At 37.9% G+C, this 72,089-nt stretch overlaps 2 long non-coding RNA genes across 2 annotated transcripts; one reads left to right on the forward strand and one right to left on the reverse strand.

The window, feature by feature from the left end:
• Nucleotides 1-23,195: 23,195 nt before the first annotated feature.
• LOC128133316 (uncharacterized) lies at nucleotides 23,196-25,748 on the reverse strand. The gene is made up of 2 exons (XR_008231797.1): nucleotides 23,559-25,748; nucleotides 23,196-23,466 (listed from the first exon to the last, which is right to left on the reverse strand). It is a non-coding gene; the product is annotated as an uncharacterized LOC128133316 (long non-coding RNA).
• Nucleotides 25,749-38,330: 12,582 nt separating this feature from the next.
• Nucleotides 38,331-41,062, forward strand: LOC128133317 (uncharacterized). The gene is made up of 2 exons (XR_008231798.1): nucleotides 38,331-39,595; nucleotides 40,862-41,062. It is a non-coding gene; the product is annotated as an uncharacterized LOC128133317 (long non-coding RNA).
• The last annotated feature ends 31,027 nt before the right edge of the window (nucleotides 41,063-72,089 follow it).

The following is a 72,089-nucleotide window of genomic DNA, read 5'->3' on the forward strand; positions in this document are numbered from 1 at the left end:
AGAGGCAGCATGTGGCTGCCACCCTTTTAATTCACTGAAAAACCACCACCAAGACCTCCCCCATTGCTACCAAACTGCTGCTTGTGAAGTTCCCCAGCCTCCTCAGCCTTCATTTTTGTTGAAAACGCAAAAAGAAACCAACAACAGGAGGGTGTCGGCCACCACTGTTACACTGGTGTCACCGCCTCAAGCCACCGCCAGCCAACACCTCTGTCTTTTCTAAGCTCTCTCTTCACCTCCTTGCTCGATATAATCTCTTCAAACCTAAACGAAAGCCACAAGAATCAATAGCATTTTTTGTTTCGGTAAATTGCGACGATGACGAACAGGAGGTAAGGATGAGAAAATACCGGCAATAACCACATTTTGGAGGGTAATTTCAAATTTTAGACATGAAAAATGACATTTCCGGGTATAGACATGCATTCCGCAGAGGACCCTCTACGGACCTCCGCGGAACAATGAAATCTCCGCAACACGTAGAATGTTGTACTTTTTTATTCATTAAATATTAGTCTGCATAGATATCTCCGTGGAGACATTAAGCCCTCCGCGAAGGGATTGGTTTGGTTTTTCATTAAATCCTCCACAAAGGGGGTTACTGATGTGGTGTTGATTATGATGGATTGTGCGAAATTAGAAAGATCTAGTGAATCATCATGTAAAATCAAGAACACAAGAAGTAAATAATTCTTTTAAGATCTCATTAGTTTCATAGAAAGAGTACAAACGAGTCTTGCAATATTTCTCTCTCTAAACTAATTCTCTCATAAGTGTTTCTTACATAAAATGAGTGCCACTCACTTCCTTATAAAGGAAAGGCAACCCATTACACATACAAGTGGGTTAGCCTAAGACTCCACATCCAAACATGACTTTGCACCCTAACATTCTCTCCCTCAAAGTTAGGATTGGATGTCCCAGCTTCAGTCTCCAACGAGCTAGCGCGATCAACACCAAACTCCCCCTCGAAATAACACCGGTCTTCAAATCCGCAAATGAATATCCGACAAACCCAAGAAGCTTCGAATACACATCCTTCTCCCCCTTTTTATAATGAAAAAAGGATTATAAAACCCATTAAGGGTGAGAAGTGCTCAAGGAATAAATAATACAAAACTCCCCCTTGATGTGTACCAAAAATGAATCACCAAAAATCTTGCACGGAAAAACAATCACGAAAAAGCGTCAAAAAATTTCCAATTTGTGAAAATTTTGACTTTTCGGGTGAAAGCTACAAGATTTTCCAAAAACCCGGGTAGAAATTGTCACTTTTTGAAACTTGCAAGGACCCGTTGCGCCAAAAACAGCCAAATATGTGAAACTCTAGCCCATTTGCGAAACTGGGCATAAAACGTAAATTTGCACAAACTGCAGGGACCAGAAATGAAAATTCTGCAATTTCTCACAGGTTTTGCTCAATATTCGAAACTGGACTAATTCTGCCAAGTCTTTGAAATTTCAGGGGTAAGTTTCGAAACATGTATGGTTCCTTGTCAATTATTGCTACAAATTCGAAGTTAGGTTGATTTTGCTTTATCTTTGAAACTTAAGGGAACCAATTCGAAACTTTTAGCTTTCTTCCCCAATTGCGAAACCTTCACAAGTCTTCGTATGAAATCCTTTCTTTTGCTTCGTTCATTAAAATAATCAGTAAAATCAAACACCCTTCGATCATTCACATACACCCTTCGTACATTAACTATCAACCAATCCTTCGAATCACCTAATTACCAGATTAGATATCCCTCGACATCAACGACTCCAAAATCCACATTACTTCCCAAAATTTCCAACATCAAATGCAAATGTTCATTCTTCGCTTTCACTTTATCATTCATCAAACCAAATCTTTCCCAAATACAGTTTGATTCAAAACTTCGACCTTAAACCAAAAACGAAACTGCAAATCAAACTTCGACTCTGTCTTGACTCTGTCTTCATCACATTAGTTGAATTTTGACTCTCGTTCCACTCACTTTGACTTTGTATTCACTCATCGACAAACTCCAAATCGATATCACATTCGACTTCCAAATCAAAATCAAATACATCGATATTCAAATCCAAAATCGTGAATCGACCTCAAATACATCGATTTCAAAGCGAGTTCTACTCCCAAACCATCGAAATCAAATTTCAACTCAACTATCAGGCTTCGTTCTCTTCGTTTTCACAGTTTGACTTTTCAAAATCAAAGAACCAAAAACACGAATTTGACAATTCTAATGGCCGCTTTCAGATCAAAAAGTGTTTCATTCGCTGTTCTTCATCACATTCCAGTGTTCTTGACAACATTTATACAAATCAACGATCCAATTTTCGATTTCTTGACTCTTACTTGATCATAATCGATTATTGTGATTGAACACAACTAACCTAATCAATTCACAAGTTGAGATGACTCAAGACTCGAATTCGATTATTAATAAACTTTGAAACAAAATCAGAATATAAGGACTCACAGATCAAAACGAGGTCAAGAAATAATGTCGCAAACTTGCTGAACAATTCTTAGAAAAAGCGATTTGAATTTGGTGAACCTTGGGGCTTTCATCATTTTAATATCTGATTAAAGAGAAATGGGCTCAAAATCATTATTGATGAACAGTTAACAAATATTTGTTATGGGCTTGATGTTTGGATCAAATAAAACAACTTAATTGATTTATTGTGGGCTTCGACAATTAAGATGAACAGTACTTCGAAAAAAATAATTTGAATTTGATTTTTATTTTTGAATTTTTGATTTAAGAAAAATAATTGGATCATTCAACAGGATTGAAACGGATTTGATCCAATGAGAAAAAGTGATCAAAAATGAAAAATGTAAAGCACGAATCGAAATCATGGATGTTTTGGAATCCATTTGAGAATTTGAGATACCTTTTTGACGAATCGAGTTCCATTTTCAACGAACGAATCAAATTTGGAAGATCTTGGTTCTTTTGTTGGAACGAGAAAATCTCCGATTTGAACATTGTACCACCCACTTTGCGTGATGTACAACTCGTTCTTTGTGTTCTTCATCAAACCAAGAACATCTTCAAAAGAACCATCAACACTATTGGGTTTTAACTTCAAATTCAATGCAATATTTTGAGATTGTTGCTTTGGAACCCAAATTTACTTCATGGATTTTGGCTTCATAACGTTTGACAATTTTTGTGAGTAAACCCGCTTATTTTTCCGATTAATTTTCTTCTTCTTTTTCTTTCTCATCTTTTTGCATCTTGAAAACTTGACTTCATGAACAAACCCACCTTCCACAACTTGAACTTTGTGAGTTTGAATCAAATCTTTTGTAGTTTGATACTTGTGAACTTCTTGAATCATCGGCTTCCGATACGGAATCATTCCTTCAAACGAATCATAAGAACACACAATATCATCGGTTTGAACTCCAATCGAGCAAAAAACTTTTTCATCATGAGAATCAACTTGAACTCCTTTTTCTTGAACATCAAGAACATCACATTGAACTCCATTGTCAAGAACTTCAACAACATTAAGAGCACGAAGATCATTTGGGTTTTCAATAAGAGAAACATATTTCTTTTTGAACAAATATTTTTCTTCTCCAATCTTATCACTACTACGTGATGATATGGACTATGTAATATCAGCCAACCATTTGATCTCATGAAGTGGTTGAAATATCAAGCTTCCATGATCATCCTTCAAACCTCCATAAGAAACCATAGTTTCCCAATATATCGAATTCTTTAACACCAACCCATAATATTGATCTTTATTGACTTTGTATTTGATATCCTCAATGATCACAATCCAAGAATTGTAAGGCAAATTCACCAAGATTACAAAAACTTGAAAATTTCAAGAGAGAGAAAGTGATTTTGAAGGGGTTTTCTAGAGAGAGAAAGTGATACAAACAAGTATTCTAGCGAGAGAAAGTCGAATTATGGATCATATCAAGGAAAAATTCAATTTCTAGAACACAAAACACTCTCAAAACACGAAGATCAATAAGAACATGAAGAATGACCAAATCAAAATAGCCATCAAGGATCAATTCTTGATCCAATCAAGAACACCCGCTCTGATACCAAATGATGTGGTGTTGATTATGATGGCATGTGCGGAATTAGAAAGATCTAGTGAATCATCCTGTAAAATCAAGAACACAAGAAGTAAATAATTCTTTTAAGCTCTCATTAGTTTCATAGAAAGAGTACAAATGAGTGTTGCCATATTTCTCTCTCTAAACTAATGCTCAAATAATTGTTTCTTACATAAAATGAGTGTCACTCACTTCCTTATAAAGAAAAGGCAACCCATTACACATACAAGTGGGTTAGCCTAAGACTCCACATCCAAACATGACTTTGCACCCTAACCTTCCTTCCTTCTCATAAAAATATTGCATAATTAAACTCCAATATCGAGCACACGAAATGCCATGAATAGCATTCGTGTTTTCGATACTCTTCTGGAACACCTTCCATATCTGTGTTGAGTAATCGACTTGAAGATCATAGTACAAACCTGCAACCATAGTGTAAACCTCCAATCTCCCCTTATCGAGCCCAACTGTTCTTCCAGTTAAACAACGAAGAAAAATCCCAAACAAAAAGTTCCATACACTTGGTAGTCCTAACTTCTTGAAGTCACTTATCTTTGTCAATTGGGGTTGATGACCCATTTCATTGAACATGTGTACGATTTGTGGGAAGGTAAAAGTAACGTATGGTGGAGAATTGGGTATGGCAAGGATTTCACAGAAAATCTTCTTTGTAAGTCTAACCTTTTTATCATTGACAAGGTTGAATGTAACAACTTCCAAAGCTTTTGAATAAGTTGCGGTTGATCCAGCTTGAGATAACCACGAAAGAGGAACAAAGAATGAGTTAAACATGGCTTTGGATAATACCGAGTTTTTTAGAGCAACCACCAGCATTTTCAGTTCTTTAGAATACAGAGAGACATTCGATTCAACCTGGTAATTAGTACCCTGAATCTTCATGATCGGCAAGGAAGTAACATCATCGGTTGTGTGAGAAGGAGTTGCATCAGGAATAGCAGTCGCCATTGTTAGGGTTTGAAAGCAGATGATTATCAGAGAGTATTTGGTAATTTGAAAGCGTAAACTGATAATGAACCCTTCAATCCCCTTTTATATGTAATTCTTGAATTTAAAATCAAAGCGGGATATGCATTCATGCTAGCTGACGTGTCACCGAGAAAACCGCATCATGATGATGAAAAAGTAACCATGCGTCAAAAAGTAACTGTCCCATCGCCTTGAAAACCGGAAGGAATACAAAACGTCTCCTCAACCAGCTTGTATTTATTGCCCCAATAGAATTGTAACCGTCAGAACCCTTTGGATGGAGGTTAGGCTCTTTTACTTTTGGGTTTCGAAATAAAGTCATTTTCCAGATATTTTGAAATCATCAGCCTGAGTTGCTGTTACTCAGAACCTCAATGATTTCGTGTGTGTATTGTGTCAAAGAATTAGGATAAGAAGCAAATTAAAAATTTTAGATATTTGGTGATGTCAACAATACAATTTGACACGAAGGCAGAGAAAATCTCAGGCAAAGATTTCTTCGTTAGTTATGAAGAGATATAATCAACAGCTTGTGTAGTTTCCCATGAATTACAATTGAATACTTGTAAATCAGTATCGGAGGGCTTCTTATTCAATGTTTCAATGGGTGGCATACGAATTTTATTACATATCATCCTTAACATAAGGTGATCAATTGTAAATGAAATTACTTGTGTGACCATCGTAGTCAGTGACAAGTTGGCTTTGAAAAACTTTTAAAGTAACTAGGAATTTTTGAGAAAAATCACTCTGAAATCATATTAAAAAAAATTTCATACTAGATCCTGTTGGGTAACAAACATCATGGGTTTCGAATGTTTGATCAAGACCACTCAAAATAATTGAATATGATTTGGAGTTTCGAATGTAGGTAGAGAAACAAATGTTTCGTTACAGTCTGGAACATAGTTCCATGTTAATTCCTTAAAGTTTGATTAATTTGGGTTTCACTTTCATCACGGTCTCATGATGTCAGATCATAAACACAGATTTGTGATATATCTAGATTTCGATTGGTTTTGATCAGAAACCTCTTGGATATATGTCTTTGTGTGTGCTATTGTAAGAATTTTAAGATGAAAAAGATTGGTTTATGAAGAGCAATGTACGTCTATTATTTTGGACCAAACAGAAAACTCTTAACTCATGTGAGAAGAGTAAGGTAGCTCATAGGACTAATGTGAATGTAAGCCTTATTGGGAAGAAATCTCCGTAAGAAAATTTCATTAAGGCTTTCGAACATTGAGTCATTTCTAGGCTTCGGACAACATGCATTAGCATGCTTCTAGGGACGTCTTAACTAGTTAACAAAGATTAGAAATATATACATGGCCCTAGAATCGGCAAACATTTGCCTCTTCATATCTTCAAGAATAGCTCCAACAAAATACTTAAAAAGAACGAAGAACCAAAATCTTTTTGTTGTTTTTGATTTTTGAAAATAAAGAACAAAAAAAAACGAAAATCTTTTTGATGTTTTTGATTTTTCGAAAATAAAGAACAAAACAAAACGAAAATCTTTTTGATGTTTTTGATTTTTCGAAAATAAAGAACAAAACAAAACGAAAATCTTTTTGATGTTTTTGATTTTTCAAAAAGAAAGAACAAAACAAAACAAATGAAAGTACTTGTTGCAAACCTACGAAGTTTTAAGATGTGAAGAAAAATACCAATCATGTGAATTCGAAGCATTCGAAGAGTTAATTATGAACAGTAACCTTATCCTTTGATGACGTGTCTGTGAATTACTATTATTGAACATTCATGCTTCTTTTTCTCATGGAATTGAATTACCATTAATCTTTCCAAGTCCTTCTAAAATTCTCACAAATGATTTTTCATCTAATGCTTTTGTGAAAATATCAGCCAACTGATTAGTTGTTTTCACAAAATGTACTTCAATATTCCCATCTTCTACATGATCTTTGTTGAAGTGATAACAAATAGCAATGTGTTTGGTCTTCGAATGCTGCACAAGATTATGACAAATTCTTATTTCACTTTGTGAATCACAGTATAAATGAATATTTTTCATGTTAATTGCATAATCACGTAATTGACTTTGAATCCAAATTATCTGTGATGTGCATGCAATAGCAGCAACATATTCAGCTTCTGCCGTTGAGATTGAAACACATGTCTGCTTTTTCGATTACCAGCTTACCAACTTACCATCAAGCAATTGACAACCACCACTTGTGCTCTTCCTGTCAAGATTACATCCTCCCAAATCTGCATCCGAATATGCTTGAATAAAGAACCCAATATTCAAAGGATACCACAATCCAAGCGAAGATGTTCCTTTGAGATAACGAAAGATATTCTTTACAGCAGTGAGATGTGGTTCTCGTGGATTTGATTGATACCTTGTACAATTACATACAAAAAACATGATATCAGGTCTACTAGCAGTTAAATAAAGTAAAGATCCAATCATGCTTCTGTATAAAGTAAGATCAACGACAGGTTTATCTAACAAAGGAGTTAGTTTGATGCCAGTTGCCATTGGAACACGTAATTTTGTGCTATTCGTTAATCCAAACTTTTCGAGCAAATTCTTCATATATTTTTCTTGATTTATGAAGATTCCTTCTCTGTTTTGACGAATGTTTAAACCAAGAAAATTATTAATTTTTTCCATCATGCTCATTTCGAACTTACTTTTCATCAGATCTTCGAATTCTTTAGACAAAACAGGGTCAGTTGAGAAAAAAATAATATCATCAACATAAATTTGAACAATCATTAGATGATTCCTAACTTTCTTACGAAATAATGTGGGATCAATTGATCCTTGTTTAAACTTATATTGCTTCAAAAATGAAGTAAAATTTGCATACCAGGCTCGTGGTGCTTGTTTCACACCATAAACTGCCTTATCTAAGATATAAACATAATTAGCATGTTTTTCGTTTACAAAATCTGGAGGTTGTTCCACATAAACTGTTTCTTCGAGTTCTCCATTCAGAAATGCACACTTTACATCCATTTGATATACATCACAATCTTTGTGAGCTGCATAAGCCAAAAATATACGAACCGCCTCGAGTCTTGCAACAGGGGCAAAATTTTCTTCATAATCAATTCCTTCTTGTTGAGAGTACCCTTTAACAACAAGTCTGGATTTGTTTCAAACAATATTTCCATTTTTGTCGGTTTATTTTTGAATATCCATTTTAATCCAATAATCGAAACATCATTTGGCTTAGGAATTAATCTCCAAACTTTATTTCGTTCAAATTCAGACAATTCATACTGCATCACAACAACCCAATCTGAGTGTTCCATTGCAATCTTAACTGTTTTTGGTTCAATTTTAGAGATAAAAACATTAAACATGCAAAATTCTAGATGAACATTTAATACCTTATTCTTTGCACGAATTTGAGCTCTTGTTAAAACTCCTTCTTGTGGATTACCAATTATTTGCTCCTTGGGATTATCTTTTGTCCATTTGTCCATTGGTGTATAAGCTGGATCAAAGTCCAAAGGTGCATCTTTGTACAATTCATCATTTTCAGATCCTGCAATCGAACAAACATCATTAATATCATGATAAGTTTCATTATTTTGATTTAACTCCCCCTTAATATTATCATTTAACTGCTCCCCCTCCACATCATTTAATTTCTCCCCCTCAACATCATCATTTTCTCTCTCATTCTCCCCCTCAAAAGAATGCTCCCCCTCCATTAGAGTGTTCGAATCCAAGTGCTCCCCCTCCACTGGATCATTATGCATACATTCGCCCAATTCTTGGGGAAATGATGTTGAATCATTAGTTAGCTTTGAAACTTCAGTGATATGATTATCAAGAGCATTGATTTCAGCATTTGCAGCATAATCTGAATTGCCAAAAATCAAATCATAATCAATATCCAATGATTGTATAGATTCAGATTCAGTATGATTTTCTTGCAAAATAGGATGATTTTCAAAATGTTTATCAGATTGTTTGATATAATAATCATCAAATGTAAGATTGAATGTTTCTTCCACTTTTCGAGTTCATTTGTTGAGCACTCGATAGGCAACTGAATTATGTGAATATCCAAGGAGAATCCCTTTATCAGCTTTCGCTTGAAATTTCGAAAGATTGTCCTTAAGATTCATAATAAAGCACCTGCATCTGAAAACATGGAAAAATTTCACATTAGGTTTTCTGTTATTGATGATTTCATAAGGATTATTGTTAAAACGACGATGGATGAAAGATCTATTCTGAGTAAAACATGCAGTGGATATTGCTTCAGCCCAAAGATATTAGGGAAGATTCGCATAGGCCAGCATAGTTCTTGTAGCTTCGCATAGAGATCGATTTCTTCGTTCAACAACACCATTTTGTTGTGGTGTGTATGGAGATGAAAAATTATGTGAAATGCCTTTATCCACTAAAAATGAATCAAGAACATTATTCTTAATACTCAGTTCCATGATAATTCTTTATCCTTCGAACCGTCTTCTTTAGCATCTTTTCCATTTTCTTGATAAAGTCAATCATGATTTGTGCAACTTCGGATTTAAGCCTGAGAAAATAAACCCACGTAAATCTTGAAAAATCATCAACAATAACTAAAATATACTGTTTATTGTTGAGAGTTGAAACTTTCGAAGGACCACATAAATCAATATGTAAAAGCTCCAGCGGTTCAATAATCTTCTAATCAATTATGATTGGATGACCTTGTTTATGTTGCTTGCCAACTTCACACGCTACACATCAAGAATCATTATCAAATTTAAGTACAGGTAAACCTCTTACCAAATCTTGAACAAAAAGTTTATTGATGTTTCAAAAGTTAAGATGTGAAAGTCTTCAATGCTATAACCAGCTCAGATCTGATGTTGCTTTGGAAAGAAGACAAACAACAGGTTTACCCACTATTGGATTGATGTCCAAAGTAAACATATCACCCTTCCATTTGGATTTCAGCAAAACTTCTTTTGTATAAACATTCGAAATAATGCTTCCTTCTTCGTTAAAAAGTACTTGATTGCCTGTGCCTACCACAAGTTGTGATACACTTATCAAGTTGTGTTGTAAGCCTTCGACATATGCAACACGATTCACCGTGAATTTTCCATTTGTGATCTTCCCATATCCTTTGACTTGGCACTTGTGATTATTTCCAAACTTTACCACTCCACCATTCTTTAAGCATCGAAAATCGCGCAAGTTTTCCTTCTTTCCAGTGATGTGACGAGCGCAACCACTATCAATGTACCAATTGTTATCATATTGCTCGTCACAAAGTATCTGCAATCATTGAAAGAATTTAGGTACCCAAGGCTTTTTGGGTCCTTGGAAATTAGATTTCAACAAAGAATAATTGTTGACAAAAATCACAAACTTTAATTTTGAGACTATTAATAATGTCGACATCTTCATTTGTAGGGATTGAAACATAAGGTTTTGTTTGTTTCGTATGTATACTTACAACATCCTTTGCATTGTGAGTTTGTGATTGTTCGGTCTTCGCTTTTATGACAGGTTTCCATGGTTTTACCAAGATATTCGAATCCTTTGATGACGAACTGTCATTTGAAGAGGTATTTACATACTTCTCATATGCTTCGTTGATTTGATCATTTGAAGAGGTATTTACATACTTGATTGATAAATTTTTCCTTTTCCTTCGAGCCAGTGATCAATATTCTTTCGTGAAGTTATCCCTTTTTCATACGAAGCTTTCATTGTTTGTTTCTTCGTAAGATTAGGAAAATTTGGCTTTTGAGGAACAAAATCAATTTTTGGTTTTGAAGCAAATGATTCAGCATACGAAGTAGCAACTGTTGATTTAAAATGTTGTCGTTGAGAAAACTTTGATGAATTATCTGAAATGTTCCTTGGAATGTTATATTTTGTTACTTTTGAAAACTTTGGAGTTGTTTTTACTTCAACCTTTGAATTAGTTTTTGGACGATAAACTTGTTCTCCTTTTGATGAAATTTTCACTTTGAAAATATATTTTGGTGATTTTGATTAAGACACATTTTTTCTTGGACGAACAAGATTTTTCTTTGTGTCTAAATGTCTTTTTGAATACACTAACTTAACTGGTTTTGACAATTTATTTGACGGTTTTCGAGACTCGATTGTTTTCCAAAATATTTTCTTTCGAGCTTGCCTTTTTGAAATTTGATTTTCTTTCGAAAACTTGTCAATTTGTTCTTTGAATTCTTTTGAATTTAATTTTACCTCACTTTTTGTTTCTTCAAAATTTGGTTTGTTGACTTGTTTCGCAAGTTTTGATTTTTCAACTCATTTTCTCTGAGATTTTTGTCTTTGAAAAATATAGGAATTCTTTGTTAAGTTGTTTTGAACAGTGCTTTGATTTGAGAAGAACCCTTCGTCTGACGTTTTCAAATTATCTTGTTCCACCAATTTCTTGAATTCTAGTTTGAGTTTTTCAACATTTCTAGGTGTTACGAATACTTGATTTGGAAACACAACATCATCTGAACACTTGAAAATTGGATACACCACAGTATTTGCTTCAAGATAATGAGCACCTTGTCATTTCAACACTTTTGCATACCTTTGTGTACCACCATACACTTGGTCAACTACAATTCGAGGAATGTCTTCATCTTTTGAAAATACCTTTTCCTTCGAGAGTTCCTCATCTTTTTCATCATCACTATCATCTGTTTGACTATCTCGGATTTCCACGAAGTCCAAATCACAAACTTTCGATGTTGAGGGTTGTTTCGTACCATTCTTAACAAACAAATCATTAACATTTTCTTTCCCTTTGGATGAAGATGCAATATTAATAATAGACAACTGAGAACAATCAACATCCTCCAGATCACTAAATTCACTAATATTGTCAAAATTATCTTCAATATTAGCAAAATTAGATTGAACAATGGATGTTGAAGCATCAGTCTTTTTCAAAATGTGAATTTGTTCAGACTTAGTCAAAGTATCATTTACAATTTCAACTAATTCATCAGCATCAAGATTTTCATTTACTTTGACAATTCCATATCTATATCTTTCATCAGGAAAAATTTTCAAATTCAGCTATTTCTCTCTCACAATCATAAAAAATATTATCTACCTTAGCTCTTTCGTAAGCTGAAAAAGGCAATAACTTTCTATGTTGTTCTCTACTTATCTCACAAGAATGATGTAATTCTGTTAATTTCCCATACAATCTCTTAACTATATTGCAATAAATGTTCCTTTGTGCTAACAACAATTTTATTTCACTGGACAAATTATCCCCATCAACCATAATGTTCGTAATTTGAAGTTCTAAACAATCTACTTTCGTGTTTTTCAAATCTCATTTCTTCTCTATCTCTAACAACTGCCTAGATAGCTTCTTAGCCTCATTACTAACAGACACCACAATTGAATCAAAATAAGTAACAAATTCATCAAAAGATATCAATTCAGATTTGTCTGCAATCTTTGATACGAAGCATCTTCCTTTCACTTCGTATTGATCTTCATCAGATTCCTCCTCTATTTTTGCAAACATTGCTCCATGTGTTAGATTGCGTATCTCCTCATCATCTGATCCAGATGACCAGATCTGATAAGTTCCATCATCATCTTGTTCTCCCATGGCAACCAACGGCAAGTTCTTCGCCTTCGCACGAACTTCTTCTAATCTTTCAGCATAATAAGCTTCATCTTTTACCTTATTCTTCTTCTCATCTTTCTTCCTTAACATGCAGTCATTAGCTAAATGATTGGCACCGTTACAATAATGACAGTCAACTCCGGCATCTCCCTTTAACTTCTTCTCAATCTTTCCCTCAACCGGCTTCGCATCCTTCTTCTCTTCTTTCTTCTTCGCATCATTTGCAGTTTTATTTACAAAACTTCCTTTAATCTCAGATGACTTGATCTTCGAGTTGAATGTCTTTTTGAAGAACTTCTTGACATAAATATTTGAATAGAATGCTGTTGCTTCATCATCAGAATTCATGATGAACCCTTCTTCTCCATCAGAATCACTTTTCTCATTAACTTCTTTCTCATTCATTTTCGAAACCAATGCCAATGGACCTCCTAAACTTGTCTTCGTTTCTTCAGCAATTTCGTTCACTTCATTTTCATGTGACTTTAACTGATTGTACACATCATTTAGAGTTGATGTATCAAAGCTCTGTTGATTTTTAACCATCATGCTTACATTTCGCCATTCCTTTCTCAAACCCATAACAAAGATAAGATTAAACTCCATTACTGATCTTGTGATTCCATATCGGTTGCATCGATAGATCAATTCATTCAGACGATCGTAATATGCCTCAATAGTTTCACTTTCTTTTTGTTTGAAATCTTTCAATTCAACAAAGCATTGTTTCACAAAATTAACTCTTTTCTTCTCACTTCCTTGAAATTTCTCCTTTAGATTGTTCTAGATTTCCATTACAGTTTTACAGCTCCTCACATAGTTGTAAACAACTGGAGGCAAAGCTCCTCGCAGCTCTCTCATACATCTCATCTCCAGCTTTTTCATACGTTCAGTTTGATTCTCTACTCCAAAACTTGCAGAAGACACTCTAAGTGATTCAACATTCGACGGAGGATTGAGATTACCAGAAATACAATTCCACAGTTCTTCATCTAAACCATTGAGATAATCCTCCATACGATCAGCCCACTGATCATAATATTCAGGAATTAGCATTGGAATTTTTGTAGAAGATCCTAACAAATAAGAGAATGAAGTCATGGAATTAAGATTGAATGATGCCATTGTTGTACGGAAGAAAACTTTGAGAATTTAGAAGAAAACTTGAGATTTGTGATAACAAACTAGTTGATTCAACTTGAAACAACAAGAATAACACTCGATTCAACAATTCAAGTGTAGAATCGAATCACGGACTTAGATGTAATGAAATTTTCACTTTTCAAAAAGTGAAGAAACTTTTAAATTAGAAATTTATTTTAAAAACTTTTGAAAGGATGAAAATCAGATTACAGATATGATTCCTGCTCTGATACCAATTGATGAATCAATGAATCGAGTTTGAATATTAATCAGAGTATGAATTCAGAAAAGCAAGTAAGATTGAACACTGATGTAAATAAGATTTTTCTCTTTAGCTTTATTATGCTTCGTAAGTTTTACATAGAGTAGATAAATTGTTCTATCTTCTAACTCTAGTAAATGATCCTATCTATAGAATACTCCAAGCATACAAAAAATATACTAAGGACTAAACATATAAGCTTCTAATAAAACATCATTAGTAAAATACATTACAAATCATACGAAGAGTACAAAAGGCTTTGAATCATTACAACTCAAAATACCCTTACAATTATGAGGGGCTCCGCGGAGGCCTTAAAATCTCCGCGGAATGGGTGGTTGCAAGGCTATTAGCGACGGTTTTTTGTGATATAAACGATTTTTTTCATTTTTTTGATCAATTTACAATATTAGATCGGTTTTAGTGTTAGAAATTTGTTTTCAAAGAAAATATGAGTTTTGTTATTTTATGTATGGAGGGTTTTTGGCAGATGAGTAATGGGATTAACACATACGTTAGACCAAAGTTTAACAACTTAAGTTTACTGCTTCTGCCAAATTTTGACCGTTAAATATAGTTTGGTTTGCTCAAAAGTAAGGATAATGCGTTCAATAGTAATATATCATTGTCATTTCTACACCTGGTTCATGGGTATGTTATTAATATTGTAGACAAAGCAGATGTTCATCAACTCATAAATGTAATTTCTTAAACGGAGGAGATTTTGCATTTGTATTTGGAGGTGTTTGAGGGATGGGTCGAACAGACAGAAGCGGTTGACATGATTGTACCATAAAATGTTGAAAACATTGTATCTGATAATGTTGAAGAGTGTCCAAAAGAAAAACTGTGCCAGTGAATACAATGGAAGAAGAAAATTTATATGAGTTTGGAAGACTGCGTGACAAAACTTTGTCAGACGATGAAGAGTCAAATGATGGCTGGTCAGAAGATGAGTTCACACATGGAAAAAAAGCTTCATACATCTTATACAGTATGCCTCCCATAACTGATTGTCCTGATCCTATTGTTAAATCTAGACCATTTCACAGTTTAGGTCTAAATGATGATATGTTTGTTCGTCAAACATATGATAACAAACAAAAACTAATATTTGCTTTGAGTATTAAAGAAACCAGAGAAAAATTTCAGTTGAAGACCAAACATTCTAGCAAAAACCGTTATGAGGTGTATTGTGAAATTTAGAAACCATACTTGGAGTTTATATGCAAAACGCATTGATCCCACTGATGAATTTGAAATCAGGACTCTCAGCAACGTGCACACATGTTAGTCATTATAGATACACCCAAATCATAAGCACGCATATAAAAAAAGTCATGGGTACTATATTGCATGAAATTATGAAAAAAAAATCGTTCCAAGGTTTGGAGGCCTAATGAAATATCAAGGGATTTGAATGCTTTGCTAGAAATCAATGTAAGTTACAAACAAGCTTGGCGTGCAAAACAATATGCTATGGAACTGTTATTGGGATCCTTTGACGAATGTTTTTCCAAACTTCCTATTTGTTTTCTCAATTTGAAGAGGCATAATCTTGGTACAGTGGCCTATATACAAACAGATTCTGAAGATTGTTTCGAGTGTTGTTTTTATTCCATTGGGAGGACGGTAAATACAAAAAACTTGTTGTTATTTAATATATACTTATTTGTAAAAAAATGTAGAGTGTTTATGTGTTCCATTTTAATATATTACAGATACGAGCGTTCAAACGTTTTTGTCGTAAAGTCATAATTATGGATGGTGCCCATTTGAAGTGTGATTTTAAGGGAACCATATTGCATGCAGTAGCTATAGATGGGAACAACCAGATAGTGCCCCTTGAGCACGAAATATGCAAAAAAAAGAGTGGTCTTACTTCGACATGGTTTCTTGAAAAGTTGTATGATTGCGTTGGTGATTGTCAAGATTTGACGTTTGTAACTGATAAGGCCGATGCAATTCGGGTTAGTATTGAAAATGTTTTCCCACATGCTCATCATGGCTTGTGTGGTTTTTATCTACTAGGAAACATAGTACACAGGTTTTGGAAAAATGATAAAACAAAAGTGTTGTTTTGGAGGCTTGTGAGAGCTTAAAAAAGAAATGTATTTGAAGATTTGTGCTATAGATTTAGTTCTACTAGGTCGCAAGTAGCATCGTATCTAAGTGAAATTCCATGTGCTAAAATGACTAGAGCATATTCCCCATCAAAACGGTACGATTACATGAGCTCGAACAGTGCAGAGTCCATGAATGCTTTATCTGTAGATGCAACTAAGATGCCTGTAATACCCTTTCTTGAGTTCTTCCGTCGTCTTTCACAGGAATGGTATAACAAGCGTCACTTCGATGGACGTATGACTTTAATTTTGACTTTAATTATGTCGAATAATAAGTTAATTTTATATATATATATATATATATCTTCTTTATAGGGAAACTTTCAAAAGTGCTAATGGAGTAGGCTAAAAAAGTAGTTAGGAAAAATGAAGAGCGTACGACAGGATGATCCGTTTCTGGTGTTTCAGATTCAATATATCAAGTGCATGATTTCAAACATGGTGGCATAATTGATCTGAGGCAAGAGACTTGTACATGCAAATATATTAAGAGGAACAGGGTTGCCTTGTGGTCATGTCATAATGGTCTTAAAGCACCTAAAAAAACTAACTTTGGACATCCAGGTATAGATGCTTACAAAATGGAAATGTACCGAAGTACGTATGAGGAGGCGGTTTACCCCCTTCTAGAACCATGTTATTTGGAGATTCCTGCTGAGATGATGGTTGCTAAACCCCCGATAATGGATACTCTTCAAGCTGGTAGACCGAAAAACAGAAATTGTATCTTGTCACAAGGTGAGGAACCTATAATAAGAAGGTGTAGTAGATGTGATAGCACAACAGATAATGCATCAACTTGTCCGGAATTGGTCCCAATGAAGCCAAAAAAAGGCTAGGAAAAGTAGCGTGGTATCAGGTAGTAACACAAAATGGAAAGGGACGTAAGGGACACAAGGGACTCACGAGATGCTAAAGATGCCCGGGACACAAGAGACACGCAGGACACAAGGGACTCAAAGAGAAGAGTAATGTTCAAGGTTTGATTTCAATTATTGATGTTGTATGTATAATTAATTATGTTATATTTTGGAAGACATTGATTGTGTACTTTGAAATGGTGTGGTTACCTTAAAGATTATGGGTAATATTATTATTATATTAGTGCATCATTACTAGTAGAGTAATAACTAAAACTCGAAGACAATACATACAACAAACCAAAAACACATATTAAACATACAACAATGGTAATTAACTTAAGGGAATTGCAATGCATACTTTTCTTTCTTTGTAGTTATATAGTCGTCTCTAATTCTTCTTTTATCTTCAAAACGGTCCTTTTGTCACCTAAGATCTATCATTTTTGCATCCTTCTCAGCAAGCCATTTTTCAGTCATTTTAAAAGTCTTATTAGTCTTTTTTATCCATTACTCATGATCTTAGATTTTTTTTTTCAATATGCATCCTTTCGTCAACCTCTTTGTACTCTGTCACAATGAGGTCACGACGTTCAGTGAGAGCCCGAGATGACTCTATCTTTTTTTTGTTGTTCTTCATCCCATTGTAATTGTTTCAAAGTATCATCAGACATATACGACTCTCTCATGTTTGGTGATGGCGCAATAAAAGGGTCGATCGGATCACAATAGAAACAATCAAGTTCGTTGCACGAGCAAATATACAAATTTGAAGATGAACTCATATTAAATTTGTAAATAATTTGTAACTGTATACCAAAAATTCAACGATCATCTATTACAATATGTAGACCCTTCAACTCCGCAGAGAGCTGTTTGTTACTCCGCAGAGCTATTTGTCAGTCCGCAAAGCTTTTACGTCAGTTTGCAGAGCTATTTGTCAGTCCGCAGAGCTATTTGTCAGTTCGCATTGTCGTTTGTTAAGTCGTTGTCATCCATACATTACAATTATAGGAACACAATTATTTATTAAAAGGTAAACATTATTTATTAAAAACTAAACAATGCTAACGGACCAAAAGTAAGGTTAACATAGAACTGAATACAAACTAATATTCGTTGTGATCCATACATTATAGTTCAAGTGAATTGTTGTGGAGGTAAGACGACAACACTTTCAACTGGTATTTCCCAATGAATAAGGGTTGGAATAGGATTGACCGTCTCAGTTTGAAAACCATTTTGATACACCATGGTAGTTAACTTTAAATTAACCATTTGCTGGATTTCCACAATGTCAAGCCTTTATAGTCAAATCACGGTACCCCCGAAACAACCATTTCCATAAACCTGCATACGAATACTCACCGGTACCCCCAAAACAATCATTTCCATAAACATGCATACGAACACTCCACAATCCCCTCTATCAAGAATACATTCCTGTTTTGGCGCGTCTACAATATCAATAAACTCCATAATTGTGTTGTCTTTGTGTCCATCGGGGAAATCGTTCCAGTACTCAATGACATCTAGCTCTGAGATAATATTATCTAAAAAACTTTTGAATTCTCCATCAATCAAGTAATTTGAGAAGAAATTCATACATTGTGCTGAATCATAAATGTGTACTTTCCAGGTATCTAAATGTAGCACTGCTAGAAACCAATGAACACTAATAACGTTTATTGGTAATAGAACATGCAAACAAAAAAAATAGTTGTAAATGATGGGTTTTAAGCACTATAACATCCTTATGCTGAAGATACAACCCTAATGCTTTTGATCTAAGTTTACTCAAGTTATACATGCAATTTCATTTTATCCAAAGCATGTACCCTAGCTAGCATGCAATTGGAGATATATAACATACAAAACAAGTTAGATGAATACCTCTTAGTTGAAGCTTGTAGTTCTTGGTCTACCAAGAGCTTAGTACCTCAAGTGTGATACCTCTAATGTGTTACAAACACCAAAATCAAGAGGAAGCTTGTGAGAGAGAGGTTAGGAAGCACCAAAAATCATCTACGGTTTCGCCATGGAATAGATAGGCCGATTTTCGGAAGCTAGGGGTTACATTTATAGTGTGGAATTCCTAGGGTTTCTTACATGTAAACCCTAATTCACCATGACTCTTCATATTGCATAGGCCCTTTGGACTAAACCTTCATGGACTCTCATATAGGTTTAGTCCATCCCTAATCAACATGGATCATTAGCCCAAACTATAAGTATTACTAATTTATCTAATCAGTCCCCGTAAATTTGATCAGTCTCTGTTGACCACTAAATTAATTCAAAATTAATTCTTGATCAATACCAATTAAATAATTAGGATTTCTTAATTATTATATTATTCATAAAATATATTAATAAATCACAAAGAACCTCTTTCTCAAATATCAATTGCTCTGGTGAAGGCAACCCAAAAGAACCATGGTACTATCAGGTCAAGTACATACCAAGTATAATTATGGGCTTAGACACCTAATATAATAGTCTCCTACTTGGATAAGTCTAATAACTATAACCACCAATGTGACTTCAAGATCCGATTAGCAATCGTAGCTCTCAAAAGCCACTGGCGAACTCTGATCAATTCGAAGACGTGTCCTTTAGATAAGGGATCATATAATCCTCTGTTCTTCAAGATATCGTGTGGACAAATACATGGATCATAGTCATACATACTGTCCAGCAGTTAGTTTCCCGATTTCTAATTTGGTTGACATAGAACTTAATTGAACACATCAGTTGACTCCTGATCGGGCCCGACACATAAGTCAAAACAAAATCATCGAGGGGCCCAAGATATCGCTTTTAATCCTCTTAGGATAAAAGGAGCAGATAAAGTTCGACTTATATGCTTGTACTAATTACTTGTTAAATTATACATAACAACACGTTTTTATAACATCAAGTTACTAATGCATTTTTATGCTGTCAATGCACAACCAACTCATAATCAATAACTCATATATCTTGGTTTGAAGACTATATGATATTATCGTCTCACAATCACTCATGATAAATTCCATGAAGTGATTCATGTAAGCGTGGGTTTAATCCAATACTCAAATCATATTTCAGGAGCACTCATGAACATTGTACCAAACCTTTGCTATGTTTACACACCTTAGACAATCTACAATCCAATTCATGACAGTATAACTTCATAACCTACTTCCAAAGTATGATTGACTGTGGATAATTTAAATAATCATATTATTCTGGAACTCAAAACATGCAAAATGAAACAATAGTAAACGATTGACACAATATAGTAACTTTACTCATAAATAAAACTCCTTTATTCAATCATCAAATGTAAATTACATTTAAACTATTACAAGTTTCTAACTGCCTATTTAATCACTAAAACTAATATCATCTCTTAGGCCAATGCTCTTAGCATGCTGCAAATGCTTAACCCTACTCAGTCCCTTCATAAGGGGATCTGCTGGGTTATTCTATGACGATACTCTCTTCACTACATGGAGTCCCTCTTCTACTTGATGTCTTATGAAGTGATATTTTCTGTCGATGTGCCTAGATCTGCCTTGATCCCTTGGTTCCTTGGCTAAGGCGACCAGACCCTTGCTGTCATAGAAAATCTCCATAGGCTCCTTTATAGCTGGTACAACTCCAAGGTCTCTGATGAAGTTCTTTAGCCATATTGTCTCCTTTGATGCTTTGCTTGCTGCTATGTACTCTGATTCACATGTTGAATCAGCTACAGTCTCCTATTTGGAACTTTTCCCTGTTACTGCTCCTCTTTTTAGGGTAAATACCCAGGCCGACTAAGAGTGGAAATTATCTCTGTCGATCTGAAAACTGGCATCACTATACCCTGTCACTCTCAAGTCATCACCCTCACCAAGGGTGAGGACCTAGTCCTTAGTCCTCCGCGGGTACTTAAGAATGTTCTTTATTGCAATCCAGTGTGCTTTATCAGGATTCCCTTGATATCGACTAACCATTCTCAAACCAAAAGTCACATCAGGGCGAGTACATGTCATATAATACATGATTGAGCCAACAACGGAAGCATATGGAAATTGACTTATCTCTATCATCTCAACATCGGTACTCGGACTCTGAGTCTTACTCAGTTTGGTATTGCTCTGGATATGCAATTCTCCTTTCTTGGAATTCTCCATGTTGAAACATTTCAACACCTTGTCCAAGTAGGTACTTTGACTAAGTCCTATTAGTCTTTTACTCCTATTTCTCAATATGCTTATCCCTAGAATGTAAGTAGCTTCCCTGAGGTCCTTCATAGCGAAACACTTCCCAAGCCAGGACTTAACCTCCTGTAAGGTTGGGACGTCGTTTCCTATGAGACGTATGTCATCCACATACAACACCAGAAAGCTAACTATAGTCTCACTAGACTTGACATATATGCTAGACTCATCCTCGCTTCTCCAAAAACCAAACTCTTTAACTTTCTCATCGAAACAAAGATTCCATCTGTGAGATGCTTGTTTTAATCTATAAATAGATTTCTCAAGCTTACACACTCTATTAGGGTACTTCACATCTACAAAACCATCTTGCTGATTCATGTAAACATCCTCAACCAACTTTCCTTTAAGGAAAGCGGTTTTGACATCCATCTGCCATATTTCATAATCATGAAACGCAGCTATGGCTAGCATAACCCTTATAGACTTAATTTTCGCTACTGGTGAGAAGGTCTTGTCATAGTCAGCTCCATGAGTTTGAGTAAAGCCCTTCGCAACTGATCACGCCTTATATGTGTGTACTTTCGCATCCATGTCGGTCTTCTTCTTGAAGATCGATTTGCACCCAACCATGTTACGACTTGGTACATTTTCAACCAAGTTCCAAACCTGATTGTCATACATGGACTGAATCTCACTGTCCATTGCCTCTTTCCACTTAGCAGACTCAGGGCCCGCCATGGCTTCCTTGTAGTTAGATGCCTCATCCAAATTTACCAGTGTACTATCATTGATAAACGTATCACCTTCCGTAGTAATATGAAAACCATGACACTCCGATGCCATCCTTACTCGAGAGAAATGTTGAAGAGGTAATGAATCGTCAACTGGTTCAACGGGAGTTTCCTCCTCAGGTTGGGCGCTAGTGTTAGAGATTCCTTCATTGCTTAACTCTTGAAGCTCTTCAAGGTCATTTTGCCTCCCACTGTCGTGTTGGCATATGAACTCTCTATCGCAAAAGACTCCTCTCCTCACAACGAAGACGAAATTGTCACTCGGTTTGTAGAAGGGATATCCAAAGGAATTATATGGGTAGCCAATGAAAATACATCGCTCACTACGATGTTCGAGCTTGTCATGAGTCTCTCATCTTGCGAAAGCCTCGCAACCCCAAAACATGATATGTGCTAACGAGGGAACCTTCCCTGTCCGTATTTCGTGAGGTGTTTTGGCAACCTTCTTAGTTGTGACTAGATTAAGGATATGGGTGGCAGTCTCTAAGGCATTCCCCCAGAATGAGATAGGTAATGAAGCTCGAACCATCATGGAATGAACCATGTCTAAAAAGGTCCGATTGTGCCTCTTAGCCACACCATTAAGCTACGGTGTCCTAAGTGGCATCAATTGTGAAACAATTCCACATTCTTTAAGATAGTCGTGGAACTCGATACTAAGATACTCAACACGTCGATCATATTGGAGCATCTTTATCTTCCTGCCCAATGATTCTCCATTTCTTTCTTAAACTCTTTGAACTTTTCAAAATTTCCGACTTGTGCTTGATTAAGTAGACATATCCATATCTGCTATAATCGTCGGTAAAGGTTACATAGAAGCGGTTAGCATCCCTTATGGCAGATCTGAAGGGTCCACACACATCAGTGTGTATGAGATCCAACAAACCCTCAACTCTTTCACAAGTACCATTGAAAGGTGACTTCGTCATCTTTCCAAGCAAATAAGATTCGCATGTGTCATCTTACTTTAAGTCAAATGACTCCAGCACTCCATCCTTTTGAAGTTCGGCTATCCGTTTTTTGTTGACATGTCCAAGATGACAATGCCATAAGCATGCTTTGTCCAAACCATTGGACAAATCAATATGCAATACATTATTTCTTAAGTTGTATACAACCATCACAGTTTCAAATATACCATTACATGGCAATGCTTCAAAATAAAACTTGTTATTAAAGAAAGCATTTATAGAACCAATTTCATTATTAAACGAGAAATCTAAAACCTGGTTTATACCAACCATGAAATGAAATAATGTTTCTCGCCATATCTGGCGAGTAGCAACAATTATTCAACTCTAAACCTAACCCATTACAAATCAATAAAGGATAAACTCCAATCTTGGTGACAGGCGACGTTTTCCTATTCCCCATGATCAAGTTCATCTTCCCGTGCTCCCCATCCCTACTTCATCTTAGACCCTGCAAATCAAAACAAATATGAAAACCACATCCTGTATCAAGGACCCAAGAACCAGCATATGATGAGTTATTAGAATGAATAGTGTGAATACCTGTGAAGGTGGGCTTTATCTTCCCATCCTTGATTTCCTACAAGTATTTAGGTCAGCTTCGTTTCCAGTGCCCTTTTTCATGACAATAGAAGAACTCTGCTTCCTTTGGATTGGATAAGGGAGTAGTAGAACCACCTTTGGACCCACTAGAATTGGATACATCATGAGACTTTCCCTTGTGATTCTTTGTAGGAGCTTTCCTTTTCTTCCCTTCCCATGTCCAATTTCTAGGACCGAGGCAGCAGTATGAGTGAATACCACAGACTTGCATTTTAAACTACTTTCAGTAGTTCTTAGAAGGCCTTGAACTTGTTTAGAGTGACTTCCTCCTTGTTCATATGATAAGTCATACAGAGCTGATTATAACAAGGAGGCAAGGAGTGTAGGATAATGTCAATAACCAACTCTTCATCAAAGTTGACATTTAACTTCATAAAGCGGTCCACATATCTCTGCATCTTTTGCAAGTGGGCCATGATGGACTCTCTCCATCCTTCATTTTAGTTGTTATCATGGAGACAATGATTTCATACCTTTCTTGTCGAGCACTCTGATGGTAAGTCCTGGTGTATCTCGAAAGGCCAGAAGTCCTCATAGGACTTTTGAAGCTTAGAAGTCATAGTGGTTAGCATGATGCACGATACCTTTGTCGCATCCTTTTCATGAGCCCTATACTCAGCCAATTGCTCAGGAGTACCAGTTTCTTCATCAATCTCCTTTAGCTCTTTGTTGAGGACATATTTGTTTTCTTCGTATCGAATGGCCATGTGAATGTTTCAAATCCAGTCATTGAAATTCGACCCATTAAAAATGACCCTCCCACATAAGTTCATGAAGGAGAAAGATCCAGAATCATTTTGTAACACCCAGTTTCTAGCTAGCTAATACAAATTTAAGGGTTATAAAATAATCTGGATAATAATTTCATTCAAGGATAATTTATGGGGTTAGATAGTCGAGTTATTACACAAAACACATTTACGGGTGAAGTGGACGAATTAGATCAAGTTAAATAAGAGCTTTAAGTGAATTGTTGATTAAGCTCACTGCGAAGGTTAATAATAATAATAATAATTTGAATGTGTTAGTCCAAGGGCCAAACAGTAATATTCGGAAATCAAATTGTTAAGACAATCAGAGGGTTTTAATCGTCAAGCTTCAAGAAACCTAGGGACCAAACCTATAACCTTCAACACCATGTTCACTCTTCCTGATTCGTCGATGGAAGCTTGTCGTTTTCCCTATCATGGTCCTGCAATTGTTGATGCAAATGTAGGGAGCTGGTCCCATTCCTTTACTCGTTCCATTGGCCATTTAAATCTAGTGTGACTCTCCAATATGTATGGATCCCTTCTCTTCAATCTGCAATTTCAAAAATTAGTGAGAGAAAGAGAAATGTAGCATAGTGAGGGCTTTCGTATGCGGGTGTGCAAGCTCCGATGGTCTCTCGAGCCCCCGATGTTGTTCGTGGTCCCTTCTGACAAGTGTAGACGGGGTCCTTCGGCAGTTGAATGGAGAGAATTGTGAAATCTTTAAAGGTTATTCCCCTGTCATCGTCCAAACGAGAGAACCGATCGATGGGAGCAGGAACATCAAGAGTGTTTGAGTGAGGTGAGCTCGATTTTCAGAGATGCCGAAGACATCAGGCTCACAGAGGCATATTCTCTTGAGCCACCTGTGAGCACTGAACCCGAATAAGGACGAGAGAGAAAAGTAATTCATCTCGTTTTCTTCTTTCCGCAGCATAATCTCAGGTGCAAGTGAGTTTAGATCCCATCGAATCATGCTTTCAATTGTGCTTTGTCTCCATCTCCATGGCTACACCCAAGAAGCGTTCCAGATGGAGGGAATGGGGATTTGCGGATGACCATGGTCAACGGATGAAATGGAGACGTTGGGGATGAGGTGATTTTCAAGCATCGATGAAGGAACCTACTTCAATTCCATTGGAGCGTAGGAGGAGTTTAGTGGCGCATTGCTAGGTCCGACATGGGATGCGTCGCTGGAGGTTGATTGCACCGACCCTCTGAGGACGCAATGGGCAATAGAGTTCAAGCAAGGATGGAGTATTTTGACCTAATCCTAATCCACCTCATCTTTTAAGGTATTAGCCTTTAATTCATTTGGGCTAATATCATATAGGTTCAATTAGTTTATTTTGGGCTTATATCATATGGATTCAATTAGTTTATTTTGGGCTTATATCATATGGATTCAATTAGTTTATTTTTAGGCTAAGTGACATTGGGTTTAAGTTCAAGATAAATATAATATATGGTAAAGCCATATTATTTATAATTAGAACAAAAATGGATTTTTGTTATCTAATTTAGTAGATGGCAAATAATTATGAATATGGTTTGCGTAAATTAATTACAAGGTAATTAATTTAATAAAAATTAACTAGATTGATAAAGTTGTATGGATTTTCTTAGGTCTAGGATTTTAATATAGTATGGTTAAAATATTAACGACTTTTATGTATAGTATTTTAACGAGAAGGACTCTAGGAGTTAGCATTTCCCCACATAATAATGCAAGTAAATAAAAAGTACATTATGAAATATTAATGAGTAATATTTGAAGTATGAACTAAGTAAGGAGTATTAATATCATTGTAGGTGACCAGAGAGCAGAGAATCTGTCTTAGCTGTTTTGGTAGTATATTTTGTGTTTTGCTGCTTCAGGTAAGTCTCCTCATTGTTTGTATAGGTCTAAGGCACCAATGTCGGCCCTTTTAGTTTATGTATGGTAAGAAGACCCGGTGGTTAGCCCTAGGCATTATGCATGAAAGACCAGGAGGTGGCTCTTGGCACACTGTATGTTATTATGTATGAAAGACCAGGAAGCTGCTCCCGGCACACTCTATATTATTATGTATGGTAGGAAGACCCGGGGGTTAGCCCAAGACATTATGTATGAAGGACCAGGCGGTGGCTCCTGACACACTGTATTCTATTATGTATGAAAGACCAGGAGGTGGCTCCTGGCACACTGTATGCTAATTGGCTAAGTAGAGTAGTATGTATGCTAGTTGTCTTTGTGATGCCTTCATGGAAGACCAGGAGGTGGCTCTTGGCACTTGTCTGTGAGACCGATGGGGTGGCCCCCAGCTTAGCAAGAAAGACCACGTGGTGGCTCGTGGCATAATGGCAAGACTATGTTTGGCACATAGCATCTTTACTGATTATGATATATGTATGGCTCATGGTTATGTATGACAGTATGCAAGTATGTGTTTATATGCTAGACAGTATCCGGTTGAAAGAGACCGAAGGGGTAGGCTAGCACCCAGATATGCTATGCAATATGTTGATATGTATGGTATGTGGTATTTGTTGGATTATGTGTGTAAGCCCATAACTATTATTGGTATGTATTCGACCCGAGAGTACCATGGTCCATTTAGGTTGCATATCATCAGGACAATTTGTTAGGATGGACTTTTGAGAGAAGGTTATTTATGGTTTATTAATATACTATAAGTTATAATATATTAATATAAAATCATATGTTTTAATTAGTATTGATCAAGAATTAATTTGGAATTAATTTAGTGGTTAAAAGAGACTAATTAAATATGTGGGGACTAATTATGATAATTAGTTATATGTGTTAGGCTTATGATCTATGTTGGACCAAGTTTATGTATGGATATATAAAGAGTTGGGCCACATGAACCATGAATCATAAAACTCATGGGTATGGATTTGGGTTATACCCATGACTCTTGGAATCCAACATATAAATGTGCTACTTCATGGACAAAAACGTGTACACTACTTTTCTTAGTGAAATATGGAGGTTTTTGGTGCATGGTATTCTCTCTCAAGTCCTACCTTTGTCCATGATTTGTTGTGACTTCATTTGAGGCTTCCACACTATTAGGGCTAAGCTCTTTAAGGCCAAATACACCAAGAATTCAAGGTCCATCAAAAGGTATGTGATGCTAACTAGTATATTATATTTTTATGTTAAATGCATGCTAGTTGTAAGCTTAATACCTTGGAAACCATTTGCATGCATAATTAGTAAAAACATAGATCCAAGGTATTTAAGGTTGTATGTGCACCATAGGATGTTGTAGTATACCAGAACCCAACAGTGGTGTCAGAGCCATGAGTTGTTTTCAATTATACTTGATGCAAGTTGCTGGAAAAAAATGAAAAAAAATCGAAGTTTTTGCTGTCTGAACAGGAGACTCGGCGAGTTGAACCCCCTGAAAGCAGATCTTTGAGTTTTTTTGGCCTGTTTTGGATTAGAATCATTACCACAAAGTGTTTTTGTTCAAAAAAAATTATTTTTTGATACTATGGTAATGTTTATTCTCATCCAAATAAAGGATAATAATCAAAGTTTCAAGTTTTATACATTTTTATATGATGCTTGAAAAATGTTGATTATGAATGTTCATGTTTATGAGTTTGTTTAGATTAATAGAAAAAATTATGAGATAGTTGTTTTCAATCCAAATTAATCTAGAAGTTGGTAATAATATGTTTTTTTTGTAATTTGTCCTCAAGTTACTTGAAAATTCACATTTATAAATTTTATAACTCATAAAATTTCCATAAGTTATGAAAAAATGAAGAGTCGCATTTTTAAATGCTTTTAAAGTCTTCCATAACTTGTCTACAAGTTACGGAACTTGAAGGGTTTTTTCTATTAAACCACTTTAAAACTCATAAGTTATGGAAATCATAAGTTTTTGAATTGTTCAAAACTTGTCCTCAAGTTTTGAAATTTGTAAAGTCAAACCCCATATACACTTTAATTCCAAACTCTAGAATTTTAAAAGTTAAAGTTCAAACTTTATCGACTTCATTAAATTAATTAAAGTTTTTAATTAAAAGAGTTAATAATTCCATAAAGACATGGTTTAAGTTTAATTAAATTAAGAGTATAGTTTAATTAATAGATTAAACCACCAAGTATTTTAAAATTTTAAAATACACCCTTATACTATTATAATATTAATAGTTAATACTTATATATATATATATATATATATATATATATATATATATATATATATATATATATATATGTGTGTGTGTATAAGAACAAAGTCAGTTTTACCGTTAGTAGGCCTCATTCACGAAGCCGATGTATAAGGGGGGGTATAAGGTTACTGCCTATAAAATGGCAGTTTAATGGGTGTCCACTCTCACCCACCGCTTCCTTGACTGGTGGAGGGTCGTTAGCCGAACGGGTAGGACAAGGACTATAATTCTCCCTTCATTAAAAGTATTAATGATAAATACTAAGTAACTAAACCTTTTATAAATACTCAATCTTAGCTACTTAGGAAAATGTGAATTTGGTGCTAACCCATGAAATTCACACCTTGTACCTTACCAAGTTGTTGGTGGAGCGTGTGTGGGTAACCGACACACTAACTTGGACTAGTAAGGATAACATAGGGTGACTTAGTGTTTATCATAGATCGGTGGAGCACGTGTGGGTAACCAACACATCGATTAGGTGATAATATTAAGGGTACCAAGTGAATTTGTATGGTTATTCACACCTTGTTTTGTGATCCTCGGCATCGCAATCACAAAATTTGAGAGGGCACACTCGAGATTGAAACATGCCATTGAAAAGTTCAATGAATCTCAAAAGATCTAGGAATTTCAAATCCAAGAAAAACCTAATAAAATTATTTCGTTTTCATGGTGGAAATTGGTGAATCGTCATTCGCCTACCTGCAAATATTTTATGGCTTGGATTACGGCATCCCTCTTCCAAGTTATAAAATATTGTGTTGGGTCCTAGCCTTAATATTTCATATTGGGTGTTATATTAAGGACTTAAAAATCAACTAACTTGAATATCTCCCATTTTAGATGTCTAGTTTAGATATCTATGATCTTCCCAAATCTCTTGCAATTTCACTTCCTCCACCCCCTCCAATTATTTTCCCTAACCCACAAGTTCAACGTCACTCAAGCCCTATTGCCAAGCAAGGTCTATGTGTGATCACATCTTCGAGATGAAGTCACATATTGACAAGCCGGGAGAGTTGGGTGTCAAATTCTTGAGAAAGTTGGATGTTCAATCACTTTCTAAGTCACATAGTGAGTTCTTTTGGGACTACTATGAAACAGACTATGACATGACGCTTTATGATTTTATCTATTTGCTTGGTGCTGCTGAATCAGAAATGATTTGAGGACTAGTAAAACAAAATTGATTAGAAGATCAACTTCCGAAACCTTCTATTGCTAAAGGACGGGGCATTGGTTGCGAAGCTGCCTAATTTACCTGAACAATCATAAGGTTGGTAAAGTCAAAGAGTTTGACTCTACTTCGGGTAGAGTGCACTATCTAACTCTATTAAGTTCCTATTTGAGATTCTTATACATGATGTGACCATACCACATTTTGATGTTTTGTAGAATCGAAGAGAGGAAGCTTAAAGGAAGTATATGCTGATTCTTATCGCGAAGATGGATTTCGATCGCATGGTTCAATGATTAGAATTGTGAGTTGTTACTTAAGAGTTATGATATATTGCTTAGGAATAGATAACAACAAATTCTTCATATGATTTTGCATTGTAAGGATAAGTTTTTCCGCAAGTTTTAAATAAAAGATGAGGTTTTATTTTATTTATTTTAAATATCCTTACAGTGGCATTTGTGAAAAATGGTTGTTTATATGATTCCATTGATAACAATATTGGAAAATGGATTAGATTCTTTCGGAAGTGGTAGTGTCATAATTTACCAAATAAGGAAAGATTCTCATCACCCAAGTTTCAATTAAACCGAAACTTGGAATCATACAAGTTGTATGATGAATGAGAATATTCATCATTGGAAAATTAAGTCAAGTGAAAGGACTAAGGGATTGAGTACACATTCGTGTGCACTGGTCAAGTCCACCACAAAGATCGATAAGACTATTCGTCATGATTTACTAAAGTTTAGTAAATATGGTTATACTTACAAGTTTAAGTATAATTCTGAAACATTGGAAAATGTTCGATGTATGGCAGAACGAATGAGAAGAATCAAACTAGGCAGAAAGATAAAAGTTTCTCGAATCTGAAAAGATGGGAGAGTACTTTGGTATCATGTTTTATGATCATCTTAATGATTAAGATACCATATCACAATTAATCCTCTAAAGACATCTTAGTGCATTCTTATGGCTAAGAAGAGGAGTCATGAATTGTTGGAATGGGTATATCATGAAGACGAGTCATACTTCGTTCCAAAAACAAAGTCTTAGAGTCATACTCCAAGATTGTAACTTGAGTGACACATCTTAAAAAGGTTTATTAACGCTAGTCAAATGTAAGAGCAAAATGTTTTCTACTCTTGTACATTTGAAATTGGTAAGTTGTGATGTTTTGGATAAAACAAAGACCAACTAAGGCCAATTGCGTGAAGTGTTAGTCTTGATAAGAATCCGCACTATCCCTTGAATCTTTGTTTTGTCAAGGAATAGTTCTTGACAAGAGAGTCTTATATGTCAAGAGGATAGTGGGAGTCTTGAAAAAATTGAAAGTTTCAAGAACTAATCAAGGATAAAACCTATAGTTCTTCACTAGCACACGACTTGTGGTTTATAACCTATCGTGTTGACATTTCTATGCCCATTCCTGTTAAAGTTGGATTTGCATAGGAGTTCTGAGAGTTATTAATTGATTGCATAACTAGTTGGAAGCAATGGTAGGCCCTTGGGCTGCCAGGTGGCAAAAAGTTAAGTCTGCACAAGTTCAATCCATATGAATTTGGAAGTGTCACTAACCTTGTCTTGTGATTATGGTTTTGACAAAATTCATATGGATAGGAACTCATACACCATAAAATCGAAGTGTCATTAGGTTTCTCTCCGATTCATGAAAATGATGGTGAGGAAACACTTTCACTAAGTATAGTTTTAGTAGATAGCAATTGTGACATTTGCATTCTCAAAGGCGTTAGTGGAGCATGTGTGGGTAACCGACACACTAACATAGACTTGTGAGAAATGGAAAAGGTCTAAACAATTGAGACTATGATTACGACATCCCTTTTCATAGTTTTAAAATTGTTTAGACACACATGTGAGCTATCTGAGGAAAGGTGTATGATTTTGATAAAGTTTTATCAAAGCATCTTGTATCATAAATTTGAACTTTGGTAAGAGAGTCAACAAAGTATTGATTTCTAGAAGTCCAACTAATTTCTGGATACATGTCAAAGCTAGTGGGAGCATAAGTGTTATGCTAACAATCATCATGTTAGTGGGAGCATGATAATTATGTTTAATATTGCGAGCTATCAATGTTAATTATAGAAAACAAAAGGGTTTCAATTGGGAAAAGTTGTTTTGCTATAATTAAGGGAGAGAAAATTATACTTCATTTCAATTCTAAAAGCTTAGATTGAGATTTTGATCATCTTTAGTCAGGGATATATATATATGAATTTTTTTTGGAATGGTTCAACATAAGGAAATTCTATATATATTGCGTTCTCAAAATTCGATTATGATTACGGCATCCCTCTTCATAGTAAAATTTTGAAAACATGGCAAATAAAAAAAATTATTGTAGCAATAGATTGGTCTAGTATCATGTCTTTATGTGAGACATCATGAATTGTGTCCCATATGCTTCGAATATAGGATCGATTGCATGTGTTGTAATATTCATCCTTTGTAAATTTTCCAAATGCTCATGGCATTAAGAGGGGAAAAGTCTAGAATTGGATATGACTAAAATGATTAAACAATTGTCGAGGATGGTCTAAGTTTTACCAAAGATTGGTTACTCAGGGACAGTTGGAAGTATAGTGTTAATTTTTGGAAAGGACCATAATTGGCATATTCTGAAAAGAGGCGACTCTTGTTCAGAAGTGATAGTCAAAATGAGAATATGGAAATATTCTCATAGGTGGAAGTTATTCAATCTGTGTTAGATGAGAAACCTTAATGCAAGAAGGATGTTCAAAGTAATGTACTTTGAATTTGAGACTTCCTTTCCATGGAATTGATCTCCATTGGAATGCTCTGTAATGTCTGATGACAAGTCTTTGTGACTTTGTGCATAGTCATTACGAGAGGATCAATGCACATAAGTTTAGAATCTAACAGATTTCGTTAAATGGTAGGAATTTGGAATTCTTACATTTACGATAAAGATTTGGGATTGTGAAATGAGCATCATTGGAATCATGTTCTGTTGATTTATTTCACAAAAAGATCATAGATAAACATAGTGTGCATACTTGGTGTATGGCATGACTAGTGTTTAAAAAACATAGTTTACATGCTTGGAGCATGGGACAACTATTGTTTTAATTCAAGTATAAGGTTGATTATTTGAAACATTATCCAATGAATAATGAGTAATCAATATGGTGTTTATATAAAAGGTGTTTTATTTACTCTCAAAGGTGCTTGGGACCATAAAGGATTATTATTATTCTTGTGTTTCACTTTGCATGTTTTGACTTCCAGAATAACTAGGTTATCCTTTCCGAATGACTAAGTTATTCAAACCATCCACAGTTGATAATACGTTGGAAGTAGGTATTAAGGCAAGACTGTCATGAATTGGGTTTGTAGATGTCCAAGGTAGTGGACATAGTAAGAGTTACTACAACATTCATGAGTACTCATGGAATAGGGATTCGAGTATTGGATTCAACCCACGCTCATTTGAATCACTTCATGGATTTTATCACGAGTGATCATGAGACAATAATATCTTATATTCTTCAAACCTATAGATATGAGTTGTTACTATGAGTTGGTTGTACATTCATTGCACGAAAACTCATTCGGTAACTCGATGTTATAAAACGTGGCTTTGTGTATGATTCAACAAGTAGTAGAACAATCCATATGAGTTGAAGTTTATCCATTCCTTTTACCTTCAGGATAAAAGCGATATCTGTGGGCCCCTCGATGATTTGGTGATGACAAAATGTAAGTGCTCGGTTGGGCCTGAACTAATTCGATCTGTTCAATTAGTCAGTCATCATAAATTGGAAATCGAGAAACAACAAATGGATAGAGAGAATGATTATAATCCATGTCTTAGTCCATATAATATCTAGAATGGAGGAATATATGATCCCTTATCTAATGGACATGTCAATGATTTGTTCAGAGTTCGACAACGGATTTTATGAGCTACGATTGCTAGTCGGGATCTTGGCGTCATACACAATAATAGTTTTAGACTTATCCAAGTGGGAGACTATTGGATTAGGTGTCTAAGCCCATACCTATTATTGGTATGTATTCGACCCGAGAATAGCATGGTCCATTTGGGTTGCATATCATCAGGACAATTTGTTAGGATGGACTTCTGAGAGAAGGTTATTTATGGTTTATTGATATATTATAATTTATAATATATTAATATGAAATCATATGTTTTAATTAGTATTGATCAAGAATTAATTTGGAATTAATTTAGTGGTTAAAAGAGACTAATTAAATCTGTGGGGACTAATTATGATAATTAGTTATATTTATATATGTTGGGATTATGATCTATGTTGGACCAAGTTTATGTATGGATACATAAAGAGTTGGGCCACATGAACCATGGATCATAAAACCCATGGGTATGGATTTGGGTTATACCCATGACTCTTGGAATCCAACATATAATTGTGCTACTTCATGGCTAAAAATGTGTACACTACTTTTCTTAGTGAAATATGGAGGTTTTTGGTGCATGGAATTCTCTCTCAAGTCCTAACTTTGTCCATGATTTGTTGTGACTTCATTTGAGGCTTCCACACTATTGGGGCTAAGCTCTTTAAGGCGAAATACACCAAGAATTCAAGGTCCATCAAAAGGTATGTGATTCTAACTAGTATATTATATTTTTATGTTAAATGCATGCTAGTTGTAATACCTTGGAAACCATTTGCATGTATAATTAGTGAAAACATAGATCCAAGGTATTTAGGGTTGTATGTGCACCATAGGATGTTGTAGTATGCCAAAACCCAACAGTATTTGGGGAGCTCACTAAGCTTCGCGCTTACAGTTTTAAGTTTGGTTTCAGGTACTTCGTTTTCAAAGGAAAGGAGTCGGCTTGATCGCAACACATCACACTATATTTCCGCACATGAGATCTTTTGGATTACACTATGATATGATGGTTTTATAATAACGTATTTAAAGATGAAATTTTTGGCCTATAATTTTGGGATGTTACAAGTTGGTATCAAAGCCTTGGTTTGAGGGATTCGAGGACACTCTCGGGTGTGTCTGAACTCAAACTAACGACTTGGTATGAAAATTTTCAAAAGTAAAACCCTTTTATAAAATGAAGTTTGAAAATAATTTGAAAAGAGAAAAGAACTTTGAAAAGAACAAGGTGTGTGATGCGTGCAATTAGCCGAGCTCAAGTAAGTTTTCCCCAAGATACCCATACATGTTATGATATGTTATGTTATGTTATGATATGAGTATGAGAACTGCATGCTAGATTAGGGCTAAGGATCTAGGAGGATGTCTTACATGCCTATTATATGTGCTTGTACACTTGCATGCTAGTGCTTATCAGTCAGTGATAGGATAGCCCATTTAGGTTATGCCTGATTGTATGAGCCTTTGAATTGCATGTACAGATTCCTTATTAGAGGATAGGATGGTTTGATTGGAATATTATGGTTAGATTTTCGATTGTCTAAATGTTGCTTGCTTTTTGCTTTGTAGGACTCTTAGTAATGTGAGCTAGCTATTAAGTGAATATGCTAAGTCACATGTGGCATAGGTTAGATAATCTCAGAGTAATTGATTTGACCATATTACGCAGCTCTGGTCTGAGTCGAAACGTTCTAGGGATGGGTATATTACTCCGAGGATTATCTGATCTCTGTTTCATGTGGCTATATTCATGAGGTAGCTAGTTGACATTACTGGTAACCTTTCAACATCTGAGAACTGGGTGCGTACGGGAACCTAGGGAAGCCTAGGATATGTTTCAGTGGGTTAGTATTGAGGCTCAGTGAGACTTGGGTGTACTAGCTTGAGGGAGTGACTTAGAGGATTCGGGAGAATTGCTGACGAAAGTATGGATAGGTGTGGAAGGTAGTATCGGGCCCGTACTACTGAAAGCACATGATCCATACTCGAATTAGTAAGAGTCTTGGAGAATCTGAGAAGCTTCAGGGAGAAGTCTGTGACCAGGTTTGGGGATAGAGGATGTTTCATTTGTTGCAACTTAGCAATTGGCAAGCGAGCTAGTAAGTGTGACAGGGTGTTAGACCCTAAAGGATATGATTTCCAAGGGGTTGCAAATGCGAGATCGATTTAGAGCACTTTGAGAAAAGGGGTTCATGCCAGGTGTGTATAGTAGAGGATTTCGGGAAGAGACCCACGAATTTTGATCATCAGGTGATAGGCCAACAAGGCCGGAGTAATTGCAGCTCATATGTGAAAATGCACAAGGGCGTTTGTCACTCCAAGGATTTAGGCTGCTACAGGTGTGGCACAGTTGATCATGTCAGCTGAAGGTGATCAGTATTCCTCCAGATGTTGCGAGTATGTCATCTTCTTCTGCTGATAGATGAATGTTGGGGATACGTATCGCTTTAGGATTATGAGTGAGTTTGGATAAGTCAGATCTCGAGTCGGTTTTCTTCTAGTGTTTGGGTTATCAAGGATCTTATATGCCATCCTGTATGCCGAAAGCTCTTTGATGAACCCACAGAGGGACGTATCTTGCGGAGTGGGTTCCGCTTGTACCGTTATCATTCTGAATCTTTGTCGAGATATGTGCAGGAGTATGGTTTGGAAGATTCTCGGTCAGGGTTAGAGTGATAGTTCAACAGTGAAGTCAGCGTTCAGGGGTTATGTCATTGTTCAGGTGTGGTCGACAATTGTTTATGGATGAACTTTGGAGTTCAAGGCACTACCGTTGCTAGGACATAACTGGTAACATGAAGAGGGTATTTTTAGTTGCATGTATTAGATGCATAAGTGGTTGGTCATCGGATGTTCAAGAAAATTGTACTTTCGCATGGGCTGTGTACGGTTAAAGTGCAGTGGTGTTGTGGGATTGGAAGTGGGAACGAGGACTCGTCAGCCAAAGTGGAGGTTAAAGCCTCTAGTTGTCAGCATAGGAGGTGGATTGAGGTGTCAGACTAGACCAGATTCCAAGAGTACTCATCAAGATTTACGAGGATGGGCGATATTAAGGTTTAACCGGTGACTAATCGCTAGCATTGGTAAGCACAGGTTATTATCGGTGGGATACTAGAAAGCGAGAAGGATTGGGAATCCTTCTATTCTCACGTGTCGTGAAGACTTAGTCGAATCTAAGTGGGGAGAGACTTTTTATAAAGTTCTCCAAATGTGAGTTCTGGTTGCGCGATGTGCAATCTTTTGGGGACCCTGTCAACTAGAAGAGTATTCTGGTTGATCCGGCCAAGATAGGGGTCATGATGCAGTGGGAGATTTCGAGGTCTCCAACTAAGATTCAGAGTTTCCTGGGTCTAGGGAGATATTACCAAAGGTGTATATGAGACTTCTCCGAGATTACGGTTCCTTTGACCCGACTGACCAAGAAGTCGGTGGTCTTTCGTGGTTTACTGTGACGCTTCGATCACGGGCATGGGTGCGGTACTGATGCGGTTGGGCCACGTGATAACATGCCTTAGGGAATCAGGTTGGGGATTCCAGTCTGGACATGATTTCAATTGAGTGTTAGGTCAAGCACGTGTTCGACCCAGTGTAGAAGTGCTGTAAGACTATGGGGTGGCCTGTAGCATTCATTAGTGGTCAGTTAGTATGGGAGTGTTGTAAGACTATGGGGTGGCCCGTAGCATTCACTGGTCCCTATTCGACAGTCAGAATGTGGCAAATTTGTGATTTACTCACAACATGATCGGATTTGGGGGATGACAGGTCGTTACAGACTAGGCGTGATGTAAGGCTAGAGTTGTTTTGGTAGCCTTCACTTTTCGTATTAGATTCGAAGGCGACAGGTAGTCGAACCGTCATGATCGGGAAAATCAGAAGGAATAATGGAACCATGCGTGGCAATATGGTTAGGCAGACTCCAAAAGCCGAAGTCCTCTTCGGAAGTCACCTGGGGCGACTGTGAGGTTCCTCTTGGCTTTGCAACCGGACAAGAATTCAGTATTCCAGATAAGTTGGGGACCAGGGAGGTCTCGATTGCCTTTGGAAAGTGGATAGGAGGCAGCACGATGCTTCAGATAGTAGTAGTGATTTGGGGATTCGTGTGTGTGCAGTAACTTGATGATCGAAAGTGCTAAGTCATTTGCAGTGGGATTAAATAATCTCAGAGTAAAGTATTTGACCCCGTTGCGCAGGTCTCATCTGAGTCTAACCGTTGTATGGATGAATCTTCCACTCGAAGGATTATCTGAGCCTTCTGTATAGTTAAGTATTCTGCAGCTAGTTATGGATATGGGATTTGTTTTCATGATTTGTATCAAGATCATCTGGTTGGAAGTATTTATGGTTGATCACGTGTTCGAAGAGGTTTTGGCTTGGTAGCATTACAGTGTAGGCGGTCTGTCAGAGAGAAAGACCACTATGGATTTCAGACTCCGGTTAGGTAGAAGTGGTTTTGGCGGAAGGTTTAGAGTTTTATTCGGGACAAAATTTTGGTTTAGGTTTCAGTTATCCTGGGAAGGTTGTTTTACACGTTGAATCATCGGTTGCGTCCTTAGAACATTAGTTTGGATATGGGAGTTAGTATGGACCGATTTCGATGACGAAATCTAATTTAAAGGGGGGGGGGGGGGGGGAGTTGTAACGCCCAGTATCTAGCTAGCTAATACAAATTAAGCGTTATAAAATAATCCGAATATTAATTTCATTCAAGGATAATTTATGGGGTGAGATAGTCGAGTTAATACACAAAACGCATTTGCGGGTGAAGTGGAAGAATTAGATAAAGTTAAATAAGAGTTTTAAGTGAATTATTGATTAAGCTCATTGCGAAGGTTAATAATAATAATAATAAAAATTATTGGAATGTGTTAGTCCAAGGGCCAAACAGTAACATTCGACAATCAAATTGTTAAGACAATCAGAAGGTTTTAATCGTCAAGCTTCAAGAACCCTAGGGACCAAACCTATCAACTTCAACACCATGTTCACTCTTCCTGATTCATCGATGGAGGCTTGTCGCTTTCCCTATCGTGGTCCTGCAATTGTTGATGCCAATGAAGGGAGCTGGTCCCATTCCTTTACATGTTCCATTGGCCATTAAAATCAAGAGTAACACTCCAATATGTTTGGAGCCCTTCTCTTCAATCTGCAATTTCGAAAATTAGTGAGAGAAAGAGAAATTTAGCATAGTGAGGGTTGTCGTATGCGGTTGTGCGAGCTCCGGTGGTCTCTTGAGCACCCGATGATGTTCGTGGTCTCTTCCGATAAGTGTAGACGGTGTCCTTCGGTAGTAGAATGGAGAGAATTATGAAGTCTTTAAAGGTTATTCCCCTGTCATCGTCCAAACCAGATAACCGATCGATGGTAGCAGGAACATCAAGAGTGTTTGAGTGAGGTGAGCTCGATTTTCAAAGATGCCGAAGACATCAGGCTCATAGTGGCATATTCTCTTGAGCCACATGTGAGAACTGAACCAGACTAAGGACGAGAGTGAAAAGTAATTGCTCTTGTTTTCTTCTTTCCGCAGCTTAATCTCAGGTGCAAGTGAGTTTAGATCCTGTCGAATCATCCTTTCAATTGTGCTTTGTCTCCATCTCCATGGCTACACCCAAGAAGCGTTCCAGACGGAGGGAATGAGGATTTGCGGATGACCAGGTCAATTGAAGAAATGGAGACATTGGGGATGAGGTGAGTTTCAAGCATTGATGAAGGAAACTTCTTGAATTCCATTGGAGCGTAGGAGGAGTTTAGTGCCGCATTGCTAGGTCCGACATGGGAGCCATTAGCCAGAAGCTTGTGGTTCGATGTCCTCAAAATGGAATGCGTCGTCGGAGGTTGATTGCACTGACCCTCTGAGGACGCAATTGGTGAGCGAGTTCAAGCAGGGATGGAGTACTGGGACCTAATCCTAATCCACCGCATCTTTTAAGGTATTCGGATTTAATTCATTTGGGCTAATATCATATAGGTTCAATTAGTTTATTTTGGGCTAGTATCATATGGATTCAATTAGTTTATTTTTAGGCTAAGTGACATTAGGTTTAAGTTCAAGATAAATATAATATAATGTAAAGCCTTATTATTTATAATTAAAATAAAAATGGATTTTCGTTATCTAATTTAGTAGATGGCAAATAATTATGAATATGGTTTGGGTAAATTAATTACAAGGTAATTAATTTAATAAGAATTAACCACATTGATAAAGCTGTATGGATTTTCTTAGGTCTAGGATTTTAATATAGTATGGTTAAAATATTAACGACTTTTATGTATAGTATTTTAACGAGAAGGGCTCTAGGAGTTAACATTTCCCCACATAATAATGCAAGTAAATAAAAAGTATATTATGAAATATTAATGAGTAATATTTGAAGTATGAACTATGTAAGGAGTATTAATATCATTATAGGTGACCAGAGAGCAGAGAATCAGTCTCAGCCGTTTTGGTAGTATATTTTGTGTTTTGCTGCTTCAGGTGAGTTTCCTCATTGTTTGTATGGGTCTAAGGCACCAATCCCAACCCATTTAGTTTATGTATGGTAGGAAAACCAGGTGGTTATCCCTAGGCATTATATGTTATCCCTAGGCATTATATATGAAAGACTAGGAGGTGGCTCTTGGCACACTGTATGCTATTATGTATGAAAGACCAGGAAGCTGCTCCTAGCACACTCTATGTTATTATGTATGGTAGGAAGACCCGGGGGTTAGCCCAAGAAATTATGTATGAAGGACCAGGTAGTGGCTTCTGACACACTGTATTCTATTATGTATGAAAGTCCAGGAGGTGGCTCCTGGCACACTGTATGCTAATTGGCTAATTAGAGTAGTATGTATGCTAGTTGTGTTGGTGATGCTTGCATGGAAGACTAGGAGGTGGCCCTTGGCACTTGTCTGTGAGACCAAGGGGGTGGCCCCTGGCTTGGCAAAAAAGACCACGTGGTGGCTCGTGGCATAATGGCAAGACTATGTTTGGCACATAGAATCTTTACTGATTATGATATATGTATGGCTCATGGTTATGTATGACAGTATGCGAGTATGTGTTTATATGCAAGACAGTATCCGGTTGAAAGAGACCGAAGGGGTAGGCTAGCACCCAGATATGCTAGACAACATGTTGATATGTATGCTATGTGGTATTTGGGGAACTCACTAAGCTTCGTGCTTACGGTTTTCAGTTTTGGTTTCAGGTACTTCGTTTTCAAAGGAAAGGAATCGGCTTGATCGCATCGCATCACACTATATTTCCGCACATGAGATCTTTGGGATTACACTCTGATATTGTTTTATGATAACATATTTTGATTATTTCTACTTTGGTTTTGACAAGACATGATGTTATGGATGTTTTATTATACTGATGGTTTTATAATAACGTATTTAAAATGAAATTTTTGGCCTGTATTTTTGGGATGTTACACATTTGAGTTTGAAGCATTGTTTGAAGCAGACATTTGAAAAGAAAGACAAGTTTCATTAGATAGAAATTCCTTAATATCACGCCTAAATGAAATATTAAGGCTAGGACCCAACACAATATTTCACAATTCTGAAGAGGGATGCTGTAAACCAATTGCAAAATATTTGAAGGTAGATAAATGACGATTTACCAATTTCACCACCCAAAACAAAATTTTTAAAGAATTAAGTTTTATGAAATTCGTGGATCCTTATGATTCATAGAACTTTTCAATGACATGCTTAAATCTCGATTATGCCCTTCAAGTTTGTGACTGGGATATCGAGAATCACAAACAAGGTGTGAATAACCATGTAAAGTAGCTTGGTACTCTCGAGTCATTTACCACCGAATCAATGTCCTGGTTAACCACACATGTTCCATTGATCTATGATAACTCTTAAGCTACCCTTCTCCACTCTTGTTAGTCCATGTTAGTGTGCTTGTTAACCACATGGGCTCTACTAACGGCTCGGCAAGGCTACACCTAATTGTGCTTTGTCTCCATCTCCATGGCTACACCCAAGAAGCGTTCCAGATGGAGGGAATGGGGATTTGCGAATTACCATGGTCAATTGAAGAAATGGAGATGTTGTTGATGAGGTGAGTTTCAAGGATTGATGAAGGAAACTGCTTCAATTCCATTGGAGCATAGGAGGAGTTTAGTGGCGTATTGCTAGGTCCGACATGGGAGCCATTGGCCAGAAGCTTGGGGTTCGATGACCTTAAAATGGAATGTGTCGTCGGAGGTTGATTGCACTGACCCTATGAGGACGCAATTGGCAAGCGAGTTCAAGCAGGTATGGAGTAGTGGGACCTAATCCTAATCCACCGCATCTTTTAAGGTATTGGGCTTTAATTCATTTGGGCTAATATCATATAGGTTCGATTAGTTTATTTTGGGCTAGTATCATATGGATTCAATTAGTTTATTTTTAGGCTAAGTGACATTAGGTTTAAGTTCAAGATAAATATAATATAAGGTAAAGCCTTATTATTTATAATTAAAACAAAAATGGATTTTCGTTATCTAATTTAGTAGATGGCAAATAATTATGAATATGGTTTGGGTAAATTAACTACAAGGTAATTAATTTAATAAGAATTAACCACATTGATAAAGCTGTATGGGTTTTCTTAGGTCTAGGATTGTAATATAGTGTTTTTAACGAGGACTCTAGGAGTTAACATTTCCCCACATAATAATGCAAGTAAATAAAAAGTATATTATGAAATATTAATGAGTAATATTTGAAGTATGAACTAAGTAAGGAGTATTAATATTATTATAGGTGACTAGAGAGCAGAGAATCCGTCTAAGCCGTTTTGGTAGTATATTTTGTGTTTTGCTGCTTTAGGTGAGTGTCCTAATTGTTTATATGGGTCTAAGGCACCAATCCCGGCCTATTTAGTTTATGTATGGTAGGAAGACCAGGTGGTTAGCCCTAGGCATTATGTATGAAAGACCAGGAGGTGGCTCTTGGCACACTGTATGCTATTATGTATGAAAGACCAGGAAGCTGCTCCTGGCACACTCTATGTTATTATGTATGGTAGGAAGACCCGGGGGTTAGCCCCAGACATTATGTATGAAGGACCAGGCTGTTGGGTTTTGAGCATTCTAACACTCCTAAGTGTACATGCAACCCTAAATACCTTGGATCTATGTTTTCTCTATTATACATACAAATATAAACATCCAAGGTATTATCCCTATCTAGCATACAAAATAATGAATATAACAAGATAGAATACATACCTCTTTGATGTAGAATGTCTTCATGAAGCTTGAGTGCCTAGTGCCTCAAGTGTGACACCTCAAATGGTTCACACAACACCAAATACACTTGGAATGACTTGAGAGAAATCCACAACTCATGAAATCGGCTAGCCCTTTCTTTTTCCACACTAGTGGCCGATTTTGGTGAATAATATGATGCTTATATAGTTTGTTACAATTAGGGTTACACCATGTAAACCCTAATTGTCATGACCTTTCATTTCCATGACCCATGGGTTATGTAACCTCCATGGAGCATCCTATGGGTTTAACCCAACTTGATTATCCATGGAGCTTTGGCCCACTATATAAGTTATGGATGATTTGCACAATCAACCCATATATTTAATTAGTCTTCTTTTGATCACATAACTAATTCTAAATTAAATCTTGATCAATACTAATTAAATATTATTATTATTATTATTAATATACTAGAACTTATAATATATTAATAACCATAAGTGTCTTATTTCTCTTATTTAGTCTATCCAAGGGCATGTTGCCATGCAACCCAAATGGACCATGCCGGGTCGGGTCAAGTCTTACCAATTATAGTTATGGACTTAGACATTAATCCAACAGTCTCTCACTTGGATAAGTCTAAAACTATTATTGCGTATGACTTCAAGAACCGACTGGCAATCGTGGCTCTCAAAAGCTTCTGTCGAACTCTGACCTTCTAGATGAACTCTGACCTTTGTCAATGACTTGTCCATTAGATAAGGGATCATATATTCCTCCATTCTAGATATCATATGGAATGAGACATGGATTATAATCATTCTCTCTGTCCATTTGTTGTTTCTCGATTTCCGATTTATGACGACTGACTAATTGAACAAATCAAATCAGTCTTGGCTCGGCCGAGCACTTCCATTTGTCATCATCAAATCATCGAGGGGCCCACAGATATCACTTTTATCCCGAAGGTAAAAGGAATGGATAAACTTCGACTCATATGGCTTGTTCTACTACTTATTGAATCATACACAAAGACATGTTTTATAACACCGAGTTACCGAATGCGTTTTCGTGCAATCAATGTACAACCAACTCATAGTAACAACTCATATCTCTAGGTTTGAAGAATATAAGATATTATCGTCTCATGATCACTCGTGATAAAATCCATGAAGTGATTCCAATGAGCGCGAGTTGAATCCAATACTCAGAACTTATGAGCACTCATGAGTGTTGTAGCCCTTTGTCCAATATCTTAGACCTCTACAAACCAACCCATGATAGTCTTGATTCATATATACTTCCAACATATGACCGACTGTGGATGGTTTGAATAACTTAGTCAATTAGAACAATGACCTAGTTATTCTGGAAGTCAAAACATGCAAAGTGAAACACAATAATAATCGAATCCAATATGGTCTCAGAACTTATGAATATAAATAAAACACCTTTTATTTATCATCATATGATTACACATTATTCATTGTATACTATTTCAGCTATCAACTTTATTCTTTAATTTAAAACAATAATTTTCCCATGCTCCAAGCATGCACACTATGTTTTCTAAACACCAGTCATGCCATACACTAAGTATGCATACTATGTTTGTCTTTGATATTTGCTTTGTGAAATAGATCAATTGAACATAACTCCAATGATTCTCATTTCACATTCCCAATTCCTTACTGCAAATGCAAGAATTCCAAATTCATGCCATTTACTAAATTCTGTTAGATTCTAAACTTATATGCATTGATCCTCTTGTAATGATTATGCACAAAGTCAGAAACACATGACAACAAACATTACAGAGCATTCCAAAGGAGATCGGCTCCTTGGAAACATCCTTCTTGCATTAAGTTTCCTAGTCTTACACAGATTGATTAATTTCTAACTTTGAAACATTTCCAGATTCCATTTTGACTATCACTTCTGAACAAGAGTTGCCTCCTTACATATTATTTCAATATGGTCCTTCCAGAATTATCACTATACTTCCAACTGTCCTTGAGCAACCAATCTTTGGTAAACCTTAGATTGTCCTCGACAATTGTTTAATCCTTTTAGTCATATCCAATTCTAGACCTTTTCCCTTCTTAATGCCCCATGCATTTGGAAAATTTTAGAAAGGATGAATATAACACATGTAATCGATCCTATATCCGAAGCATATGGGATACGATTCATGATGTCTCACATAAAGACTAAACAGTCTTTTTCTATAACATTTCCATTTCTATTTGCCAAGTTCTCATAATTCAGATTATGAAAAGGGATGCCATAATCATAATCAAATTTTAGAACTCAACTGGAACCATATACAGAATTTCCTTATGTTGAGCCATTCCAACATGAAATTCATATATATATCCTGGACTAAATATGATTAAAACCTCAATCTAAGCTTTTAGATTTGAGATGAAGTATAATTTCTCTCCCTTAATTATAGCAAAAAAACTCTTTCCTAATTGAAACTTTTTGTTTTCTATAATTAACATTGTTAACTTGCAATACTTTATCATAATTATCATGCTCCCACTAACATGATGATTATTAGCATAACACTTATGATCCCACTAGCTTTGACATGTACTCAGAAATCGGCTGGACTTCTAGAAATCAATAGTTTATGGACTTTCTTACCAAAGTTCAGATTTCTGATACTAGATTGCTTTGATAAAACTTTATCATAATCATACAACTTATCTTAGATAGCTCACAGGTGTGTTTAAACAATTTTAAGAACTATGAAAAGGGATGCCGTAATCATAGTCTCGATTATTTAGACCTTTGCCACTTCTCACAAGTCCATGTTAGTGTGCCGGTTAACCACACACGCTCCACTAACGACTTTTAGAATGCAAATATCACAATTTCTATCTAGCTAAAATCTACTTAGTGAAAGTGTTTCCTTACCATCATTTTCATGAATCGGAGAGAAACCTTATGACACTTAGATTTAATGGTGTATGTGTTCTTATCCATGTGAATTGTCAAAACCATAGTCACAAGACAAGGATAATGACAAATCCAAACTCATATGGACTGAACTCAATCATAATCTCTTGCCACCTGGCAGCTCAACAGCCTACCATTGCTTCCAAGTTGTTGTGCAACCAATTGAGAACTCTAAGAAATCATATGCAAAGCCAACTTTAACTGGAATGGGCACAGAATATGTCAACACGATAGGTTATAAACCTCAAGTCGTGTGCTAGTGAAGAACTTCAGGTTTCATTCTTGATTAATTCTTGAGACTTTCAAGACCTTTAAGACTCCCACTGTCCTCTTGACATATAATACTTTCTTGTCAAATATTCAAGAGATAGTGTGGATTCTAATCAAGACAAACACTTCAAACAATCGGCCTTAGTTGGTCTTTGTTTTATCCAAAACATCACAACTTACCAATTTCAAATGTACAAGAGTAGAAAAATTTTACTCTTACATTTGACATGTGTTTTAAACCTTCTTTAAGACATGTCACTCAAATTACAATCTTGGAGTATGACTCTAAGACTTGTATTGGAACGAAGTATGACTCGTCTTCTTGATTTAACCGTTTCCACAATTCAAGTTCCTCTTCTTAGTTATAAGAATGCACTAAGATTTCCTTAGAGAACTAATTTTGATATGGTTTCTTAATCATTAAGATGATCACAAAACCTGATACTAAAGTACTCTCCCATCTTTTCAGATTTGAGAAACTTTTATTCTTCTACTTAATTTGATTCTTCTTATTTGCTCTGTCATACATTGGAACCTCTTCCAATGTCTCAGAATTACACTTAAGCTTGTAAGTATAACCATACTTACAGAGCTCTAGTAAATTATGATGAATAGTCTTATCTAACTTTTGTGGTGGACTTAGCCAGTGCACAAGAATGTGTACTCAATCCCTTAGTCCTTTACATGACTCACACATCCATGTGAACAAGTAATTAGTCTTAATTTGCCAATACTTGAAAGTTATCATTCATCATGCTATACAACTTGCATGATTCCAAGTTCCGGTCCAACTGAAACTTGGGTGATGAGAATCTTTCCTTATTTGGTAAATTTAGACATTACCACAAATGAAAGAATCAATTTCATATTTCCATTCTTGCTCTTAATGGAATCTTATAAGCAACAAAAATGTCCACAAATGCCATTGTAAGGATATTTTAAAATAAATATATTTAAAAAATTTCCTTTTATTTTAAAACTTTGCGGAAAAACTATCCTTACAGTGCAAAACCACATGAAAACTTTGTTGTTATCTATTCCTAAGCAATATATCATAACTCCTAAGACATAGCTCAAGAATCCGATTTTCAAACTATGCGATAAAAATCCATCTACGCGATCCGATTCAGCATATTCTTTCTTTAAGTTTCTTTACTTTTCTTTGATTCTAAAAACATCAACATGTGACCCAGTCACATCATGTATCAAGAATCTCAGAATAGAAACTTAGCAGAGTTAGATAGTGGATTTTACCTGAAGTAGAGTCAAACATCCTTAGGTAAAATTAGGCAGCTTCACAACTAATTCCCCTTCCTTTGGCATTGGACCCTTGATAATGAGACTATCTAAGACTTAGCCTCTCTCTTTACCATTTGGTCATCCGAGTTAACTATGGCCAATCCATTTCCATTGGGAAGAGAGAGCTTTACTGGATATCCAATGTCATTATTGTCAATGTCCATAAAGTTTTAGGAAGTTGATCTTAGAAAATAGATAAGATCATTAAGGGTCTTGTCATAGTCTGTTTCATAGGTGTCCCAAAGGAACTCACTATGTGACTTAGAAAGTGATTGAGCCACCAACTTTCTCAAGACTTTGACACCCAACTCTCCCGGCTTGTCAATATGTGACTACATCTCCAAGATGTGACCACACATAGACCTTTACTTGCCAATAGTGCTTGAGTGACCCTAAACTTTTCAAGAACTTATGGGTTAGGGAGAATAATTGGAGGAGGTGAAAGAAGTATGATTTCCATGAGACATCATCTTCATTTAGGAAAGCTTGTTTCAAGAGATTTGGGAAGATCATAAATATCTAAACCAGACATCTTTTGGGAGATATTCAAGATAGTTGATCTAAACCAGACACCCAATATGAAATATTAAGGCTAGGACCCAACAAACTATTTTATAACTTAGAAGAGGGATGCTATAATCCAAGCTATAAAATATTTGAAGGTAGGTGAATGACAATTCACCAATTTCCACCAAGATAAACAAAATGTATTATTAGGTTTTAACTAGATTTGAAACTCCTAGATCTTTTGACATTCATTGAACTTTTCAATGGCATGTTTCAATCTCGAGTGTGCCCTTCAGGTTTTGTGACTGGGATGCCGAGGATCACAAAACAAGGTGTGAAGTAACCATGCAAATTACTTGGTACCCTTAAGTGTATACCCCTCAATCGATGTTCCGGTTAACCACACACGCTCCATCGATACTATCATAAACATTAAGTTACCCTTTGCCTACCTTGTTAAATACGAGTTAGTGTGCCGGTTAACCACACACGCTCCACTAACCGACTTAAACAAAGTGCAAAGTGTAATTTCATGGATTAGCACCTTATTCACATTTTCCTAAGTAACTATGATTGGGTATTAATAAAAGGTTTAGTTACTTAGTATTTATCATTAATACTTTTAATGAAGGGAGAATTCTAGTCCTTGTCTTACCCATTCGGCTAACGACCCTCCACCGGTCAAGGAAGCGGTGGGTGAGAGTGGACACCCATTAAACTGCCATTTTATAGGCAGTAACCTTATACCCCCTTATAGACCGGCTTCGTGAATGAGGCCTACTAACGGTAAGACTGACTTTACTCTTATACATATATATATATATATATATATATATATATATATATATATATATATATATATATATATATATATATATATATATAAATCTTATTAACTTATAATATTATAAAGTATAAGGGTTGAATTTTAACTTTTAAAATTCTAAGGGCTAACTTGGAATTAAAGTATTCATAAGTGAAAACTTTTCCAATTCCAAAACTTGAGGGCAAGTTTTGAAACTATTCAAAACTAATTAATTCCATAACTTATGTGTTTAAAGTAGTTTTAATTAAAAAACTCTTCAAGTTCCATAACTTGAGGACAAGTTATGGAAGACTTTAAATTATTAAAGAATGTAACTTTTTCTTTATTTTGTAACTTATGGAATTAATTAAGGTTACATATTTTATTACTTAATGAAGTGACTCTTGAACCTCCATAACTTGAGGACAAGACTCTTCATTTTTTTGTAACCATTGCCAAATTTTATGAGTTTTATGAAACTTAAATGTGACTTTTCATATAACTTGAGGACAAGTTACAAAAACACATTTTAGAATCAACTCTTTAGATTAAAATGGATTGAAAACAACAATTGCACATAACTTCCTATTAATCTAAGCAACTCATAAGAACAAGATAATTCAAATCAAACCTTTTTCATGTAATTAGTCTAAACCTTAAACTAATACAAAACATGAATCTATTGACAATTATCTTTAAAATTGGATTCGCTTGAACATTACCACATCAAAAACAAGTTTATAAGTTCAAAAACATCTTAGGGTAATGTTCCTAGTCCAATTCCAGCCAAAAAAGTCGAATTTATGTTGTTTGGGGCTCCTACTCGTCGAGTGCATGAACCTACTCTACGAGTAGGATGATTTTACTCATGGACTTGGTGAGTTCATCAGTGGACTCGGCGAGTCCAGTGCCCAGAAAGCCAGAAAATCGAGTTTTTCAGCATTTTTAAGTCATTTGCATCAAGTATAATTGAAAACAAGCCTAGGCTCTGATACCACTGTTGGGTTTTGAGAATTCTAACACTCCTAAGTGTACATGCAACCCTAAATACCTTGGATCTATGTTTTCTCTATTATACATACAAATATGAACATCCAAGGTATTATCCTAATCTAGCATACAAAACAATGAATATAACAAGATAGAATACATACCTCTTTGATGTAGAATGTCTTCATGAAGCTTGAGTGCCTAGTGCCTCAAGTGTGACACCTCAAATGGTTCACACAACACCAAATACACTTGGAATGACTTGAGAGAAATCCACAACTCATGAAAACGGCTAGCCCTTTCTTTTTCCACACTAGTGGCCGATTTTGGTGAATAATATGATGCTTATATAGTTTGTTACAATTAGGGTTACACCATGTAAACCCTAATTGTCATGACCTTTCATTTCCATGACCCATGGGTTATGTAACCTCCATGGAGCATCCTATGGGTTTAACCCAACTTGATTATCCATGGAGCTTTGGCCCACTATATAAGTTATGGATGATTTGCACAATCAACCCATATATTTAATTAGTCTTCTTTTGATCACATAATTAATTCTAAATTAAATCTTGATCAATACTAATTAAATATTATTATTATTATTATTAATATACTAGAACTTATAATATATTAATAACCATAAGTGTCTTATTTCTCTCATTTAGTCTATCCAAGTGCATGATGTCATGCAACCCAAATGGACCATGCCGGGTCGGGTCAAGTATTACCAATTATAGTTATGGACTTAGACATTAATCCAACACAGGCAGTGGCTCCTGACACACTGTATTATATTATGTATGAAAGTCTAGGAGGTGGCTCCTGGCACACTGTATGCTAATTGGCTAAGTAGAGTAGTATGTATGCTAGTTGTCTTTGTGATGCGTGCATGGAAGACCAGGAGGTGGCCCTTGGCACTTGTCTGTGAGACCAAGGGGTGGCCCCCGGCTTGGCAAAAAAGACCATGTGGTGGCTCGTGGCATAATGGCAAGACTATGTTTGGTACATAACATCTTTACTGATTATGATATATGTATGGCTCATGGTTATGTATGACAGTATGCGAGTATGTGTTTATATGCTAGATAGTATTCACTTGAAAGAGACCGAAGGGGTAGGCTAGCACCCAAATATGCTAGGCAACATGTTGATATGTATGGTATGTGGTATTTGGGAAACTCACTAAGCTTCGTGCTTACGGTTTTCAGTTTTGGTTTCAGGTACTTCGTTTTCAAAGGAAAGGAATCGACTTGATCGCATCGCATCACACTATATTTCCACACATGAGATCTTTAGGATTACACTCTGATATTGTTTTATGATAACATGTTTTGATTATTTCTACTTTGGTTTTGACATGACATGATGTTATGGATGTTTTATTATACTGATGGTTTTATAATAACGTATTTAAAAATGAAATTTTTGGCCTGTGTTTTTTGGTTGTTAAACATTTGAGTTTGAAGCATTGTTTGAAGCAGACATTTGAAAAGAAAGACAAGTTTCATTAGATAGAAATTCCTTAATATCACGCCCAAATGAAATATTAAGGCTAGAACCCAACACAATATTTCACAATTCTGAAGAGGGTTGCCGTAAACCAAATGCAAAATATTTGAAGGTAGGTAAATGATGATTTACCAATTTCACCACCCAAAACTAAAATTTTAAAGAATTAAGTTTTATGAAATTCCTGGATCCTTATGATTCATTGAACTTTTCAATGACATGCTTAAATCTCGATTACGCCGTTCATATTTGTGACTGGGATATCGAGAATCACAAACAAGGTGTGAATAACCATGCAAATTAGCTTGGTACTCTCGAGTCATTTACCACCAAATCAATGTCCTGGTTAACCACACATGTTCCATTGATCTATGATAATTCTTAAGCTACCCTTCTCCACCCTTGTTAGTCTATGTTAGTGTGCCTGTTAACCACATGCGCTCTACTAACGACTCGGCAAGGTGTAAAGTGTAATTTCATGGAATAGCACCAATTTCACCTTTTTCCTAAAGTAACTAAGAATGAGAATTTAGATAAACATTTATTTACTTTTATAATTATAATTATACTTTTTAATGAGAATTAATGTCCCACCATACTCGTTCGGCTAACAACCCTCCACCAATCAATGAAGCGAGGGGGGGGGGGGGTGAGAGTGGACACCTATTCAACCATCATTTTATAGGCAGTTTCCTTATACTCCCTTATAGATCGGCTTCGTGAATGAGGCCTACTAATGGTAAGATTGACTGTCTTATACATACATACATACATATATATATATATATATATATATATATATATATATATATATATAAGTATTAATCTTTTAATATTATAATAGTAAAAAGGTTGAATTTTAGACTTTTAAAATTCTAGAGTTTAGAATTTAATGTTTCATAATTAAGACTTTTCAAATACCAAAAATTGAGGGCAAATTTTGAAACCTTTCAAAACTCTCTTGGATCAATTTGATAACTATTAAATTAATCATATAATTAACTATATCACAAAATTGACCTAATCTAATTTCATATCGCAAGATGATTCATATCAAATTCTACATATAATTAGTTTTTTCACAAAATCAAGTAATTATTTTAAAATTTGACAATCATCATTCAGTTGGATGAGGACAATCATTACCTTATCAGAATAATCAAATTTTATCAATCAAAACAGTTTGTGGTAATGATCCTAATCCAAAACTGGCCAAAAACTCGAAAAAACTGCAAACAGATGATCCAACTCGTCGAGCCTAGCAATGGACTCATCGAGTTGGCTCAACTCGGGATCAACTCGTCGAGTTCCTTCATAGGAATCAACGAGTCCAGCAATTAGTGGCCAAAAATGAAATTTTTCCAGCTTTGAAAATAACACAATTGCATCAATATAACAGAAAACATCCTAGGACCTGATACCACTTATGGGTTTTGAGCACTATAATATCCCTGTGGTGCTCATACAAACCTAATGCTTTGGATCTATGTTTTCTCAAGTTATACATGCAATTTCATTTTATCCAAAGCATGTACCCTAGCTAGCATGAAATAGGAGATGTACAACATAAAAACTAGTTAGATGAATACCTCTTAGTTGTAGCTTGTTGTTCTTGGTCTTCCAAGAGCTTAGTACCCCAAGTGTAATGTAACTCCCCGATTCTCAGGTATTGATTTAATATAAATGTTTCTTGATTTCAAGGGCTACTCGACAAGTCGATTGCCCTACTCATTGAGTAGCAACAAATTGGTCCACACATTTTAATGACCTACTCACCGAGTCTAAGAAGGGACTCCACGAGTAGGAGCTGGCCTAAATCACGGGGTTTTGCTCCCTATTTAAAGGAACATTGGCCTCTCCGAACCTCCCCTTTACTGCTTCTTGTCCCTCTCAACCCCTAATCTAGTGTGTGTGTTCCATTTATGTATTCTAAAGCTTGGAAGAGGATTTTTGGAGAAAAGAGCTTGGAGATCAAGTATCCAGAAGCAAGGAGCTTGTGGGATCCGAAATCTATCTTATTTGGCATCTTCTGGAAGGTATTAAATTGCTATCCTGACCTTATTTCATTTCTAGATCCCTTTTGGGCAACTTTTAGGGATTTTCTAGTATGATTGGAAGCTTTTCTTGTGTATAACCTAAGATCTGTAGTTGTAACTTCAGAACTGAAATCTCTTGGGCCCCTAAGTCCATAAAGCTTCCAGCTCTTACATGGATGAGACTCTCCTAAGGTGTAAAGCTCCGTTAGAAGCTTATATTGGTCATTTAGAGCCTCTAGGGCCTTGCATGCACATAAAGTTTGTAACTTTACGTGATAAACATGCCTTAGAAGCTTGGATCTGTAATCTGGAACCTTGGTATGGCTTAAAAAGTTTCTGCATGGATGATGGTCTGAAGGACTCGGCGAGTTGCATAGTCAACTCGGCGAGCCACATGAAGATGGCCATGTACTCGACGAGTTGGATGAACAACTCGGCGAGTCCGTTGAAGACTGCCTTGAACTCGACGAGTCAGTCGAAGACCCGGTGAGTCGGTTAGGGTTTCTCTCAATATTTAGACACGTATGAATTACTAGGGTAGGGATCTTCAGGGATTGCATGGTGTACGATCAGTCGGAGCCAGTAAGTAGACCCTAAAATACGATACCGTTATTTGATATTGTGATATGTTAGAACAACATGCTAGTGCTAGGCTAGGGATCTTCAGGAATTGCATGATAGAATTGCATGATTTCATGATGCCTGCTAGCCTAGGGTTTCCTTTATATAAGATTGACATCATTACTATAGTTGCTTAGTGCATGCATCACGGTTATACATAATTAAGATCTTATAGCCTGAGAATGTTTGATTTGGCCTTATCTTCTGTTCTTGTTTGATTGGGAGCTTAGGGTAGGATTGGATATTCGAAAGTCTATAGGGTCCAACATTATGTATGGCTAGCATACACTAGCCTTGCAGGGTTGGTGGAAGTTTCATGGATGGGTGGGTTTGTATGAGGCCGGGAGGCCAGTTATGAGATATTTAGCATTCCTCTAGGAGTGAGGATTAAGCGCTCGATATGTTATGTATATTGTTAGGGTGTTGTGGTGACACTTGAGACAAATATGGGTAGGTGTGGAAGGTAGTATGGGACCGTACTACTGAAAGCACAGGACCCATATGCGTAGCAAGGAAGTCACAACCCCTAGGGCTTAGTTGGGAGTTGGTTCCCAGTTCTTCGTATGGATTATCTGATACCTTGTGTAATGTTTCAGAATGGTGATGACCAGGCGCTTGGTGACTGGATTCGATTCGGGATCAGGATCGGGAGAGGGAGCAGGCGGATAGGGTGCGTCGACAGCGCCCGAGACCATCGGTCAGATGAGGCTAAACGAGATGGATGATAGGATCCGGGAGATCCTACATGATGAGGTTGCTGCTAAGTTCTGGGCCGAGTTGCCAAAGATGTTCGGGTATATTAAGACCACTATGTTGGAGAATTTCAATGATCCTTATGCAGCCCTCACTGAGGCAGCTGTCGCAACAGCTTCAGTAGCTGTATCAGCGGCAAGGTTAGGAGCCGGTCGGGCTTTTCAGTATCGGGACTTCGACAACACGAAGCCCCCTACTTTTGATGGGACTCAGGACCCCATCAAATCCATGAGGAGGCTGTCTGACACATGGAGGGATGCTTCTTCACATGCTTATGTCCTATTGACCAGAAGGTCAGATGTACCATGAACTTGCTGAGGTCCGGGGCAAAGGACTGGTGGAGGTTGATGACTGAGTCGTATTCAGACGAGCAGAGGGTTGCTGTTACTTGGGAGCAGCTCAGAGATACGTTCCGCGCTCGCTACATTCCTCAAGTCGAGCAGGAATGGTTAGCTCAAGAGTTTTTGGAGTTGAGACAGGATCGGGAGACGATGACGGAGATCACTCGTATGTTCACGGAGAGACCGATGTTCTACCCGGAGTTTGCTTCTGAGCAAGCTCATATGACTCGTTATCTGAGCATGCTCAAGATGGATATTCGACAGTTTGTGGAAACTCAACGTTGTGATACGCTTCTGGATTTACAGGAGGCCGTTAGGTGGCAGGAGCTTGAGATTGAGTTACAACTAAGGGAGTAGGGTCGAGCTCCGGCACAGGCTCAGTCTGCGCCAAATCGGTATAAGACCGTTGATTCTAGGGTTGGGGGCCAGCAGGGCCGCACTTGTGGAAAGTGCGGAAAGGGTCATTTCGGAGCCTGTCGAGCAAGTAGTGGGTGCCACAAGTGTGGTAGAGAGGGGCACTATGAGAGGGACTGTCGCCAATCCGCCCCTGCATCGGATATGAGGATATGTTATCATTGTCATCAGGCCGGTCACGTGAAGACCAACTGTCTGCAACTCACAGCCAGGTCGGCGCAGGTTCTAGCGCCAGCTACGTTGAGGACTACTGATGGGAGGCCAGTTAGGGCAGAGCCTCCGTAGGCTCAGGGGCGTGCTTTCCAGCTTACAACAGAGGAGGCCAGGGCAGCACCAGATGTGGTTTCTGGTATGATTCTATCCTTTATCTCATTTATTATATATGTTTTATGCTTATCTGTTGTACTTGTGATTAGGTATGTTTCTAGTGAACACCTTACCTGTTTTGGTTTTATTTGACTCGGGGGCAAGTCGGTCTTTTGTATCTCAGACATTTGGTAGGGAGTTCAGAGTACCAGTAGGCGAGCTAGATTGTCCATTACTGTAACAACCCGGAATTTCAGGTATTGTTATATTTATGATTTTGGGTGTTTTAAGAGGGGACTCGGCGAGTTGGAGCCTAGACTCGCCGAGTAGGATTGCGGATCTGGTCGCGGGTTCGCGACTGGACTCGACGAGTCCGGATATGGACTCAGCGAGTCTGCGCTGTTTAGCTAAAACCCTAACCGTTCAGGTTTGGGACGTATATGAGGGACTTTATGGCCGTCATTGTTCACCCTAGTCCTCTGAGAGAAACCCTAATTCGATTGTGAGCGTCTGGAGCAAGGTTGAAGACCATTGTTGATTTTGGAAGTGTTGTTTTGCAAGGAAGAAAAGGCTTGGTTAAGGGAATAACAAGGGAAGCCACATTCTGAGGATTGGGGACACAGAGAGCACGTTATTCAGGTAATATTTCGAATTGCATCCTTCTATGATTGATGTGTATATGGATTTAGGGTTTATTGAACCCTTTTGTGGCTAGATTGAGTGTTACTTTAGTCCCCCAAACGATTGGAACCCTGTATTGAGATCTTTGGAAGTCCAGAATGTCCCATGCCTGAGCATTTCGGGAATCAATGGAGGTTTTGGATTGGAATCCTTATGCCTTAGGTCAAAATGTAAATTATGAGTCATGGGGTGTATTATGAGCACCGAAATGAGGACCTTACGTGATGAATCAGTCTAGGAAGGCCAGACCTATGAATGGTCGGAGCGGTTCTGACCTTAGAAAGCAGTTCGAACGGTTGCATGGCATGGACTCGCCGAGTCCGATGAACAGACTCGGCGAGTAGCTTGAAGATTAACTGGGACTCGTCGAGTTGTTCTTCAGACTCAGCGAGTTGAGTCGGGGTGGCCCCGCGATTCTTCCAGGAGAAACTCGTCGAGTCAAGGAGGATACTCGACGAGTAGAAAGGGAATCTTAGAGAATTGGTGAGGACGTCTAGACTCGCCGAGTCGCCCTAGCACTCGCCGAGTCCGGTCAAGTTGACCGTTGACCGTTGACCAGAGCTGACCTATGTCTGACTTCTTAGGGATAGTCAAACTTAGAAGATAAAAGTGTTAATAAGAGATATATGATGTTATAGGGAGATTGTAGCTTGGCGGATCGAGCACGAGTGATTTCGGGATTTGCTAGCTTTCGATATTCACGAGGTGAGTCTTCTCACTATACTGTACCCGGAAGGGTTTGACTGTGTGACCGGAAGGTCAGATATGATATGTGTGTTTTATGTGCTATGTATGATATATTTGATATGGGCCAGAAGGCATTATGTTATGGGCCGGAAGGCGAATATGTTATGGGCCGGAAGGCGTTGTGTTGTGGACCGGAAGGTCGGCGTGGGTAGGACCGGAAGGTTTACCCAGCAGGGACGGAAGTCCCCTGAGACACATGGACCGGAAGGTCAGGGCTTGGAAAGGTGTATGTGCGTAAGTTGTATATTGGGGAACTCACTAAGCATTTATGCTTACAGTTGTTATGTATGTGTTTCAGGTACTAGCGAGGACCGTGGGAAGGCGCCGACGTGATCTGTACACACTGAAGGATGTTTTGTGATCTTGGGATTTAGATGACTTGTATTTTTTGGCATGACACTTGAAATGTTTATGCTTTGTTTGAATGAAAATAACTTACTTTGAAATGAAAATTTTGTTTGAAAATTTACAGTGTTACAAATTGGTATCAGAGCCTTGGTTTGAGGGATTCGGGTGCACCTTTGGGCGTAACCGAACTCAAACCGAGGATTTGAGGAACACTTTTAAAAATAAAGGCATAAACTTTTATAAATGATTTTGTGGTAAACAAGAAAGAAGCAGTGTGTACGATCAGTCAGCGCCCGAACGGTAAAGATCCCCAAAATACCTTACAATGTTATGTATGAGATAAGTTATGATATGAATTGTTATGCATGCTAGAAGACTAGGTATTCATGATAGGACTAGAGTGGCCTGATTTGTGATGCCTTAGTCTAGGGAGGTTGCTGATATGAGATGCTTTGATAGTGTGCGGGTAGATAGTGCATAACAAAAGTAGAGTGCTCACTATCCGGGGTTTGGGGAGGAAGACTTGGGATGAATGCTGATGCGGTGTGGTCGGTAGTATTGGGCCCGTACTACCGAAGACACCGGGTCAGCGGGAGACTGTTGGATTAATGTCTAAGTCCATAACTATAATTGGTAAGACTTGACCCGACCCGGCATGGTCCATTTGGGTTGCATACCATCATGCACTTGGATGAGAGAAATAAGACACTTATGGTTATTAATATATTATAAGTTCTAGTATATTAATAATAAGAATGATAAGATTATTTAATTAGTATTGATCAAGAATTAATCTAGGATTAATTAAGTGATCAAAAGAAGACTAATTAAATATATGGGTTGGTTGTGTAAATCATCCATACTTGTATAGTGGGCTAATGCTCCATGGATAATCAAGTTGAGCTAAAACCCATAGGATGGTTCATGGATGCTCCATGGTGTATTTGTACCCATGGATCCAAGGAAATGGAAAGTCATGACAATTAGGATTTACCCTAATTGTATAACTATATAAGCATCTTATTATTGAGGAAAAAATCGGCCACTAGAGAGACTAGTATTATTCTAGAGAGGGCTAGCCGATTTCATGAGTTGTAAGAATTCTCTCAAGTTATTCTAAGGGTTTTGATGATTGTGATTCCATTTGAGGTGTCACACTTGGGGCACTAGGCACTCAAGCTTCATGAAGACATTCTACACCAAAGAGGTATGTATTCTATCTTGCTATAGTCATTGTTTTGTATGCTAGATTAGGATAATACCTTGGAAGTTCTTACTTGCATGTATAATAGAGAAAATATAGATCCAAGGTGTTTAGGGTTGCATGTACACTTAAGAGTGTTAGAATGCTCAAAACCCAACAGTGGTATCAGAGCCTAGGCTTGCTTTCTCTTATACTTGTAATTAAAAGTTGAAAAAAGTCGAAAACTTGCTGTCTGACGAATGGACTCGGCGAGTCCATGGGGGGGACTCGGCGAGTTCATGTGTATCTTCAACCTACTCGGCGAGTAGGTTCATGCAACTCGGCGAGTAGGGTCGACAGAGTGCAGATTTTCGACTTTAGTTGCTGGAAATGGATTGGAAACATTACCCTAAACTATTTTGGTACTTGAAAACTTGTTTTAGCTGGTGTAATGTTTTTGCTAATTCATTTACAACAACTAGTTATCAAAATTACAAAGTTTAATGTGATTTTGATTCTTGAAAGTGTTCATATTCATGTTCTTGTTCTTATGAAGTTTAGATGATCATAGGAATTATTTGTAACCTATATGGTAGTTTAATTCTTGATCATAATGTGTTTTAATGGAGTCCATAACTTGTCCTCAAGTTATGGAAAACCAAAAGTCTCTTGTATTAAAAAAACCATTAAAAGAACACAAGAGTTAGAAAAATGAAAAGTCCTCATTTTATTACTCTATTAAACTCATAAGTTACAAGAAATGAAAAGTTTTGAATAGTTTCAAAACTTGTCCTCAAGTTTTGGAATTTGTAAAGTTTTCACTTATGAATACTTTAATTCCAAGTTAGCCCTTAGAATTTTAAAAGTTAAAATTCAACCCTTATACTTTATAATATTATAAGTTAATAATATATATATGTATAACAGTAAAGTCAGTCTTACCGCTAGTACTCCTCATTCACGAAGCCGGTCTATAAGGTGGGTATAAGGTTGTTGCCTATAAAATGGCAACTTAATGGGTGTCCACTCTCACCCACCGCTTGCTTGACTGGTGGAGGGTCGTTAGCCGAACGGGTTTGACAGGACTATAATTCTCCCTTCATTAAAAGTATTAATGAAAAATACTAAGTAACTAAACTCTTAATAATACCCAATCTTAGTTACTTAGGGAAAATGTGAATAAGGTGCTAATCCATGAAATTACACTTTACACATTGTCAAAGTCGTTAGTGGAGCGTGTGTGGTTAATCGGCACACTAACTTGGACTTAACAAGGTAGGTAAAGGGTGACTTAATATTTATCATAGTATCGATGGAGCGTGTGTGGTTAACCGGCACATCGATTGAGGGGTAATTTATTAAGGGTACCAAGTGATTTGCATGGTTACTTCACACCTCGTTTTGTGATCCTCGGCATCCCAGTCACAAAACTTGGAGGGCACACTCGAGATTGAAACATGCCATTGAACAGTTCAATGAATCTCAAAGATCTAGGAGTTTCAAAACCAATTAAAACCTAATTATACATTTCGTTTATCTTGGTGGAAATTGGTGAATCGTCATTCACCTACCTTCAAATATTTTATAGCTTGGATTACGGCATACCTCTTCTAAGTTATAAAATAGTTTGTTGGGTCCTAGCCTTAATATTTCATATTGGGTGTCATATTAAGGACTTTAAATCAACTATCTTGAATATCTCCCAAAAGATGTCTGTAATAGACACCTATGATCTTCCCAAATCTCTTGAAACAAGGTTTCCTAATGAAGATGATGTCCCAGGGATATCATACTTCTTTCTCCTCCTCCAATTATTCTCCCTAACCCATAAGTTCTTGAAAAGTTTAAGGTCACTCAAGCCCTATTGGCAAGGCAAGGTCTAGGTGTGGACACATCTTGGAGATGTAGTCACATATTGACAAGCCGGGAGAGTTGGGTGTCAAAGTCTTGAGAAAGTTGGTGGTTCAATCACTTTCTAAGTCACATAGTGAGTTCCTTGGGACACCTATGAAACAGACTATGACAAGACCCTTAATGATCTTATCTATTTGCTAAGATCAACTTCCTAAAACTTTATGGACATTGACAATAGTGACATAGGAAATCTAGAAAAGCATTCTCTTCCCAATGGAAAGGGATCGGCCATAGTCAACTCGGTTGACCAAATGGTAAAGAGAAAAGCTAAGTCTGTGATAGTCCCGTGTACCTTTATCAAAGGGTCCATATGTTTATGTTGCCAAAGGAAGGGGCATTGGTTGCGAAGCTGCCAGATTTACCTAAGGATGTTAAAGTCAATAAGTTTGACTCTACTTCAGGTAAAGTCCACTATCTAACTCTGTTAAGTTTCTATTCTGAGATTCTTGATACATGATGTGACTGGGTCACATGGTGATGTTTTAAGAATGAAAGAAAAAGTGAAGGAACTTAAAGAAAGAATATGCTGAATCTGATGGCGTAGATGGATTTCTATCGCGTAGTTTGAAGATCGGATTCTTGAGCTACTTCTTAGGAGTTATGAGATATTGCTTAGGAATAGATAACAACAAGTTTTCATATGGATTGTAAGGATAAGTTTTTCCGCAAAGTTTTAAAATAAAAGAAAATTTTTGATTTTATTTATTTTTAAAATATCCTTACAATGGCATTTGAGGAAAAATTGTTGCTTATCTGATTCCATTAAAAGCAAGAGTGGAAATATGAAATTGATTCTTTCATTTGTGGTAATGTCTAGATTTACCAAATAAGGAAAGATTCTCATCACCCATGTTTCAATTGGACCGGAACTTGGAATCATGCAAGTTGTATAGCATGATGAATGAGAACTTTCAAGTATTGGAAAATTAAGACTAATTACTTGTTCACATGGATGTGTGAGTCAAGTAAAGGACTAAGGGATCGAGTACACATTCTTGTGCACTGATTAAGTCCACCACAAAAGATTGATAAGACTATTCGTCATAGTTTACTAAAGCTCAGTAAATATGATTATACTTACAAGCTTATGTGTAACTCTGAGACATTGGAAAAGGTCCCAATGTAAGGCAGAGCGAATAAGAAGAATCAAATATGGCAGAAGGATAAAAGTTTCTCAAATCTGAAAAGATGGGAGAGTACTTTAGTATCAGTTTTGTGATCATCTTAATGATTAAGAAACCATAGCACAATTAGTTCTCTAAGGAAGTCTTAGTGCATTCTTATGACTAAGAAGAGGGATCTTGAATTGTTGAAGTGGTTAAATCAAGAAGATGAGTCATACTTCGTTCCAATACAAGTCTTAGAGTCATACTCCAAGATTGTAACTTGAGTGACATGTCTTAAAGAAGGTTTAAAACACTTGTCAAATGTAAGAGTAAAAGTTTTCTACTCTTGTACATTTGAAATTGGTAAGTTGTGATGTTTTGGATAAAACAAAGACCAACTTAGGCCAATTGTGTGAAGTGTTTGTCTTGATTAGAATCCACACTATCTCTTGGATATTTGACAAGGGAGTCTTATAGGTCAAGAGGACAGTGGGAGTCTTAAAGGTCTTGAAAGTCTCAAGAACTAATCAAGAATAAAACCTGAAGTTCTTTACTAGCACACGACTTGAGGTTTACAACCTATCGTGTTGACATATTCTGTGCCCATTCCAGTTAAAGTTGGCTTTGCATATGAGTTCTTAGAGTTCTCAATTAGTTGTACAACAACTTGGAAGCAATGGCAGGCCCTTGAGCTGCCAGGTGGCAAGAAATTAAGATTGAGTTCAATCCATATGGTTTTGGATTTGTCATTATCTTTGTCCTGTGATTATGGTTTTGACAAATTCATATGGGTAGGAACTCATACACCATTAAATCTAAGTGTCATAAGGTTTCTCTCCGATTCATGAAAATGATGGTGAGGAAACACTTTCACTAAGTAGATTTTAGCTAGATAGCAATTGTGATATTTGCATTCTCAAAGTCGTTAGTGGAGCGCGTGTGGTTAACCGGCACACTAATATGGACTTGTGAGAAGTGGCAAAAAGGTCTAACCATTATGATTACGGCATACCTCTTCATAATTGTTTAGACTCACAAGTGTGCTATCTAAGGGAAGGTGTATGATTTTGATACAGCTTTATCAAAACAATCTAGCATCAGAAATCCGAACTTTGGTAAGAAAGTCAATGAAGTATTGATTTCTAGAAGTCCAACTGATTTCTGAGTACATGTCAAAGCTAGTGGGAGCATAAGTGTTATGCTAATAATCATCATGTTAGTGGGAGCATGATAATTATGATAAGTATTGCAAGTTAGCAATGTTAATTATAGAAAACAAAAGTTTCAATTGGGAAAGAGTTGTTTTGCTATAATTAAGGGAGAGGAAATTATACTTCATCTCAAATCTATAAGCTCAGATTGTGAGGTTTTAATCATTTAGTCAAGGATATATATGAATTTCATGTTGGAATGGCTCAACATAAGGAAATTTTGTATATGGGTCCATTATTTGCGTTCTAAAATTCGATTATGATTACGGCATCCCTTTTCATAATCTGAATTATGAGAACTTGGCAAATTGAAATGGAAATATTATAGCAAAAGACTGGTTTAGTCTTTATGTAAGACATCATGAATCGTGTCCCATATGCTTCGGATATAGGATCGATTACATGTGCTATAATCATCCGTTCTAAAATTTTCCAAATGCCTAGGGCATTAAGAAGGGAAAAGGTTTAGAACTGGATATGACTAAAAGGATTAAACAATTGTCGAGAACAATCTGAGGTTTACCAAAGATTGGTTGCTCAAGGACAGTTGGAAGTATAGTGATAATTCTGGAAGGACCATATTGACATAATCTGTAAGGAGGCAACTCTTGCTCAAAAGTGATAGTCAAAATGGAATCTGGAAATGTTTCAAAGTTAGAATTTTCAATCTGTGTAAGATTAAGGAAACTTAATGCAAGAAGGATGTTTCCAAGGAGATAATCCTCTTTGGAATACTCTGTAATGTTTGTTGTCAAGTCTTTATGACTTTGTGCATAATCATTACAAGAGGATCAATGCATATAAGTTTAGAATCTGACAGATTCCAGTAAATGGCATGAATTTGGAATTCTTGCATTTGTAGTAAGGATTTGGGAGTGTGAAAAGAGAATCATTGAAGTTATGTTCAATGGATCTAGTTCACAAAGTAAAGATCATAGACAAACATAGTATGCATACTTGGTGTATGGCATGACTAGTGTTTAGAAAACATAGTGTACATGCTTGGAGCATGGGACAACTATTGTTTTAAATTAAAGAATAAAGTTGATAGCTGAAACAGTATACAATGAATAATGTGTAATCATATGGTGATAAATAAAAGGTGTTTTATTTATATTCATAAGTTCTGAGACCATATTGGATTCTATTATTATTGTGTTTCACTTTGCATGTTTTGACTTCCCGAATAAACTGGGTTATTCTTCCGGAATGACTAAGTTATTCAAACTATCCACAGTCGGTCATATTTTGGAAGTAGATATGAATTAAGACTTCATGATGGGTTGTAGAGGTCTAAGGTGTTGGACAAGGCTACAACAATCATGAGTGCTCATAAGTTCTGAGTATTGGATTCAACCCGCGCTCATTGGAATCACTTCATGGATTTTATCACGAGTGATCATGAGACGATAATATCTTATATTCTTCAAACCTAGAGATATGAGTTGTTACTATGAGTTGATAGTACATTGATTGCACGAAACCGCATTTGGTAACTCTGTGCTATAAAACGTGCCTTTGTGTATGATTCAACAAGTAGTAGAACAAGCCATATGAGTCGAAGTTTATCCATTCCTTTTACCTCCGGGATAAAAGCGATATCTGTGGGCCCCTCGATGATTTGATGATGACAAATGGAAGTGCTCGGCCGGGCCAGGACTGATCTGATTTGTTCAATTAGTCAGTCGTCATAAATCGGAAATCGGGAAACAACAAATGGACAGAGAGAATGATTATAATCCATGTCTCAGTCCATATGATATCTAGAATGGAGGAATATTTGATCCCTTATCTAATGGACAAGTCACTGACATAGGTCAGAGTTCATCTACAAGGTCAGAGTTCGACAGAAGCTTTTGAGAGCTACGATTGCCAGTTGGTTCCTGAAGTCATACGCAATAATAGTTTTAGACTTATCCAAGTGGGAGACTGTTGGATTAATGTTTAAGTCCATAACTATAATTGGTAAGACTTGACCCGACCCGGCATGGTCCATTTGGGTTGCATACCATCATGCACTTGGATGAGAGAAATAAGACACTTATGGTTATTAATATATTATAAGTTCTAGTATATTAATAATAAGAATGATAAGATTATTTAATTAGTATTGATCAAGAATTAATCTAGGATTAATTAAGTGATCAAAAGAAGACTAATTAAATATATGGGTTGGTTGTGTAAATCATCCATACTTGTATAGTGGGCTAATGCTCCATGGATAATCAAGTTGGGCTAAAACCCATAGGATGGTTCATGGATGCTCCATGGTGTATTTGTACCCATGGATCCAAGGAAATGGAAAGTCATGACAATTAGGATTTACCCTAATTGTATAACTATATAAGCATCTTATTATTGAGGAAAAAATCGGCCACTAGAGAGACTAGTATTATTCTAGAGAGGGCTAGCCGATTTCATGAGTTGTAAGAATTCTCTCAAGTTATTCTAAGTGTTTTGATGATTGTGATTCCCTTTGAGGTGTCACACTTGGGGCACTAGGCACTCAAGCTTCATGAAGACATTCTACACCAAAGAGGTATGTATTCTATCTTGCTATAGTCATTGTTTTGTATGCTAGATTAGGATAATACCTTGGAAGTTCTTATTTGCATGTATAATAGAGAAAACATAGATCCAAGGTGTTTAGGGTTGCATGTACACTTAAGAGTGTTAGAATGCTCAAAACCCAACAGAGACCCAAGTAAGTATCTCTGGATATCGGAGACTGAGTAGGGTTGCGTTATCGAGTGCAATGTTATACTCGATGGAGTCTCTGATAGTTTTATGTTGTATTTCAGAGACATCATGGTTAGACCACGCCATGGAGCGAGTACGAGCGGTGTGAGTGACGAGGAGATTCGTCAGATGATTCATGAGGAGGTGGCTGCAGCGATCCGGGCTGAGATTCCGGAGATGTTTGGGTCTATTAAGACCACCTTGATGGAGACTTTTGAGGAGCGGTACGCCGCATTGACTGAGGCTGCAGCTGCTGCAGCTACCGCAGCGGTGGCCGCTGCCAGGCCACAGGGGGGGTGACTCGTTGCTGTTTCGGGAGTTCAGCAACACGAAGCCACCTGAGTTTGATGGGACGCAGGATCCGATTGCTGCGATGAGGTGGATCGCTGATATTGAGGGGTGCTTCTACACTTGTTCATGTCCGGAGCATCTGAGGGTACGGTTCGCTTTGAATCAGCTCCGTCTGGGAGCGAAGGATTGGTGGAAGTTCGTGACGGCGAACTTCACATTGGCAGAGATCTCAACGGTGACATGGGAAGGGTTTACCTCCATGTTCAGAGACGAGTACGTTCCCCCGGTGGAGAGGGAACGATTGGTTCAGGAGTTCTTGACCCTCAAGCAGGGTACTGATTCGGTTGCGGTGATCACGCGGAAGTTTCATGAGAGGGCGATGTTCTGCCCCGAGCTGGTGTCCACAGAGCAGGCTCGGATGAGCCAGTACTTGGGAGTTTTGAGGAGGGATATCCGGGAGTTTGTGTCAAACTCCACCTATCATACCTTTGCTGAGCTTCAGACGAATGCCAGGAAGCGCGAGATTGAGTTGGAGACCCAGGCCAGGGAGGAGGCCGAGTCTCAGCGGGTGGACCGGCGGCCGGCTCAGTCTCAGCCGGCAGCCAAGCGGACTAAGTCCGCCGATTCGAGGACGGGAGGTCCGAAGGGCCGCACTTGCGGAAAGTGCGGCAAGGGTCATGATGGGGCATGTCGATCTGGTGCTTGCTACAAGTGTGACAAGGAGGGGCACATTGCTAGGGAGTGCCCCAAGGGGTTCACGGTTTGCTTTCATTGCAACCAGACAGGCCATCGGAAGGCCGAGTGCCCCCAGCTTCTTCAGGGATCTGCACCTACTGCCAGAGCTACTGCGACTCGACCGGTGAAGGCCGCGGCCCCGAGGGCTCGTGGGAGAGCTTTTCAGCTGACTGCGGAGGAGGTCCGCGCTGCGCCCGATGTTGTGGCAGGTATGATTTATTTCATGTATTTATTTTGATGCCGAGATGTTATGCTTATGTTAGGATATGCGTAGGTACTTTCCTTGTGAACTCTGTGCCTGCTTTAGTGTTATTTGACTCGGGTGCGAGTCGGTCCTTTGTATCCTTGGCTTTTAGTCAGCATATCAGCGTTAGTCGTGAGCCGTGGGTCGGCCTCTGAGAGTTTCTATAGCTGACGAGAGAGTGATTTGTGCCACGGAGGTTCTCCGGGGATGTGTCTTAGAGATTTTCGGGGTCGAGTTTTCGATTGACTTGATTCCTATTGCGATGGGTGATGTCTGTGTCATTGTGGGGATGGACTGGTTGAGCCGATTCGGCGCCGTCATCAACTGTGAGCGTCAGCTGGTGACTATATGAGACCCTAGTGGGGGAGTTCTTTCAGTGTACGGCGAGGGTACCCGTTCGGGATCAGCTTTTTGTTCGGCCGCTAGGGCGAGGCATTGTCTACAGCAGGGCTGTAAGGGTTTTGTGGCGTATGTGATGGATACGCGGGAGGTTTCCGAGAGACCGAGATCAGTTGAGGAGGTCCCAGTGGTGCGTGAGTTTCCAGATGTTTTCCCCGAGGAGCTGCCGGGAGTACCTCCTGTGAGGCAAGTAGAGTTTGGTATCGATCTGGTTCCGGGGGCCGCGCCTATTGCTAAGGTGCCTTATCGTCTTGCACCTCCAGAGATGCAAGAGTTGTCTTCGCAGCTTCAGGAGTTGCTGGGGAAGGGATTCATTCGGCCGAGCAGCTCGCCGTGGGGAGCACCTATTCTGTTCGTCAAGAAGAAGGATGGTTCACACTGGATGTGCATTGATTACCGGGAGTTGAACAAGTTGACGGTCAAGAACCGTTACCCGTTACCGAGGATCGATGACTTATTCGATCAGTTGCAGGGAGCATCTTGGTTTTCCAAGATCGATCTGAGGTCAGGGTACCATCAGGTGAGAGTGCGGGATGAGGACGTCCAGAAGACAGCGTATAGGACGCGATATGGGCATTATGAGTTTGTGGTGATGCCTTTCGGGCTCACCAATGCCCCGGCTGTGTTCATGGATCTCATGAGCAGAGTATGCAGGCCGATGTTGGATCGGTCAGTGATTGTATTTATCGATGATATTCTAGTGTATTCGAGATCTAGAGAGCAGCATGAGGAGCATTTGAGGGAAGTCCTTGAAGTATTGAGATCGGAGAAGCTTTACGCAAAGTTCTCCAAATGTGACTTCTGGTTGCGGGAGGTCCAATTCCTAGGACATGTTGTTAATCAGGAAGGGATATTGGTCGATCCGGCCAAGGTTGAGGCGGTGATGAGTTGGGAGGTGCCGAAGTCACCTTCTGAGATCAGGAGCTTCCTTGGGTTGGCAGGGTATTATCGGAGATTTATTAAGGATTTCTCCAAAATTGCAGTGCCGCTCACCAGATTGACCCGGAAGGGTGTTGCATTCTCTTGGGGACCCGAGCAGCAGACCTCCTTTGAGACACTTCGCCAAAGGTTGTGCGAAGCCCCGGTATTAGCTCTCCCGGAAGGGATGGAGGATTTTGTAGTATATTGCGATGCATCGATTTCGGGGCTGGGTGCAGTGTTGATGCAGAGGGGTCATGTGATAGCTTATGCGTCGAGGCAGCTGAAGCCTCATGAGGCGAGATATCCCACGCATGATTTAGAGTTGGGGGCAGTAGTGTTCGCTCTCAAGATTTGGCGTCACTACTTGTATGGGGTTCGATGTACGATATACACGGACCATAAGAGCTTGAAGTATTTGATGGATCAGCCCAACCTAAATATGCGTCAGAGGAGGTGGTTGGATGTGGTCAAGGATTATGATTGTGAGATCCTGTACCACCCAGGTAAGGCTAATGTGGTAGCCGATGCATTGAGCCGCAAGGCGGAGAGCACTCCACTGCGAGATGTATGTTTGAGATTGACTGTGATAGCTCCAGTATTGGATGCTATTCGTGGGGCACAGGCCGAGGCCGTGCGACCAGAGATGCAGAAGAGAGAGCGGGTCGTTGGTTTGGTTTCAGAGTTCGTTACGGATGGACGAGGGCTTATGACGTTTCAGGGTCGGATTTGGGTACCGTTCGTGGGTGGTACGCGTATTACTTTGATGGAAGAGGCTCATCGATCGAAATTCTCGATCCATCCCGGGGCTACGAAGATGTATTTGGATTTGAGGAAAGAGTATTGGTGGCCCTATATGAAGAGGGACGTCGCATGGTTCGTGGAGAGGTGCTTGACCTGCCGTAGGGTTAAGGCCGAGCACCAGAGACCGCATGGCAAGTTGCAGCCATTGGAGGTTCCCGAGTGGAAGTGGGAACAGATCACCATGGATTTCGTCACCAAATTGCCAAGGACTGTCAGAGGAGTCGATGCAATTTGGGTGATTGTGGATAGGTTGACGAAGAGCGCTCACTTCCTTGCCATCAATGAGAGTTCTTCAGCGGAGAAGTTGGCGGAGATATATGTGAGAGAAGTGGTATCTCGGCATGGGGTGCCGATCTCGATTGTTTCAGACCGTGATGTGCGCTTCACTTCTAGATTCTGGAAGAAATTCCATGAGGAGCTGGGTACTAAATTGCATTTTAGTACTGCATACCATCCCCAAACAGATGGTCAGAGCGAGCGAACGATTCAGACGCTGGAGGACATGCTTCGAGCGTGTGTGTTAGATTTCGGGGGTAGCTGGGATGCGTATTTACCCTTGGCAGAGTTTTCCTACAACAACAACCATCATTCGAGCATTGGTATGCCACCCTTTGAGCTGTTGTATGGTAGGAGGTGTCGGACCCCCATTTGCTGGGGAGAGGTGGGTCAGAGAGTGATGGGTAGTACAGAGATCGTGCTTCAGACGACAGAGCAGATTCAACAGGTTAGGCAGAGGTTATTGACCGCCCAAAGCCGACAGAAGAGTTATGCAGACAGACGCCGATCCGAGCTTGAGTTTCAAGTCGGCGACTTCGTTCTCCTGAAGGTCTCTCCTTGGAAAGGAGTGATTCGATTCAGGAAGAGGGGCAAGTTGGGACCCCGGTATATTGGGCCATTTCGTGTGATTGCAAGGATAGGTCGGGTAGCCTATCCGTTGGAGTTGCCAGCAGAGTTGGGGCAGATCCACGACACTTGTCATGTGTCGCAATTGAGGAAGTGTATAGCCGATGAGTCGGCAGTGGTTCCATTAGAGGATATTCAGGTGGATGCGAGCCTGAATTATGCCGAGAGACCAGTGGCCATCAGGGATCAGAAGATCAAGGTTCTGAGGAACAAGGAGGTACCTCTGGTGTTGGTTCAGTGGCAACACCGGAAGGGATCGGAAATGACTTGGGAGCCGGAGCGTGAGATGCGGGAGCAGCATCCGGAGCTATTTTCAGAGTGAGACTTCGAGGGCGAAGTCTAGTCCTAGTGGGGGAGAGTTGTAACAGCCCGGAATTTCAGGTATTGTTATATTTATGATTTTGGGTGTTTTAAGAGGGGACTCGGCGAGTTGGAGCCTAGACTCGCCGAGTAGGATCGCGGATCTGGTCGCGGGTTCGCGACTGGACTCGACGAGTCCGGATATGGACTTGGCGAGTCTGCGCTGTTTAGCGAAAACCCTAACCGTTCAGGTTTGGGACGTATATGAGGGACTTTATGGCCATCATTGTTCACCCTAGTCCTCTGAGAGAAACCCTAATTCGATTGTGAGCGCCTGGAGCAAGGTTGAAGACCATTGTTGATTTTGGAAGTGTTGTTTTGCAAGGAAGAAGAGGCTTGGTTAAGGGAACAACAAGGGAAGCCACGTTCTGAGGATTGGGGACACAGAGAGCACATTATTCAGGTAATATTTCGAATTGCATCCTTCTATGATTGATGTGTATCTGGATTTAGGGTTTATTGAACCCTTTTGTGGCTAGATTGAGTGTTACTTTAGTCCCCCAAACGATTGGAACCCTGTATTGAGATCTTTGGAAGTCCAGAATGTCCCATGCCTGAGCATTTCGGGAATCAATGGAGGTTTTGGATTGGAATCCTTATGCCTTAGGTCAAAATGTAAATTATGAGCCATGGGGTGTATTATGAGCACCGAAATGAGGACCTTACGTGATGAATCAGTCTAGGAAGGCCAGACCTATGAATGGTCGGAGCGGTTCTGACCTTAGAAAGCAGTTCGAGCGGTTGCATGGCATGGACTCGCCGAGTCCGATGAACATACTCGGCGAGTAGCTTGGAGATTAACTGGGACTCGTCGAGTTGTTCTTCAGACTCGGTGAGTTGAGTCGGGGTGGCCCCGCGATTCTTCCAGGAGAAACTCGTCGATTCAAGGAGGATACTCGATGAGTAGAAAAGGAATCTTAGAGAATTGGTGAGGACGTCTAGACTCGCCGAGTCGCCCTAGCACTCGCCGAGTCCGGTCAAGTTGACCGTTGACCGTTGACCAGAGCTGACCTATGTCTGACTTCTTAGGGATAGTCAAACTTAGAAGATAAAAGTGTTAATAAGAGATATATGATGTTATAGGGAGATTGTAGCTTGGCGGATCGAGCACGAGTGATTTCGGGATTTGCTAGCTTTCGATATTCACGAGGTGAGTCTTCTCACTATACTGTACCCGGAAGGGTTTGACTGTGTGACCGGAAGGTCAGATATGATATGTGTGTTTTATGTGCTATGTATGATATATTTGATATGGGCCGGAAGGCATTATGTTATGGGCCGGAAGGCGAATATGTTATGGGCCGGAAGGCGTTGTGTTGTGGACCGGAAGGTCGGCATGGGTAGGACCGGAAGGTTTACCCAGCAGGGATGGAAGTCCCCTGAGACACATGGACCGGAAGGTCAGGGCCTGGAAAGGCGTATGTGCGTAAGTTGTATATTGGGGAACTCACTAAGTGTGACATCCCCAAAATCTCGGCCAGAAAAAACCGATTTTCATTTATGCTTTTAAATATTTTCAGAGTAAATCCTTTTGATTTGAAAGAGTTGCGGAATTTGTTCCCAAAAAAACAAAACATGATAAAACATTGTTTACCGAAGCATTTCATAAAAGAAATGTATTTTCATTATAATCAAAACTCGGGGTGTCATGTTCCGATACAGACCAATAAGCATAAACGAATACATTACAAGTCATATAACAAATATAAACATATGCAGACTTGTAAACAAAACAACTTGATGGTTCATCCATCTCATGCCCTTCCGCCACTACCTGTAATACAATTTAAAACTGAGTGGGTCAGGCTTGG

The sequence above is a fragment of the Lactuca sativa genome, chromosome 4, assembly GCF_002870075.4.
Source record: "Lactuca sativa cultivar Salinas chromosome 4, Lsat_Salinas_v11, whole genome shotgun sequence".
NCBI classification, from domain to species: Eukaryota; Viridiplantae; Streptophyta; class Magnoliopsida; order Asterales; family Asteraceae; genus Lactuca; species Lactuca sativa.